The sequence below is a fragment of the Eurosta solidaginis genome, chromosome X (assembly GCF_040869045.1).
Source record: "Eurosta solidaginis isolate ZX-2024a chromosome X, ASM4086904v1, whole genome shotgun sequence".
Taxonomy (NCBI): domain Eukaryota; kingdom Metazoa; phylum Arthropoda; class Insecta; order Diptera; family Tephritidae; genus Eurosta; species Eurosta solidaginis.
The window spans coordinates 191841597-191913685 of NC_090324.1; the positions used below are offsets into that span (position 1 = coordinate 191841597).

At 39.9% G+C, this 72089-nt stretch overlaps 1 non-coding gene across 1 annotated transcript; it reads right to left on the bottom strand.

The window, feature by feature from the left end:
* Positions 1 to 12401: 12401 nt before the first annotated feature.
* LOC137235611 (U6 spliceosomal RNA) lies at positions 12402 to 12505 on the bottom strand. The gene has a single exon (XR_010948003.1). It is a non-coding gene; the product is annotated as a U6 spliceosomal RNA (small nuclear RNA).
* Between the last annotated feature and the right edge of the window lie 59584 nt (positions 12506 to 72089).

Below are 72089 nucleotides of genomic sequence, written 5' to 3' on the forward strand. Positions count from 1 at the left end.
CATACTCACTAACGATCACCAAAAAGAGGCTCAACAAATTTTTTCAACAGTAAGGGATAAATTAGTATCTTCATTAGCAAGATATAACATCGAAATCCCTATACCAACTACTATAGAAGAAAGTTTCCAAATTGATTTTAACTCCGTTCTAACTGAACTTCCAAGAAACCGTACCACTTCACCATCATTTAGCCAAACCCCATCAGTGGAAGATCATAAACCACTGCATAACCCACTCATAAACGTCACAATGGCACAAACGATAGTAGAATTTATCAAAACTGCCTCATCAGTGCTGCCAGAGTTTGATGGCAAGGATAATCATGAAGCTTTGGCGATAACCATGATAAAGACAAAATTAAAAGGCACGGCAAGGAACTTCATAAGTGACGAAAGTACAATTCCTCAAATAAAACAAAAACTAAAAACTGCAATAAAGGGAGAATCAGTAGAAGTTTTAACAGCCAAACTCCTGAACATCCAACAACGCAGCAAAACTGCAAACCAGTATACTGCTGAAATAGAAAAAATCACTAGATCACTGGAAGGAGCTTATATTTCGGATGTAATTAACCCAGACTTAGCAACGAGATATTCAACACAAGCAGCAGTAAAGGCCATGTGTAAAAACTGCTCCAGTGATAAAGTGAAAAAGATAATGCAAGCAGGAACGTTCACAACAATGAACGGCGCAATCTCAAAATTCACAAACAGCTGCACGGAAAACACAGGCAGCTCGAATGCAATTTTAAACTTTCGTCAACAAAACCAATACCGGGGTAATTTCCGTGGAGGTTACCAAAGTAACAGCTATGGAGGTTACCGAGGTAGGAGATTTAGATACCAGCCAAGATACAATAACAACTCTAGAGGAAATAATAATAATAATAATTCCCAAAGAAGATCACAAACCCAAAATGACAATAGACAGTACAATCAAACGCGTAATGTGCGAAATTGTACCCAGCAGGAAAACCAAGAAACTCCACTTCAAAATCAGTAGATAGGAAAATATGTGTATTAAATTTACGTTTAACTAGTTACATATCTACAAAAACAACATTAAATAACACGATTTCAAATTTTTTAATAGACACAGGAGCAGATATATTTATAATTAAAAAGAATCAAGTACTTAATCGTACAAAAATAAATACAAAACAAGTAAGGAAGGCTAAGTTCGGGTGTAACCGAACATTACATACTCAGTTGAGAGCTATGGAGACAAGATAAGGAAAATCACCATGTAGGAAAATGAACCTAGGGTAACCCTGGAATGTGGTTGTATGACATGTGTATCAAATGGAAGGTATTAAAGAGTATTTTAAGAGAGAGTAGATCATAGTTCTATGGATGGACGCCATTTAGGGATATCGCCATAAAGGTGGACCAGGGCTGACTCTAGAATGTGTTTGTACGATATGGGTATCAAATGAAAGGTGATAATGAGTACTTTAAAAGGGAATGGGCTTTAGTTCTATAGGTGAACGCCTTTTCGAGAAATCGCCATAAAGGTGGACCAGGGGTGACTCTAGAATATGTTTGTACGATATGGGTATCAAATGAAAGCTGTTAATGAATATTTTGAAAAGCAGTGATCCTTAGTTCCATAGGTGGACGCCGTTTCGAGATATCGCCATAAAGGTGGACCAGGGGTGTCTCTAGTTGAACGATATGGGAATCAAATGAAAGGTGTTACTGAGCATTTTAAGAGGGAGTGGGCATTAGGTCTATAGGTGCACGCCTTTTCGAAATGTCGCCATTAGGGTGGGCCAGGGGTGACTCCAGAATGTGTTTGTATGATATGGGTATCAAATGAAAGATGGTAATGAGTATTTTAAAAGGGAGTAATCCTTAGTTCTATAGGTGGACGCCTTTTCGAGATATCGCCATAAAGGTGGACCAATGGTGACTCTAGAATGTTTGTACGATATGGGTATCAAACGAAAGGTGCTACTGAGCATTTTAAGAGGAAGTGGGCATGAGGTCTATAGGTGGACGCCTTTTCGAGGTATCGTCATTAGGGTGGGCCAGGGGTGACTCTAGATTGTGTTTGTACGATATGGGTATCAAACGAAAGGTGTTACTGATCATTTTAAGATGGAGTGGGCATTAGGTCTATAGGTGGACGCCTTTTCGAGATATCGCCATTAGGGTGAGCCAGGGGTGACTCTAGAATGTTTGTACGATATGGGTATCAAACGAAAGGTGTTACTGAGCATTTTAAGAGGGAGTGGGCATTAGGTCTATAGGTGGACGCCTTTTCGAGATATCGCCATTAGGGTGGGAAAGGGGTGACTCCAGAATGTTTTTGTACGATATGGGTATCAAATGAAAGGTGGTAATGAGTGTTTTAAAAGGGAGTAATCCTTAGTTCTATAGGTGGACGCCTTTTCGAGATATCGCCATAAACGTGGACCAAGGGTGACTCTAGAATGTTTGTACGATATGGATATCAAACGAAAGGTGTTACTGAGCATTTTAAGAGGGAGTGGGCATTAGGTCTATAGGTGGACGCCTTTTCGAGATATCGCCATTAGGGTGGGCCAGGGGTGACTCTAGAATGTTTGTACGATATGGGTATCAAACGAAAGGTGTTACTGATCATTTTAAGAGGGAGTGGGCATTAGGTCTATAGGTGGACGCCTTTTCGAGATATCGCCATTAGGGTGGGCCAGGGTGACTCTAGAATGTGTTTGTACGATATGGGTATCAAATGAAAGGTGGTAATGAGTATTTTAAAAGGGAGTAATCCTTAGTTCTATAGGTGGACGCCTTTTCGAGATATCGCCATAAAGGTGGACCAAGGGTGACTCTACAATGTTTGTACGATATGGGTATCAAACGAAAGGTGTTACTGAGCATTTTAAGAGGGAGTGGGCATTAGGTCTATATGTGGACGCCTTTTCGAGATATCGCCATTAGGGTGGGCCAGGGGTGACTCTAGAATGTTTGTACGATATGGGTATCAAACGAAAGGTGTTACTGAGCATTTTAAGAGGGAGTGGGCATTAGGTCTATAGGTGGACGCCTTTTCGAGATATCGCCATTAGGGTGGGCCAGGGGTGACTCTAGAATGTTTGTACGATATGGGTATCAAACGAAAGGTGTTACTGAGCATTTTAAGAGGGAGTGGACATTAGGTATATAGGTGGTCGCCTTTTCGAGATATCGCCATTAGGGTGGGCCAGGGGTGACTCTAGAATGTTTGTACGATATGGGTATCAAACGAAAGGTGTTACTGAGCATTTTAAGAGGGAGTGGGCATTAGGTCTATAGGTGGACGCCTTTTCGAGATATCGCCATTAGGGTGGGCCAGGGTGATTCTAGAATGTGTTTGTACGATATGGATATCAAATTAAAAGTATTAATGAGGGTTTTAAAAGCGAGTGGCCCTTAGATGTATATGTGAAGGCGTTCTCGCGATATCGACCAAAATGTGGACCAGGTGATCCAGAAAAGCATCTGTCGGGTACTGCTAATTCATTTATATATGCAATACCACTAACAGTATTCCTGCCAAGATTCCAAGGGCTGTTGATTTCGCCTTGTAGAACTTTTTCATTTTCTTCTACTTAATATGGTAGGTGTCACACCCATTTTACAAAGTTTTTTCCAAAGTTATATTTTGCGTTAATAAACCAATCCAGTTACCATGTTTCATCCCTTTTTTCGTAGTTGGTATAGAATTATGGCATTTTTTTTCATTTTTCGTAATTTTCGATATCGATAAAGTGGGCGTGGTTATGGTCGGATTTCGGCCATTTTTTATACCAAGATAAAGTGAGTTCAGATAAGTACGTGGGCTAAGTTTAGTAAAGATATATCGGTTTTTGCTCAAGTTATTGTGTTAACGGCCGAGCGGAAGGACAGACGGTGGACTGTGTATAAAAACTGGGCGTGGCTTCCACCGATTTCGCCCATTTTTACAGAGAACAGTTATCGTCACAGAATCTATGCTCCTACCAAATTTGAGAAGGATTGGTAAATTTTTGTTCGACTTATGGCATTAAAAGTATTCTAGACAAACTAAATGAAAATGGGCGGATCCACGCCCATTTTGAAATTTTCTTTTATTTTTGGATTTTGTTGCATTATATGGGTGTGTTCTTCATCCAATTTTGCTAATTTTTATTTAGCACATATATAGTAATAGTAGTAACGTTCCTGCCAAATTTCATCATGATATCTTCAACGACTGCCAAATTACAGCTTGCAAAACTTTTAAATTACCTTCTTGTAAAAGTGGGCGGTGCCACGCCCATTGTCCAAAATCTTACTAGTTTTCTATTCTGCGTCATAACTTCAACCCATCTACCAAGTTTCATCGCTTTAACCGCCTTTGGCAATGAATTATCGCATTTTTTCGGTTTTTCGAAATTTTCGATATCGAAAAAGTGGGCGTGGTTATAGTCCGATATCGTTCATTTTAAATAGTGATCTGAGATGAGTGCTCAGGAACCTACATACCAAATTTCATCAAGATACCTCAAAATTTACTCAAGTTATCGTGTTAACGGACGGACGGACGGACGGACGGACGGACGGACGGACGGACGGACATGGCTCAATCAAATTTTTTTTCGATCCTGATTATTTTGATTTCGATTCCTTTATATATGTACAACCAACCGTTATCCAATCAAACTTAATATACTCTGTGAGCTCTGCTCAACTGAGTATAACAAATAACAGACCGAAAGGGCTTTGGTCAGGGTATAACCAGTACACTAGGCACAATTAAAACTGATTTAAAAGGCGATGACCTTTTAATTTATCATAAATTTCACGTCGTAGAAGACGATTTTCCAATATCGTGTGATGGTATAATAGGTTTGGACTTTATAAAGGAATATAATTATTATTATAATATAATAATTATTATAATTATTATTATAGATTATGGCACAAATGAAGATAAACTAATCCTAAGACCATATGATTTTTCCCAAACAATTACAATGTACCTAACAAATTATCTGTCTGCCAACACAATTACGATCCCTGCTAGATCTGAAGTCATTAGACAAGTAACAGTAAACTCTGATAATAAAACCATCTTCATACCCCATCAAAAATTATCTGAAGGAATCTTCATAGCGAACACAATCACAAATAAAGAACAAACTTTTGTCAGAATTCTAAACACCACACATAAAAACACAACTATTCAAAATTACAAAATACATACTGAAAATTTAGATGACTACAATTTAATTAAAACAAACACACACAATAAACAGAGTAATGACACAGAAAAGTTAAAAAGATTAACCAAAAATTTGCCAAAATTTGTCAATTCAGAATTAACCTCATTATGCACAGAATTCATAGACATATTTGCACTAGAAACAGAACCAATCGCCTCTAATAATTTTTATAAACAAAAATTACACATTAAAGATGACACCCCAGTATACATAAAAAATTATAGATTGTCCGAAACTCAAAAAGGGGAAATAAGCAAACAGGTTAATAAATTGATCCAAGATGGTATTATAGAACCCTCAATATCAGAGTACAACAGCCCAATTTTACTGGTACCTAAAAAATCACTACCAGGTAATACTGAAAAAAGATGGAGACTGGTAGTTGACTACAGACAAGTAAACAAAAAACTAGCAGCAGATAAATTCCCAGTTCCAAGAATTGATGATATTTAAGACCAACTTGGAAGAGCAAAATATTTTTCATGCCTTGACCTTATGTAAGGTTTTCACCAAATAGAATTACACCAAGATTCTAGAGATATAACCTCATTCACAGCAGAAAATGGTACATATAGATTTAAAAGACTACTCTATGGATTAAAAGTAGCACCAAACTCATTTCAAAGAATGATGACACTGGCATTTGCAGGCCTCAAACCATCCCAAGCATTTCTATATATTGATGATTTAGTTGTACTAGGGTGTTCAGAAAAACATATGCTGAAAAACTTAAGAGATGTTTTTGCTACTTGTAGGAAATACAACTTAAAATTACATCCAGATAAATGCCTATTTTTCAGCGAAGAGGTAACTTATTTAGCAAATTTGAAATAGTTCAAAATTACCCAACACCAAAAACAGCAGATAAAGTTAAAAGATTCGTAGCGTTTTGCAATTTTACAGAAGATTTGTACCGAATTTCACAGAATACTCAAGAAAATTAACTAGGCTTTGCAAAAAGAATGTTTCCTTCGACTGGACAGAAGAATGTCAAAAAGCTTTTGTCTATTTAAAGGAAGCATTAATCAGCCCAAAACTTCTGCAATACCCCGACTTCAATAAAGAATTCTGCATAACAACAGACGCTAGTGGGTATGCTTGCGGAGCAGTCCTTAGCCAGCAACATGATGGCAAACAGTTACCAATAGCTTGCGCCTCTAGATCCTTTACAAAAGGTGAAACAAACAAAGCTACTATAGAAAAAGAACTAGCAGCAATCCATTGGGCCATAACATTCTTCAGACAATACGTTTATGGTAGAAAATTCAAAATCAAAACCGACCATCGCCCTTTAACATACCTTTTTTCGATGAAGAGTCCTTCATCTAAGTTAACACGAGTAAGACTCGATGTGCTGGAAAAGAAAATCACGTCGCGGACGCATTGTCTCGCATTAACATAACAAATTTAAAAGAAATGTCAGTAGAGGTATGCAAAATAATGAAAGTTTCAACTAGATCAGCAGCTAAAAATATAAAAAATAACATTAAAATTGAATAAAGTCACACAGAGAATCCCAAAATATACGAAGCGCTAAATAAATTTGAAGTAAAAAGACTAGTCGAGCTCGTTTTCAACCTTTTGAAATTCTATTTCAAAAAAGGAAAGAAAATTTGTAGCGATTTTGATACAAGCAACCTAATTGTTGAGGATAAGATTGACTTAGGACAATTCTTTACCAGGCTCGAAAAAGAAGCCGGCAATTTAGGCCTTGTACGAATACAGTTGTCCTTAGGGGACAAATTGTTTAAAAGAAATTATACTGCAGTAGGCAAATTTATTGAAAAAGGAAAGAAGGTTCTCAAAAAACTAACAATTGCACTAAACCCAGAGGTTATAAATGTGACTAATCCCGGGAAAATTAAGGAAATTCTGCAAAAATATCATGACGATCCTATTAGTGGTGGCCACCCAGGAATAAATGGCATGACAAATAAAATCAAGCAGAAATATAGCTGGAAAAACATGAAAAATGACGTAAGAAAATACGTAAAAAGCTGCATTCACTGTCAGAAAATCAAGATAAATAAGCATATAAAAGAACCAATGACAATAACGGAGACACCTCCAAGAGCTTTCGATATAGTACCGATCGATACCGTCGGACCATTGCCAAGGTCAATAAACGGAAACGAATACGCAGTTACCATTATATGCAATCTCACAAAATACTTAGTAGCAATCCCAGTCCCAAGCAAACATGCGCTAATAGTTGCTAAAGCTATATTCGAGCATTTCATTTTGATTTATGGTCCCATGAAAACAATCCTAACAGATATGGGATCCGAATACAAAAATAAATTATTCGAAGAGCTGTGCAAATTGCTAAAAGTTGAGCACAAAAACTCAACACCATACCATCATCAAACTTTGGGCACTGTAGAGCGTAGTCATAGAACGTTTAATGAATATGTACGTTCATACATATCCAGTGACAAAAATGATTGGGATGAATACCTAAAATATTTCGCGTACTGCTACATCGCGACCCCATCAACCGTACACAACTATTGCCCTTACGAGCTTATATTTGCGAAAAATCCCCCGAGGTACGAATTCTTAAAAGAGAATAAAATAAGCCCAGTATATAATCACGAGGCATATGATAAGGAAATTAAATATAGACTTCAAATAGCACAACAAAGAGCTAGAAAATTTGTAAAAGAAGCTAAGGAAAAACAAAAAGTTAATTATGATAAAAGTAGCACCAGTAAGGAAATAAAATTAGGAGATTTAGTATTAGTAAGAGAAGAAGATAGCCATAAACTAGACCATAGATATAAACGACGGTATAAAGTAAAGAAAATTGACGAAAATAACAATTTTACTTTAATACCACATAGAGAGGAGTCTAGTCTTTTTTCTAAGGCGGATGGTGTAGCATTATAAGTCGAACCCACTTAAATTTAGCATTATGCTTCATACTCACTGTAACACACTTGCAATAATACGTATCATGAACTCCAAATATATTTTAGTAATAATCGTATTACAATATTGTCCAACATAAATTATTGAACTAACCCAGACGGACTTCTTTTCATTTTCTCCAAACATTTCACTTTACAGCTGATGGTGTGGCATATTTGGTTGCCACATCAGGTGCAAGACCGTCAGATATGTAAGCACCTTCCAACTATTCTGTTAATTTTTTGATTTCAGCAGTGTACTGGTTAGCTGTTTTACTGCGCTGTTGGACGTTTAGGAGTCAAAATTTCTACAGATTCAACTTTAATTGCTGAACTCAACTTTTGTCTTATTGCTAGTATTGAATTTCCAGTGCTCAAAAGGTTTCTAGCTGTTCCCTTGAGCTTTGTTTTTATCATAGAGACTGTTATGGTCTCGTGAGCATCCTTAATTTGTCCTAGGATATCTAGTGCGTCTAAGAAGCTATGTAAGTTCTCATGTTTACCATCAAACTCAGGTAGAATTGACAAGCTGTTTTTAAGAATTCTACTGTGGTTTGTGCCATTTTGTCTTTTCTTGTTTGGGAGTTTTCTGTCTCTGTTAAAATTTCCTTTTGTTCCTGTTTTTCCTCTTCTTTTTGCTCTACTTCTGGTTCTTCTCCTAAATCGGAGGGTGCCTCCAGCAGGAATGTGCTAAAGTCTATTTCTATTTCCTTCTTGTAACTCGTTGGTACTATGAATTCTATTTCATATCTTGGCAGTGAGGACACCAATTTGTCTCTAACGCTGGCAAAAATTTGATATGCTTGGTTTTTTCGATTGCCGTATAGTTTACCGTTTAACTATTGGATTGTTTTTCCTATTCTGTTAAATGCTTCAACTATTATTTTAAGATGCTTTACTACTGTTTCTGCCTTTACTTTTGTATTTTTATTCTCAGTTGAGCAGTGCTCACAGAGTATATTAACTTTGATTGGATAACGGTTGGTTGTACAGGTATAAAGGAATCGAGATATATATAGACTTCCATATATCAAAATCATCAGTACCGAAAAAAAAATTTGATTGAGCCATGTCCGTCCGTCCGTCCGTTAACACGATAACTTGAGTAAATTTTGAGGTATCTTGCTGAAATTTGGTATATAGGTTTCTGGGCACTCATCTCAGATCGCTATTTAAAATGAACGATATCGGACTATAACCACGCCCACTTTTTCGATATCGAAAATTTTGAAAAATCGAAAAAGTGCGATAATTCATTACCAAAGACGAATAAAGCGATGAAACTTGGTAGATGAGTTGAACGTATGACGCGGAATAGAAAATTTGTAAAATTTTGGACAATGGACGTGGCACCGCCCACTTTTCAAAGAAGGTAATTTAGAAGTTTTGCAAGCTGTAATTTGGCAGTCGTTAGGAACGTTACTGCTATTTCTATATGCATGCTTAATAAAAATTAGCAAGATCGGAGAACGACCACGCCCACTTAAAAAAAAAAATTTTAAGTCAAATTTAAAAAAAAAGTTAATATCTTTACAGTATATAAGTAAATTATATCAACATTCAACTCCAGTAATGATATGGAGCAACAAAATACAAAAATAAAAGAAATTTTCAAAATGGGCGTGGCTCCGCCCTTTTTCATATAATTTGTCTAGGATACTTTTATTGCCATAAGTCGAACAAAAATTTATCAATCCTTGTGAAATTTGGTAGGGGCTAAGATTCTAGGACGATATCGGTTTTCTGTGAAAATGGGCGAAATCGTTTGAAGCCACGCCCAATTTTTATATACAGTTGACCGTCTGTCCTTCCGCTCGGCCGCTAACACAATAACTTGAGCAAAAATTGATATATCTTTACTAAACTAAGTTTACGTAATTATCTGAACTCACTTTGTATTGGTATAAAAAATGGCCGAAATCCGACTATGACCACGCCCACTTTTTCGATATCGAAAATTACGAAAAATGAAAAAAAAAATGCCATAATTCTATACCAAATACGAAACAAGGGATAAAACATGGTATTTGGATTGGTTTATTGACGCAAAATATAACTTAAGGAAAAAACTTTGTAAAATGGGTGTGGCACCTTCCATATTAAGTAAAATAAAATGAAAAACTTCTGCAGGGCGAGATCAAAAGCCCTTGGAATCTCGGCAGGAATACTGTTCGTGGTATTACATATATAAATAAATTAGCGGTACCCGACAGATGATGGTCTGGGTCACCCTGGTCCACATTTTGGGCGATATCTCGAAAACGCCTTCACATATACAACTACAACCACTCCCTCTTAAAACCCTTATTAATACCTTTAATTTGATACCGATATCGTACAAACGCATTACAGAGTCACCCCTGGTCCACCTTTATGGCGATATCTCGAAAAGGCGTCCACCTATAGAACTAAGGCCCACTCCCTTTTAAAATACTCATTATAATCTTTCGTTTGATACCCATATTTTACCAACGCATTCTAGAGTCAACCCTGGTCCACCTTTATAACGATATCCCGAAAAGGCATCCACCTATAGAACTAAGGCCCACTCCCTTTTAAAATTCTCATTAACACCTTTCATTTGATACCCATATCGTACAACCAGATTCTAGAGTCACCCCTGGTCCACCTTTATGGCGATATCCCGAAGAGGCGTCCACCTATAGAACTAAGGCCTACTCCCTTTTAAAAAACTCATTAACACTTTTCATTTGATACCCATATCGTACAAACAAATTCTAGAGTCACCCCTGGTCCACCTTTATGAACATATCTCGAAAAGGCGTCCACCTATAGAACTAAGGCCCACTCTCTTTTAAAATACGCATTAACACCTTTCATTTGATACCCATATCGTACAAACGCATTCTAGAGTCACCCCTGGTCCACCTTTATGGCGATATCTCGAAAAGGCGTCCACATATAGAACTAAGGCCCACTCCCTTTTAAAATACTCTTTAACACCTTTCATTTGATACCCATATCGTACAAACAAATTGTAGAGTCGCCCCTGGTCTACCTTTATGGCGATATTTCGAAAAGGCGTCCACCTATAGAACTAAGGCCCACTCCCTTTTAAAAAACTCATTAACACTTTTCATTTGATACCCATATCGTACAAACAAATTCTAGAGTCACCCCTGGTGCACCTTTATGGCGATATCTCGAAAAGGCATCCACCTATAGAACTAAGGCCCACTCCCTTTTAAAATACTCATTAACACCTTTCATTTGATACTCATATTGTACAAACGCATTCTAGAGTCAACCCTGGTCCACCTTTATGGCGATATCCCTAAATGGCGTCCACCTATAGAACCATGCCCCTCTTAAAATACTCTTTGATACCATCCATTTGATACACATGTCATACAAACACATTCCAGGGTTACCCTAGGTTAATTTTCCTACATGGTGATTTTCCCTTACTTTGTCTCCATAGCTCTCAACTGAGTATGTAATGTTCGGTTACACCCGAACTTAGCCTTCCTTACTTGTTATTATTACATTTGTAAGATTTTTCTCCTATCGTTTTTTCTTCTAAGAGTAGTTTAACGATATCTTCCCATTTGCCCATTGGGGATGGTAGTTAAAATTTAGTTAAACCTTATCTAAACCGTTGGCGCGGCTGGCATATCGCTTTTTTAGGTTGAGTAGAGTTTCAGAAACAAACTGATGCAGCTAACTACGCAGATGATTAGAAGCATGATCTTAATAGTATCTTGTGCCTCAGTATGGTCTACTACTTAGACTGTGTTTACAACGTTTGCCGTTGGTTTTTCTATTTTTGATTCTTGGCCTCCCATCGTAAAAAATACGAAGACAAACAATTTTTTTTTGTTTTTTTTTTTCTTTTACAAAAAATTTTTTTTTCAATATTTTAATCTTTTCTTCCCATAAATTTGACTTCCCATCTATATAACTCTTCAGCTGCTGTTGCGTGTGGGTTCCTAACATTCCATATTGTTGGTTCCACAGGCATCTCAAAAAGTTTCCAATGACTTTTTAACCAAATTAGAGTTTTTTCCTCATCTACAATTTTAATTTCATTTTTAAGGTCCTCAAGTGGGCCTTTTAAATAAGTTTTAATTTTCCTTGGTCTTTCCATAATTTTAAGTCAATAGTTTTACAAAATTGTATTTTATTTTATTTTTTTGTTTTTTATTTTTGTAATTATTATTATAGGGCGCCGTTAGGTTGCCCGAATATTTGCCTGCTTAAAAATAATTTTTAAATTGTCAAAATTAAGCTAATATAGGTATTATACTTATAATTATTAGCTGCTAGTCCTGAACACTTCACTATTTCGGTGTCATCCTTGCGCAGGGGCCATGTTGATCTTCTCTGTTACATTGGAACGATGTATGTTTTGTTGAGGTCTTCCAATTGCCGCAATTTTTACTGTTGGTGCCCGAATTGAATTATCATTTCTCTTCTCTTTTTTTTATTTTAAAAGGCTTAGGCTGTAATCAGCCAGAAAAATCCTTACCAATGAATTAGGCTGAATAATCAGCCAGTAGAATCATAGGCAGGATCGCCATATAAAAGATTAAAATGACGTAATTGGTTGTGTGTGTTTTTAACATCAATGTGAGAATGCTTTTTATTCAAATATTGTCAGCTTATTTATACTAAATTATTCTAAACATATTCTTACATCCATATTTACTTTAAGCATACATACTTATATGCATATTTACATTAAGCATACATACTTACATAACTACATACAACCCAATACAAAATATGTACCTACACACCTGTGTTGAGTTGTGATTCCTCTGGGAAATGCAACGTTCGCAAATTTGCTGGAATGCAAATTTGGTTTGGTCGTGTGTTGTATACACACCTGTATTAAATCGTGTGAATGGCTATGTCAGCAACAATTATCAGATGCCTTTTTATGTGTTGATGAACATTTAGACTATTTTTGTTACAGGGTAGCATATTAGCTGATTTAAAGATTTGGCATTAAATTGTTGGCTGTTTACACTACAACGTCCAAGTTGTAAATAAAGTCGCCGATGATTTAGTCAGTGATAAGGTCAGGTTTCGCGAGGTGAAGAAACTGGAGAGATCAGGGACGTAGCCGTTTATTTTGTTGCATAGCTCATCGATCTGTGGGCCTGGGCCTGTGGCCATTATTGTTCAGTCATCGGCGTAAGAAACGATAGTAACTCCTTCTGGTGGCCAAGGTAGCTTTGATATGTAGAAGTTAAACAAAAGTGGGGATAGGACACCACCCAGTGGCACCCCTTGTTTAACTCTCCTTGGTTTAGATGTTTCGTTTCGAAATTGCACCGGTGTCTGCCGTCCACCCAAATAGGTCAGACCCTTCCAGGTCTTGCAGTAACGTGCCATGGTTGAACGTATCAAGAGCTTTTGATAGGTCTAGCGCAACGTGTACTGTTCTATGGTGGGGTTTTGATTTAAACCGCAATTTATCTGGGTGCTAATGGCATTTAGCGCGGTGGTATTGCTGTGTCTAAAGCCATGCTGATAAGAGGCTAGTGGTAAATATGCCTTGAAATAGGGCAGTAAGATGGCTTCAAGTGTCTTAGCTACTGACGATAGGAGAGATATCGGGCGATATGAATCTCCTATGTTAGCTGGTTTCCCAGGCTTTAGTAGCGGGACCACCTCCATTTTCCATTTTTCGGGAATGACAAATGTGGAAAGAGACAAGTTGAAGACATGTGCTAAATATTTAAAAGCCTCATTTCCTAGGCTTTTAAGCATCGGCATGGCTATGCCGTCAGGGCCTACCGCTTTAAATGGTTTAGCATGACCGATGGCATCCTCAACCTCTTTGGCGGTGATGGTAATTGGGCATGCGCTGTGCTTATGTTTTTGCGCGTGTCTGTTGGCCCTCCGTCTAGCTTTGTCGACCGTTGAATGCATTATATATTGTCGGCAAAATGCGCTGGCGCATTTTTTCGAATCCGACAGCACTTTATCGCCAAAGGCGATGGAAATTTTGTCGTTGTGCTTGGACGGACTCGATAGGGACTTTACGGTGGAAAAAAGCTTACCCACACCGGCAGAGAAGTTACAGCTTCTTAGATGCTCCTCCCATTTCACCCGCTTGTGTTCATCCACAAGCAATCTGATGTGTTGGTTTATGTCCCTTATTTGACGGTCGCCGGGCTCGAGCAGTCTTATAAGGTCGCGTTCTCTCGCTAAATTTGCGGCCTCCGCCGGAAAGTGAGGCCGAATTTCGGGAATTCTTCCAGCGGGAATAAAGCGAGCCGCGGCGGATTCAATGACCTTGCGGAAAGCGCGTTCCCCTTGGCGAGCATCAGTCGGGATAGGGAGGGCAGCAAAGTGGCTGTCTGTAAAGGATTTATATTCTTCCCACTTTCCTCTTTCAAAGTTTATGAAAGTGCGGTTTTCAGAGACGATGAAGTCGGCAGTACAAGCGAGCGAGATGAGTATTGGCAGGTGGCCGGATACCAATGTCACCATCGGCTGCCAGTTGACGCAGTTTACGAGTCCTGCGCTCACGATTGATATATCTGGCGAACTTTGACAGCTTTCTACCATACGAGAGGGGGCGTCTCCGTTTATTGTGCGGAACGTCGTTTCGTCTATTTGATCCGCCAACATCTCACCTCTGCTGTCCGCCCGCAAGTTTGAATGCCATAGGTCGTGATGGGCATTGAAATCGCCTAAGATAATGCGATTGTCGCCAGTGAGTAACGCACTTATATTAGGGAGGTATCTACTGGGGCAGCAGGTGGCAGAAGGAATGTAGATATTGATGACTTCTAGGTTTATATCGCCTGACCGGACAGATTAAGCCATGACGTTCCAGGACATTGTCCCTGGGGCCGATGTCGGGATCAAATATCTGATATTGCACTGGGTGGTGTATTATAAACGCGAGACCGCCTCCATTCCCGCTCTCACGATCTTTTCTGTGGACATTGTACCCGGAACAGGTCTGCAGTGCAGATCTTGCTGTGAGTTTAGTCTCTTGTATCGCAGCAATGCGGATGTTGTGCCGCTTCATGAAATCGACTATCCCCGTAATTTTACCAGTTAATCCATTGCAGTTTAACTGCAGAATTCTGAAGTGCAACGGGGAGGACGTCGTTGCTCTAGGAGTAAGTGACGGGTGATTATGCCTGGGTTGTGAGAGGCTAGGACGCAATTGCTGTTGTAGCCCTGGGACTGGTCGTCCCTGGGTAAGCATTGGTGTGTCCGGTGTATTTGGGTTTGCAGTTTGGCAACACGGCGCAATGAAGCTCGTCGGGGGGTTTCCGTCGCGAAGACCACAACATCTAGGAAAGTGGCAATTACCGTGGCAGGAGCTGCATTGGACGGATGTTGCAAACATATATATTCTGTGCTTGCAGACAGTGCAAAAGGTGGCAGGGACTAAGAGTGTGTTTCCCTGACCTACACGATTGCTGCCGGAAAAGAAGGGGGAAGAAGATGGGGGAAGGGGTTGATATATGGCATCGCTGCCCACTCTACTACGGAGATTGTAGTTATGAGTGGGAGCGGCCGTATGAGCTGGAGGCACCATAGGCCGCAAGCAGCTGGTGGAGTCACACACACATCGCGCCATGTTGCCAGGTCCCAAACCCAAATCATCCGGGTACCCCAATGCTTGCCCAAGGACGCCCAGTCCTAGGGCCACAACAGCAATTGCGTCCTGGCCTTCCCCAACCCAGGCGTAGTCACCCGTCACTTACCCCCAGAGTGGCGACGTCTCCCCTTATGCACTTCAGAATTCTGCAGTTAAACTGTAATGGACTAACTGGGAAGATTACGGAGATAGTCGATTTCATGAAGCGGCACAACATCCGCATTGCTGCGATTCAAGAGACTAAACTCACAGCAAGATCTGCATTGCAGACCTGCTGTGGGTATAACGTCCACAGAAAAGACCGCGAGAGCGGAAATGGAGGCGGTCTCGCGTTTATCATACACCACTCTGTGCAATATTGTATATTTGATCCTGGCATCGACCGCAGGGACAATGTCTTAGAACGTCAAGGCCTATCTGTCCGGTCAGGCGATGCGGTGGATAGCGCCCTAATATCAGGGCCTTACTCACTGGCAACAATCGCATTATCTTAGGCGATTTCAATGCCCATCATGACCTATGGCATTCAAACTTGCGGGCGGACAGTAGGGGTGAGATGGTGGCGGATCAAATAGAAGAAACGACGTTCTGCACAATAAACGGAGACGCCCCCACACGTATGGTAGGAAGCTGTCACAGCTCGCCAGATATCTCAATCGTGAGCGCAGAACTCGTAAACTGCGTCAACTGGCAGCCGATGGTAACATTGGCATCCAACCACCTGCCCATACTTATTTCGCTTGAGCGTAACGCCGACTTCGTCGTCACTGAAAAACGCACTTTCATAAACTTCAAAAAAGGAAAGTGGGAAGAATATAAATCCCTTACAGACAGCCGTCTAGCTGCCCTCCCTATCCCGACTGATGCCCGCCAAGGGGAGCGTGCCTTCCATAAGGTCATTAAATCCGCCTCGGCACATTTCATTCCCGCCGGGAGAATTCCCGAAATCCGGCCCCACTTCCCGGCGGAGGCCGCAAACTTAGCGAGAGAACGAGACCTTATAAGACAGCTTGACCCAGGCGACCCCCAAATAAGGGATATAAACCAACGCATCAGATTGCTTGTAGATGAACACAAGCGGGCGAAATGGGAGGAGCACCTAAGAGGTTGTAACCTCTCTACCGGTGTGGGTAAACTTTGGTCCACCGTAAAGTCACTATCGAATCCGACTAAGCACAAAGACAAAGTTTCCATCGCCTTTGGCGACAAAGTGCTGTCGGACGAGAAAAAATGCTTTCTGCTGACAATATATAATGCATCCTACGGTCGACAAAGATAGACGGAGAGCCAATAGACGCGCACATAAACACAAATTCAGTGCGTCACCAATCACCATCACCGCTAAAGAGGTTGAGGACGCCATTGGTCGTGCTAAACCATCCAAAGCAGTGGGCCCAGACGGCATAGCCATGCCGATGCTTAAAAACCTAGCGAAAGAGGGGTTCAAATATTTGGCGCATGTCTTCAATCTGTCTCTTTCCACCTTTGTCATACCTGAGAAATGGAAAATGGCCAAGGTGGTCCCGCTACTAAAGCCTGGGAAACCAGCTAACATAGGTGAGTCGTATCGTTCGATATCTCTCCTATTGCCAGTGGCAAAAACGCTTGAAGCCATTTTGTTCCCTTAGGGTAGGATATATTAGGTTAGGTGGTAGCTGCCCTGATAAGGATAGCTCACTTGGACAACACGAAGGTCCGTTGTGATACCACATACATCAAAAATAACGGTGACCTAGATCCAGCTACTTAGAGAATCGTTGGGTAGCAACGATAAAGCTCCGAATGATACCGATCTCAACTTTGCATATATCCTCGGGAGATCCAAGTGAGTCGCGACCGAAGTACTTTCGCCTAATTCTGGCAAAAGCTGGACAATCAAGCATAAAGTGATTTGGTGATTTCACCTCATCATCCTCCATACAGCTGCAGCAGGATGGAGTTTCCAGTATATTGAGACGTACCGCATGGATACCCATGGGACAGTGCCCTGTCAAAACCCCAATGACCATTGATAGGTGAGCCTTAGTGAACCCAATTATTTCAGCAGACCTCCTGCCATCCACTTTCGGCCAGAAAGACCTTGCTACCCTGCAAGACGTGGTATCCGCCCAACGTTTGCTGAGCTGATTCGAGGCCCAGCTATGGAGGAGCAATCCACAGGTGGCCAGCGGGATCCCGAAGTCCCTACAGCCATCTTCATCCGGTTCAGTTGTACCGATGCGGGCTAAGAGATCCGCTTGACAGTTACCCGGGATATCACTATGGCCCGGGACCCAGATAATCTTAATTGTAAAATAATTCGATGTAATCGCAAGCGAGGTCAGGCACTCCCAGACCACCCTCGATCGCACTGTAGTTGAGCTCAAGGCCTTGATAGCCGATTGGCTATCAGAGTAGATGTTAAATTCCCTAACCGTGGTAGCACTGGATAGCATTCCATCCACCGCATCCTTAATCGCAGCAATTTCCGCTTGGAATACACTGCAGTGATCAGCCAACTTAAACTTGCGGCTTAAATTTAGCTCTTGACAAAAGACCCCCCCACCAACCTTTCCATCCAGCTTTGACCCATCCGTGAACAAGTTAACCGGTCCCATGCCCCAGATAATTCCTCTTCCCCAATCCTCTCTCTCTGGAATAACTGGGGTGAAGGTTGTATAGGGAGCTGTTATCGGCATACAGTAGTCCGTTCTGTCCGGGATGAAGTCGAAACTGGTAAGAAGGCTAGAGTGTCCGCGGTCAGAAAGTCTATATCCCATATCACGAAGCCTGACCAACGACCTTGCCGCGGCCGCCTTTCCCGCAATATCTACTGGGTATATGTTCAGCATGACGTTCAGTGCCAAGGTAGGCGTTGTTCTGAGAGCGCCACTGATACCGATCAGCGCCGTCCGTTGCACTGACACTAACATTTTGGAGGTGCTCGCCGTGTCCAGTGCTTTCCACCAGACCGGCACCCCATATAGCAGAATCGGTTTGACCCCCATCTCATAAAGCCAGTGTACTATTCTTGGCGAGAGTCCCCATCTCTTTCCGATAGCTCCTCTGCAGCAGTACAAGGCAATGGCGGCCTTCCTGGCCCGATCTTCCATATTGGGCCTCCAGGACAGTTTCTTGTCCAAAACAATCCCCAAATATTTAACCCTATCAGAAAGTACCAACGGTACCCCTCCAATCGAGGGAGTTCTGAAATCGGGCACCTTATATCTTCTTGTGAAAAGGACCAATTCCGTTTTTCCCGGGTTGACCGCCAATCCACATGATTTAGCCCACCTAGCCACAGTATCCAGGTAGCCCTGAAGAACATCGCGCAGGGCGCCCAGAAATTTGCCTCTGACTAGGATAGCGAGGTCATCTGCATAGGCAACCACCCGACAACCATTGGCTTCCAGCTCCACAAGAAGCTCGTTGACTACCACAACCCAGAGGAGAGGAGATAGGACACCCCCCTGTGGCGTGCCCCTGCACACCTTCCTCTTAATTATGGCCCCTCCCCACTCCGCTGCGACAATTCTGCCGCATAGAAGTTTGCTAATAAATTCAACCAGAGCCGCCTCGACTCCTAAACCCACCAGAGCTCTTTCGATTGACCCCGGTAAGACATTGTTAAAAGCTCCCTCGATGTCTAGAAAGGCACCCAGAGCATACTCTTTGTGTTCTAGGGACCCCTCTATTTGCTTTACAATCGAATGGAGAGCCGTTTCCGTCGATCTGCCCTTGCAGTACGCATGTTGTGAAGCCGACGGTAACCCCCGAGGTATCTTTTCCCGTAGGTACAGGTCAATCAACCGCTCAAACGTCTTAAGAAGAAACGACGAGAGACTGATTGGCCTGAAATCCTTAGGTGATACATGAGAGCTTCTGCCGGCCTTCGGAATGAAAATAACCCTAACCGTGTGCCAAGACTTCGGGATATAGTTAAGCCTGAGGCAGTTAGTATATATGATGGCCAACCAGCGGCAGGAAATCCCCAAAGACCTTTGAAGCTGCGCAGGAATGATTCCATCCGGGCCCGGAGACTTATAGGGCTTGAACGACCCTATAGCCCAGGTTATCTGACTTTCCCGTATTGGAATGGCAGGCACTTCTGCATGGCCAACGACCGCCGACCATGCAGGCGAAGATCCCTGCGCAACTGGGACATCGGGAAAATGATTGTCCAGTAAAAGCCTTAGGGACTCCTCGCTACTCATGGACCAGTCCCCACCATCATCTCTCAGATACCCCAGAGGAGCGGGGTTCCTAGAGAGTATTTTTCTAAATCTCGCGGATTCATTGCAGCCTTCTACGTTTTCGCAGAAGCTTCGCCATGCATCTCGCTTGGCTATCCTTATTTCATATTTATAAATCCCCAGACTCACCTTATAGAGCTCCCAGTCCGAGGGTAATTTACTCCTCCTGGCTCTGTTGAAGAGCCGCCGACTGGACGCTCTTAGGTCGTCAAGAGAATCCGACCACCAGGGCGGCTTGCCCTTCCCCCTGTAAGTTTTCAATGGGCAGGACAGCTGAAAGACGCTATTGCTTGCCGAGGTGAAGTTTTCCACCAGAACGTCTATCTCAGATTCGGACAGGCCCGAACTAATGATAGGCACCGCAGGCAGTAGCTCTCCCAGCTTCCTACAATACAAGTCCCAGTTAGTACTTTTATGGTTCCGAAAAGATATTTTACCGGGACGTTCTTCGTTCACTGAGAACTGAATATATCGGTGATCAGAGAAGGAGTGCTCGTTGAGAACCCTCCATCCAGATATCCGACCTTCCAGTACTCTACTAACCAGGGTTAGGTCCAGGACCTCCTCCCTTAACGCAGTAATAAAAGTCGGGTCATTCCCCCTATTACATATACAAAGTCCCTCATCTACAATAAAAGTAAATAAAGACTCACCTCTAGTGTTGGTATCCGAGCTTCCCCAAATGCTATGATGGGCATTTGCATCGGCACCGATGATCACGCCAACACCTCTCCGCCTTGCTTCAGCGGTGATTTCACCCAGTATCGCAGGTGGTGGTCCCACTACGTCCCCGTGGGGCATGTACGCTGAGACCACCCACATTTCATTACTTCCTCGCTCGAGGCAGACCGTGGTTACGTCAGCATTGCTGAAATTAGAGAGAATAAAAGCTTTAATCTCTTTTTTAACAAGCACACAGGATCTAGGCCTACTTGCCTCCCCATGCACCAAGGTGTTGAATTTTCCAGTCCTTAATCCAGAAATCTTACTGCCGTTACTACTCAGCCACGGCTCCTGGACAAGGACTATATCCACTCCGCCTTTTTCAAGGCAGAGCAACAAATTTGCGGAAGCCGCCTTAGAGTGCTGAAGATTGATTTGACGGATTTCCATCAAAAGCGCTCTTCTTCCGCACCCCATCCTTGGCGGATTCGTATTAGTGTTGTCCATTCTAAAAAAGTCCCCCCTCAAGCCCGCTATCCGGAGCCGATTGTGTAGTCGCCCTTTAACGATCTCGTGGTTATCTATGCTACGCAGGGAGGCCACGCGAGGGTTGACGCATTACCTTATGAGTATAGCGTTCAGAGCCAGACCGGACGCGAAGCGGGAAAATCTTCAACCGCACCTACACCACCAACTTAACGGCGACGGAGCCCGAACGTACCTTGAGGCCCGCCACGGTTTTAACGGGACGTGGGCAGGTGCAGCATTAGCCTACCAGCCATTTTGGTAGGGTTTCACCCCGACCTACTAAAGTGGCAGAATACCGCACCTACCAGCCCAATGTCATCAAGTCAAAATGTAAAGTGAAATCAAAGTCCTTAAACAGTCCAGTTCGTCACCGTTGTGTATCGATCTTGACTCTCCCTCCCCTGAGCTCGGCACAATGACTCAAGGGGTGCGGGTTTTATCGAGTTGTCCTCTCTAGATCCGCCATTATCAGTAGAAGCAGGGGCACCTCGTGCAGGACGTGATAACTAATCACGCGTGACATTCGTCACTATGGCCGGTCTAAGACTGATATCAGTCCCTGATCCAGAGCCTGAAACTACTTATGATATCCAAGCCAAGTATCTTAGCCCCCCCCTTATTTCCAAGCAAATTTGCAGCTAGCCCCTCATCAGCATGGCTTCAGAAAATCCCATAGCACTACCACCGCGCTAAATGCCATTAGCACCCAGATAAATTGCGGTTTAAATCAATACCCCCACCATAGAACAGTACTCGTAGCGCTAGACCTATCAAAAGCTTTTGAAACGGTCAACCATGGCTCGTTACTGCTGGACCTGGAAGGGTCTACCCTTCCCCCATGGCACTCTTATGGAGCGTATATCTTCGATTAACGATTTAGGGGTTCTGTTTGACTTGAAACTGAGCTTCAACTCACATATTTCAGCTATTACTAATAAAGCAATGGGTACCCTTGGTTTTGTGAAACGCTGGGCTAAGGAGTTCAAGGATCCGTATCTGACCAAAGTCCTCTACACTTCGCTGGTCCGCCCAATACTTGAGTATTGCTCGTGTGTTTGGTGTCCATTATATATTACTCATATAAAGCGTATTGAGTCTGTGCAGAAACAATTTTTAATTTTTGCTCTACGGGCCTTTAACTGGGACTCAAATCTTCATCTTCCGTCTTATAGAAGTAGACTTCTTCTCATTAATTTGCCAACTCTGGAAAATCGTAGAATATTACTCGGGGTAATGTTCCTGCATAAGCTAATTCTAGGTGAGGTTGACTCCTCTGAGCTGCTAAGTCGATTGAGCTTTGCAGTTCCTGCTAGGACGTCCAGACACTACGTGCCCTTCCATTTACCCCTGTGTCGTAGAAATTTTGACAAAAATGATCCTATACGTGTTTGGTGCTCGTACTATAACGACTTGTATAATTGCATTAGTATCGAATGTTCGTTTGTTGCCTTACGCAATGGTATACTTTTCAGTCTCAACTGATATCTTAAAGTTTATTTGTTTAATTTGTAATGATAGTTTAATTTTAGTTCTTGTTCAATGTTAAAATAAATTGTAAATTTTTAATTTATTCCATTTTTAATTCTATACTTGTATATATTTTTACGCTATCTTTTTTTTTTATGTTACTTTCCTTTGTATTTTGTTAGTCGACCACTCTTGTTAGTTGACTTTAAATAAATAAATAAATAAATAAAAAAATAAAAATGTCTTAAAAGGTGGACCGCAAATTATCTGGGTGGTCGGCAGCCATCGGTGCAATTTAGAAACGAAACATCAAAACCAAGGATAATTAAACAGGGGGTGCCACAGGGTGAGGTCCTATCCCCACTTTTGTGTAATTTCTACATATCTAAGCTACCTTCACCACCGGAAGGAGTCACAATCGTTTCCCACGCCGATGACTGCACAATAATGGCCACAGGCCCAGGCCCAAAGATCGATGCGCTATGCAATAAAATAAACGGCTACCTCCCTGATCTCTCCAGTTTTTTTCGCCTCGCGAAACCTGGCATTATCACCGACTAAATCTTCCGCGACCTTATTTACAACATGGACGTCCCAAATGTCGACCATTTTGAACATCCACGTCGATGGCACTACGCTACCGACTGTCCTACACCCCAAAATCTTGGGTGTGACGTTTGATCAGGATCTACATTTTGGTGAGCACGCAGCCGCAATTGTTCCGAGAATTCAGAGCCGTAACAAAATCCTCAAATCCCTCGCTGGCAGTACTTGGGGAAAAGATAAAGAAACGCTCATGACTACATACAAAGCAATTAGCCAGCCGATTACGTGCTACGCGTCACCCATATGGTCGCCAAGCCTAAAAATCACCCACTGGAAGAAACTACAGGCCTGCCAAAATACTGCTCTCAGAATCGCCACGGGCTGTCTTCTTATGTCCCCAGAACACCATCTGCATAATGAGGCGAGAATACTCCCCATCAGGGAGAGAAATGAGATGCTGACCAAACAGTTCCTGTTGAATACCCAGAAACCTGGGCATCCCAACAGACATCTGATTGATGAACCAGCACCGCCTAGGGGCTTAAGGAGTCATCTCCATTAGCATTTTGAGGAAATACGGCACCTGAGAACCCAGCCGTATGAAGTGAAAAAACACAAGCAGGTCCTTGGTGAACTCCATAAAAAGGCGTCGGACCTTTATGCCGGGAATTGCCCGGTGTATCCAGTACTTAACGAAAATTATCCAAAACTTGCGGAAGAGGAACGCATACTCCCCAGGGAAACGCGTTTCACTCTTGCTCAACTTCGTTCTGGATACTGTAACAGGTTAAACTCTTACCTATCCAGAATCAAACCCGACATACAAAATGTATGCCCCGCTTGCAATGTGTCCCCACATGACACCAACCATCTCTTCAGTTGTAATGTGGAACCAACGCCTCTAACACCCCTTTCCTTATGGTCCACCCCTGTTGAAACAGCAAGTTTCCTTGAACTCCCGTTAGAGGATATTGATGACAATTTGTGATCGGTCGCGGCTATTAGGTGGGGCGAGCATTGCTACAACAACAACAACAACAACAGCAGCTGGTGGAACTAGTAGTGGCTTGCAGAGCAGCAGAGCTGCTGTAATGTAGGGGGGGGGGGGGGGGGGGGACGCTAAGGCGTAGACTACGGGACGTCCTTGGGCGTGAATAGCAGGGAGCCACAAAAGATTTACAGAAATTATTGGGACGTCTGGTCTTAGGGTCTAGCCCTGAACAACCTGCCCGATACAAACATCCCTTGCACGAGACACACTGACAATAGTATGACCGTCCTAAAAAGATTCTTTTCCGGCAAACGCAGCAAAACCATTTCTCAGGCCCGGGGCAGGAGACGGACCTGGATTGGGTTCGATACCTGCCCGGAGCAGGAGAGTATGGAGCAGTCCCGCTGCGAGGAGCTGCTGGAGGGATGCCAATTTGTGGGAAGGACATAACGAATTAAATGGGGTTACACTGAAATGACAGTCCTTGGTCGGGAAAAATCCCGAGTCGCTCCGGTACATAGAACCAACTGCTTTGGAAAGCGATCATACGGTCATATGCATATCTTCAACAAATCTCATTATTAATCATCCAATCAGTTATAAGCAATCCACGATAATTCAATCAAGAAGAAAGCAGCAAATTAAATTTAGAAGTGTGACGAATGGGAATTTTTTACAATCTTAAAAGGAGCGTGCTAAATTTAAAATATTAAAAATCAAGCAAATTTAAAAAAAGTTGTAAAAATAAATAATAAATATTTTAATTATACACTTAATAATAATATACACTACAACATTTTATTTTAAAATAATCACCTATATATTTACATTTTAAAAAGTATTAACTCCATCTTCAGAGGTTTTTAATATTCATTAAATATGTATCATACACCACCACAGGAAAGGTATTCATCTACACCAACATATAATAGAAATTATTCACTTATTGATTTATAAGATCCTAATCTTCAAAATGATCTTGTAAATCCTTATGAGAATCAAAATAACAATGAAATTTTTGCCACTTCAGTGATGTTGCCTCAGCTGAAATGCAATTTAATAGAAACAAGTAAGGAAGGCTAAGTTCCGGTGTAACCGAACATTACATACTCAGTTGAGAGCTATGGAGACAAAGTAAGGGAAAATCACCATGTAGGAAAATTAACCTAGGGTAACCCTGGAATGTGTTTGTATGACATGTGTATAAAATGGATGGTATTAAAGAGTATTTTAAGAGGGCCATTGTTCTATAGGTGGACGCCATTTAGGGATATCGCCATAAAGGTGGACCAGGGCTGACTCTAGAATTTGTTTGTACGATACGGGTATCAAATGAAAAATGTTAATGAGTATTTTAAAAGGGAGTGGGCGTTAGTTCTATAGGTGGACGGCTTTTCGAGATATCACCATAAAGGTGGACCAGGGGTGACTCTAGAATTCGTTTGTACAATATGGGTATCAAATGAAAGGTGTTAATGAGTATTTTGAAAGGGATTGGGCCTTAGTTCTATAGGTGGACGCCTTTCGAGATATCGCCATAAAGGTGGACCAGCGGTGACTCTAGAATTTGTTTGTACGATATGGGTATCAAACGAAAGGTGTTAATGAGAATTTTAAAAGGGAGTGGGCCTTAGTTCTATAGGTGGATTCCTTTTCGGGATATCGTTATAAAGGTGGACCAGGGTTGACTCTAGAATGCGTTGGTACAATATGGGTATCAAACGAAAGGTTATAATGAGTATTTTAAAAGGGAGTGGGCCTTAGTTCTATAGGTGGACGCCTTTTCGAGATATCGCCATAAAGGTGGACCAGGGGTGACTCTATAATGAGTTTGTACGTATTGAGTATTTTAAAAGGGAGTATGAGTATTTTAAAAGGGAGTGGGCCTTAGTTCTATAGATGGAAGCCTTTTCGAGATATCGCCATAAATGTGGACCAGGGGTGACTCTAGAATTTGTTTGTACGATATGGGTATCAAACGAAAGGTGTTAATGAGAATTTTGAAAGGGATTGGGCCTTAGTTCTATAGGTGGACGCCTTTCGAGATATCGCCATAAAGGTGGACCAGCGGTGACTCTAGAATTTGTTTGTACGATATGGGTATCAAACGAAAGGTGTTAATGAGAATTTTAAAAGGGAGTGGGCCTTAGTTCTATAGGTGGATTCCTTTTCGGGATATCGTTATAAAGGTGGACCAGGGTTGACTCTAGAATGCGTTGGTACAATATGGGTATCAAACGAAAGGTTATAATGAGTATTTTAAAAGGGAGTGGGCCTTAGTTCTATAGGTGGACGCCTTTTCGAGATATCGCCATAAAGGTGGACCAGGGGTGACTCTATAATGAGTTTGTACGATATGGATATCAAATTAAAGGTATTAATGAGGGCTTTAAAAGGGGGTGGTGGTAATTGTATATGTGAAGGCGTTTTCGAGATATCGACCCAAATGTGGACCAGGGTGACCCAGACCATCATCTGTCGGGTACCGCTAATTTATTTATATATGTAATACCACGAACAGTATTCCTGCCAAGATTCCAAGGGCTTTTGATTTCGCCCTGCAGAACTTTTTCATTTTATTTTACTTAATATGGAAGGTGCCACACCCATTTTACAAAGTTTTTTTCTTAAGTTATATTTTGCGTCAATAAACCAATCCAATTACCATGTTTTATCCCTTTTTTCGTATTTGGTATAGAATTATGGCATTTTTTTTTCAGTTTTCGTAATTTTCGATATCGAAAAAGTGGGCGTGGTCATAGTCGGATTTCGGCCATTTTTTATACCAATACAAAGTGAGCTCAGATAATTATGTGAACTGAGTTTAGTAAAGATATAGCGATTTTTGCTCAAGTTATCGTGTTAGCGGCTGAGCGGAAGGACAGACGGTCGACTGTGTATAAAAACTGGACGTGGCTTCAAACCGATTTCGCCCTTTTTCACAGAAAACCGTTATCGTCCTAGAATCTTGGCACTTACCAAATTTCACAAGGATTGGTAAATTTTTGTTTGACTTATGGCATTAAAAGTATCCTAGACAAAATAAATGAAAAAGGGCGGAGCCACGCCCATTTTGAAAATTTCTTCTATTTTTGTATTTTGTTGCTCCATATCATTACTGGAGTTGAATGATGACATAATTTACTTATATACTGTAAAGATATTAACTTTTTTTTATTTGACTTTAAAAAATTTTTTTTTAAGTGGGCGTGTTCGTTCTCCGATTTTGATAATTTTTATTAAGCATACATATAGAAATAGCAGTAACATTCCTGCCAAATTTCATCACGATATCTTCAACGACTGCGAAATTACAGCTTGCAAAACTTTTAAATTACCTTCTTTTAAAAGTGGGCGGTGCCACGCCCATTGTCCAAAATTTTTCTAATTTTCTACTCTGCGTCATAAGTTCAACTCACCTACCAAGTTTCATCGCTTTATCCGTCTTTGGTAATGAATTGTCGAACTTTTTCAATTTTTCGAAATTTACGATATCGAAAAAGTGGGCGTGGTTATAGTCCGATATCGTTCATTTTAAATAGCAATCGGAGATGAGTCCCAGGAACCTACATACCAAATTTCATCAAGATACCTCAAAATTTACTCAAGTTATCGTGTTAACGGACGGACATGGCTCAATCAAATTTTTTTTCGATACTGATGATTTTGATATGTGGAAGTCTATATATATCTCGATTCCTTTATACCTGTACAACCAACCGTTATCCAATCAAAGTTAATATACTCTGTGAGCTCTGCCCAACTGAGTATAAAAATATTAGTCAGGAAATAACTAAATATGAGTATGTAATTACTGCACTTCCACAGGATGTCATTATGAAAATTTTAGATTTCATTCAGAATCCTCCTGAAAATAATAAATTCCCTGCATTAAAGAAAGTTTTAATTGAACGACATTCTTTGAGTGAGAATGCCAAATTAGACAAAGTTTTATCTGATTCTGAGATGAGAGATGGTAAACCATCTAAATATTGTCGTTCTTTAGTATTACTCTCTGGTACAAACTTCAGCGAAGAAGTTCGTAAGAAACTTTGGATGAGAAAACTGCCAAAGGATTTGAATGTAATTTTAGCTAGATCAAATTCTAGTGATATAAACGAATTAATGAAATTAGCTGATAATGTATGGGAGGTTATCAATAAAAATTAAATTGCTTCTTTTAATAATTTTCAAAATTCAAAAAGCTAAAATACATTAATATTTAATTTGGTTCAAACGACTAATCTTATGTGTAAAAATTTTGAAAAATTGTCTTTAGAATTATCAGAAATTAAGAAAGAAATTAATCAAAATTGTTCAAAGTCTCGTTATGTAAGTAGAAATCGTTTTAGAAGTCCTTCCAGATACAAGTCCAATTCTCGTCAGAATCCTAATTGGCTCTGTAAATATCATTATAAATTCGGGAACAATGCTCGAAAATGTGAACAACCATGTGCCATTTCAAAAACTAATAATTCAACAAACTAAATTCTTTCATTGTTGCAGCGACGAAAAACGGAAATGTAGAAGTTTCAACTCGTTGCGTATTTATATTTGACAGGGATAATAGATTAAATTTTCTAATTGACAGTGGTGCAGAAATTTCGGTACTTCCAGTTTCCAAATTTGTAAGTAAACATAAATCTTGCGATATTATTTTAACAGCGGCTAATGGTACTACTATTTCTACATACGGTAAAAAAATTTGTATATTAAGTTAGGGTTAAGGCGTGAATTTCCATTTATATTTTTGATAGCCGATATCGCGAAACTAATCATAGGAGCTGATTTTTTGTCTAAATATGGCTTGCTAATCGATATAAGAAATAAACGTATAGTTGACCCGTTGGCAAGCCCTACAGTCAACACCATCTCTTGTTTTTGTAATGTTCCTCTTCCAAAATTTTTTTACAGTAGATAATAAATATACAAAATTATTTAAATCTTTTCCATCCTTGATTTCTGATCCAGATTATTCGAAGTCATTCAAACATACTACGGTCCATAGATTTGATACTGAAAGAAACCTTCCTTTTTCCAAGCTCAGGCGCCTAGATCCGATTAAATTCAAAGTGGCCAAACCCGAATTTGATTTTTTGTTAAGAATTGGAGACCATCAAATTCATCCGTTGCATACCCTCTTCATTTAGTGCCTAAAAAAGAAGCTAATGACTGGCGCCCTTGTGGCGATTTACGTGGACATAATGTAGAAACAAACGCATTTTTTCTAAAATTTACTTAGTGAAAGCGTAACATCAAATACCAATGGCTGACGAGGATATATACAAAATCCCAATAACAACGCCCTTTGAAATGTTCAAATTTTTGCGAATGCCTTTCGGACTAAGGAACTCAGCCCAAACTTTTCTGAGATTTATAAACGAGGTAATTAGCCGACTAGACTTTGTTTTTGCCAACGTAGATGATATGCTTATTGCAACTAAAAATGAAGAAGAACCTCTACAGGATCTTAGCATACTTTTCTAGCGTTTAGCTGAGTACGTTTTGAATATAAAACCTAATAAATGCATCTTTGGAGTTACCAATATTAATTTCTTAGGACACAATATTTCTGGTTTTGGAATTAGACCATCAGATGAGAAAATTGCAGCAATACGTAACTTTGAACTTCCAAAATCAATTAAACAGGCACAAAAATTTATAGGTGTGATAAATTACTATCATAGATATATTTCAAATCTTTCTTATTACACAACCTGTTTATACAACTTAATTAATAAAACGAATAAGAAACGCGACAAAGCATTTATTTGGGACGACACATCATCTAAGGCTTTTGAATGTATAAAAGAAAATTTGCATCTACGATATTGTTAAATCATTTTAATAAAGATGCAGAACTTTCTTTAAATGTTGATGCATAAAATACAGCGATAGGTGGTGTCATACAACAACACTTTGTAGTGTACTTGATCATATCGATACTACTGTAGTCACGTTAGATAATATGTTTATTGATCAAACGTAACATTTAATATATAATACTCTTAAAACTAATAATAATGAAGTTTGGATGTTCTTGTGTAAACGTTCTTCTCCTGATTATTATTCCGCGTCGTTCGTTGAGTTTAAGTATATTTCACTAGCCCAAAACGGGTTGCCGTTATGCAGAAAAGTGAGAATATTGCCAGAGTAGCCCCCCAGGAGTGACGTCAATGCACCTGAGAAGTTACGGATCGTTGCACTGCCGACTTCTGGAGTATGTGCGCCGTATATTTGGACTCCTGGAGTTGCTCGTTAATGGCACTACAGTTGAGTTACTTGTGCCATTCGTATTCTGGTTTTCTGTTTCAATAAATGCAGGCTTAAGCCTTTCTGTTGATACTGTGATTGCCTTACCATCGATGTCAATCTTGAATACATAGTCCGATATGCGCTCGAGCACTTGATATGGACCTCGATACGGTTGTTCAAGTGGTTTTTTTTACTTCTTCTACTCGTACGAACACATGAGTACAACTATGAAGACTAAAATGTTTGAATGCTCGAGATCTATTGTGGTGCGCGGTAGGTGACGAGGGGACTGTACGCATGAAGTTACGAAATTCTTCGACAAAATGTTGTGGCTCAGGCCCCATTTTAACGTCGATGAAGAATGCCCCTGGTAACCGGAGTGTTGTTCTGTAAAGAATTTCTGATGTGCTGGCCTTAATGTCATCTTTGAAGCTTGTGCGAATACCGAGCAACACCACTGGCAGCATATTTACCCAGTTTGATGAGGCGTGACACCGTATTGCCGCTGTGAGGGACCTATGCCAACGCTCGACCATACCATTCGATGTTGGGTGAAAAGTTGTCGTTAGAGTTCGGTTACATCCTATGAGTTGCGTGAATGCGTTGAAGAATATTGAAGAATTTGACGCGAATTGAGAGCCTCGATCACCGGTAACAGTACCTGGTGCTCCGAAGCGGCTCAACCCTCTGGCGAAACATGCTTTTGCTACTGTATCGGTATAGAAGCCTTTTAGCGGTATTGATTCGGGCCAACGGGTGAAGCGATCGATTATCGTCAGGCAGTATCTGTATCCGTCGCAAAATGGCATGATTATGATGTTGACGTGAACGTGTTTCAAACTTTCACTCGGTACCTCGATGTGTTGAGGAATGTTTCTTACATGACGGTTTTCCTTGCTACGTTGGCATGACAAACATGTACGTGACCACCGGATACTGTCGCGATTCATATGCGGTCACGCGTATTGTTGACCTACGAGCTTTTTTGCGGCTCGTCCATTGGGGTGCGAGATGTTTTGAATTAGGTCGAACAGTTTTCGTCGTAGTGACGGAGGTATGTATGGTCTTACATTGCCTGTCGATACATCATAGTACAACCCGGCATCTGAATCATCGATTTTGAGTTTGCGTAGTTTCAGGGATGTTGAACTTGAACGTAGCAGAAGGTGTAGTTCCTGATCGTTATGTAGTTCGGCTTCGATATCGCTAGTTGATATGCTCACGGTAGGCTTATGGTACTAATCCGCGACAGCGCATCGGCTACCATATTTTTATGTCCCGTTGTATGTAATATCGTGCTGGTAAACTGACTGATATACTGAAGTTGCGGGGCGAAGCCTTATCATAAATGTGGACCAGGGGTGACTCTAGAATTTATTTGTACGATATGGGTATCAAATGAAAGGTGTTGATGAGAATTTTAAAAGGGAGTGGGCCTTAGTTCTATAGGTGGATTCCTTTTCGAGATATCGGCATAAAGGTGGACCAGGGGTGACTCTAGAATTTGTTTGTACGATATGGGTATCAAATTAAAGGTATTAATGTGGGTTTTAAAAGGGGGTGGTGGTAGTTGTATATGTGAAGGCGTTTTCGAGATATCGACCAAAATGTGGACCAGGGTGACCCAGACCATCATCTGTCGGGTACCGCTAATTTATTTATATATGTAATACCACGAACAGTATTCCTGCCAAGATTCCAAGGGCTTTTGATCTCGCCCTGCAGAACGTTTTCATTTTATTTTACTTAATGTGGAAGGTGCCACACCCATTTTACAAATTTTTTTTCTTAAGTTATATTTTGCGTCAATAAACCAATCCAATTACCATGTTTTATCCCTTTTTTTCGTATTTGGAATTATGGCATTTTTGGGCGTGGTCATAGTCGGATTTCGGCCATTTTTTATACCAACACAAAGTGAGTTCGGATAATTATGTGAACTGAGTTTAGTAAAGATATATCGATTTTTGCTCAAGTTATCGTGTTAGCGGCCGAGCGGAAGGACAGACGGTCGACTGTGTATAAAAACTAGACGTGGCTTCAACAGATTTCGCCCTTTTTCACAGAAAACCGTTATCGTCCTAGAACCTTAGCCCTTACCAAATTTCACAAGGATTGGTAAATTTTTGTTTGACTTATGGCATTAAAAGTATCCTAGACAAATTAAATGAAAATGGGCGGAGCCCGCCCATTTTGAAAATTTCTTTTATTTTTATATTTTGTTGCTCCATATCATTACTGGAGTTGAATGATGACATAATTTACTTATATACTGTAAAGATATTAACTTTTTTTTTTTTAATTTGACTTTAAAATTTTTTTTTTAAGTGGGCGTGTTCGTTCTCCGATTTTGCCAATTTTTATTAGGCATACATATAGAAATAGCAGTAACGTTCCTGCCAAATTTCATCATGATATCTTCAACGACTGCCAAATTACAGCATGCAAAACTTCTAAATTACCTTCTTCTAAAAGTGGGCAGTGCCACGCCCATTTTCCAAAACTTTACAAATTTTCTATTCTGTGTCATACGTCCGACTCACCTACCAAGTTTCATCACTTTATCCGTCTTTGGTAATGAATTATCGCACTTTTTCGATTTTTCGAAATTTTCGATATCGAAAAAGTGGGCGTGGTTATAGTCCGATATCGTTCATTTTAAATAGCAATCTGGGATGAGTGCCCAGGAACATACATACCAAATTTCATCAAGATACCTCAAAACTTACTCAAGTTATCTTGCTAACGGACGGACGGACATGGCTCAATCAAATTTTTTTTCGATACTGGTGATTTTGATACGTGGAAGTCTATATATATCTCGATTCCTTTATACCTGTACAACCAACCGTTATCCAATCAAAGTTAATATACTCTGTGAGCTCTGCTCAACTGAGTATAAAAATATTAGTCAGGAAATAACTAAATATGAGTATGCAATTACTGCACTTCCACAGGATGTCATTATGACAATTTTAGATTTCATTCAGAATCCTCCTGAAAATAATAAATTCCCTGCATTAAAGAAAGTTTTAATTGAACGACATTCTTTGAGTGAGAATGCCAAATTTTACAAAGTTTTATCTGATTCTGGGATGGGAGATGGTAAACCTTCTAAATATTATCGTTCTTTAGTATTACTCTCTGGTACTAACTTTGGATGAGAAAACACCCAAAGGATTTGAATGTAATTTTAGCTAGTTCAAATTCTAGTGATATAAACGAATTAATGAAATTAGCTGATAATGTATGGGAGGTTATCAATAAAAATGAAATCGCTTCTGTTAATAATTTTCAAAATTCAAAAAGCTAAAATACATTAATATTTAATTTGGTTCAAACGACTAATCTTATGTGTAAAAATTTTGAAAAATTGTCTTTAGAATTATCATAAATTAAGAAAGAAATTAATCAAAATTGTTCAAGGTCTCGTTCTGTAAGTAGAAATCGTTTTAGAAGTCCTTCCAGATACAAGTCCAATTCTCGTCAGAATCCTAATTGGCTCTGTAAATCTAATATCTAATATCTATATATATTATAAATGGGAAAGTTTGGATGTTTGGATGTTTAGATGTTTGGATGTTTGGATAGACAGTAGTCTACTAGCGAAATTTTTTTCGAACACGGAAAGAGGGGTGGGGGACCCACGTACTCTTCGAGCAATTACTTTTTACTAATTTTTACACATTATAACTTTACGTATACTGGCCTTCACCAATATCACAGGCTCAAGGGGTCAAATAAGTCGAGGGCTTACAAAGTAAGCAGTGACACCCTCCGCCCCTCCCCCCTTTATCGCCCACTCTGGTGTAAAATCTATAAATTGTTATAACTCAATATAAATTTTCTCCTAAATCAATAGTTTTTGGTATCTGGCACATACAGATCGAGATATAGACAATTTTGGAGGAACGATCAGTGGTCCTCTCCTTTTACTTCCGCCATCCGCCCTCCTTCAATTGTTTTTATTAGCACGCTTTTATTAGCTTTACCTGTATGTTTCTATGTAACTTTTCATTCGCTCCTGCGCCTGCTGCCTTATTAACATGGTTTTATAATTAGCTTCACCTCATATGGAGACCCTTCCGGGATCATTTCTGGATGGTTTTCGGGATCGGTCCGGGATCCCGCCGGGGTAATTTCGGGACTTTTTCGGGACTATTTCGGGATCTTTTTGGAACCCTTCCGGAATCATTTCTGTATAGTTTTCGGGATCCGCCGGGATCCCGTCGGGGTTATTTTGGGACATTTTCGGGACTATTCCGGAATCATTTCGGGATTATTTCGCGATCATTTGGGAACCCTTCCGGCATCATTTCTGGATGGTTTTCGGGATCCGCCCGGGATCCCGTCGGGGTACTTTCGGCATCATTTGCGTACCTTCGAGAGATAAATTCTTGATGGTTGCCGCGATCATTACGGGACTTTTTCGGGGTTATTTTGGGTCCCTTTAGACATCAGTTCTGGATGGTCTTCGGGATTCGTCCGGCATCCCGTCGGGGTCATTTCGGGACTTTTTCGCGACTAATACGGGATCATTTGAGGCCCTTTCGGCATCATTTCTGGATGGTTTTCGGGATCCGTCCGGGATCTCGTCGGGGTAATTTGGGGACTTTTTCGGGATGAATTGGGGGCTCTTCCGGCATCACTTCTGGATGATTTTCGGTATCCGTCCGGGATCTCGCCGGGGTCAATTGGGGACTTTTCCGGAATCATTTGGGATCCCTTCCGGCATCATTTCTGGATGGTTTTCGGGATCCGTCCTGGATCATTTCGGGACTTTTTCGCGATTAATACGGGATTATTTGGGAACCCTTTCGGCATGGTTTTCGGGATCCCATCAGGGTAATATCGGGACTATTAGGGGATCATTTGGGGACCTTTCCGGCATCATTTCTGGATAATTTTCGGAATCCGTCCGGGAACCCGACGAGGTCATTTCGGGACTATTTCGGGATCATTTGGGATACCTACCGGCATCATTTATCTGTGGTTTTTGGGATTCGTCCGGGATCCCGTCGATGTCATTTCGGGACTTTTTCTCAACTAATACGGGATCATTTGCGGACCCTTTCGGCATCATTTCTGGATAGTTTTCGGAATCCTTTCGGGATCCCGTCACGGTCATTTCGGGACTATTAGGGGATCATTTGAGGACCTTTCCGGCATCATTTCTGGATAGTTTTCGGAATCCTTTCGGGATCCCGTCACGGTCATTTCGGGACTATTAGGGGATCATTTGAGGACCTTTCCGGCATCATTTCTGGATAGTTTTCGGAATCCTTTCGGGATCCTGTCACGGTCATTTCGGGACTATTTCGGGATCATTTTGGGACCTTCCCAAGATCATTTCTGGATGGATTTCGGGATCTGTCCGGGATGCCGTCAGGGTAATTTTGGGACTATTAGGTGATCATTTGAGGACCTTTCCGGCATCACTTCTGCATGGTTTTCAGTATCCGTTCAGGATCCCGTCGTAATAATGCGGGACTTTTTCGGGATCATTTGGGGTCCCTTCCGGCATCATTTCTGGATGGTTTTTGGGATTCATCCGGCATCCCGTCGGGGTCATTTCGGGACTTTTACTCTACTAATACGGGATAATTTGCGGGCCCTTTCTGTATCATTTCTGGATGGTTTTCGGGATTTGTCCGGGATCACGTCGGGGTTATTTCGGGACCTTTTCGGGGCTAATACGGGATCATTTGGGGATCCTCTATGGGTCGTTTCGTGACTTTTTCTGTTTTGTTTCGGGATCATTTGGGGACCCTTCCGGCATAATTTCTTGATGGTTTGCCAGATCCAGCATGGTCATTTCGGGACCATTATGGGATCATTTGGGGACCCTTCCGAGATCATTTCTGGATCCGTCCGGAATGTCGTAGGAGCCATTTCGGGATTTTTTGTAACTTTTCCGGGATAGTTTTTGGACCCTTCCGGGATCATTTCTCGGTCTGTGCGGGATCCCATCTGGGTCAATTCCGCACTATTTCGGGATCATTTTGGGATCCTTCCGGAATCATTTCTGTATGGTTTTCGCGATCCGTCGTGAATCCCCTCGGAGCCATTTCGGAACTTTTTCTGGAGTATGTCGGTGCCATTTGGGGACTTTCTCGGGATCATTTGGGGGCTCTTCCGGCATCATTTCTGAATGGTTTTCGGGATCCGTGCGGGATCCGGACGGGGTCATTTCGGGACTATTTCGGGATCATATGCGGTACCTACCGGCATCATTTCTGGATGGTTTTCGGTATCCGTCCGGGATCTCGTCGGAGTCATTTGGGGACCTTTTCGGGATTATTTGGGGGCTCTTCAGGCATCATTTCTGGATGGTTTTCGGGATCCCGTCGGGGTCATTTCGGGACTTTTTTGTGACTAATACGGGATCATTTGGGAACCCTTTCGGCATCATTTCTGGATTGTTTTCGGGATCCGGCCGGGATCCCATCAGGGTAAATTCGGGACTATTAGGGGATCATTTGGGGACCTTTCCGGCATCATTTCTGTATAATTTTCGGGATCCGTACGGGATGCCGACGAGGTCATTGCGGGACTATTTCGGGATCATTTGGGATACCTACCGGCATCATTTCTGGATGGTTTTTGGGATTCGTCCGGGATCCCGTCGGGGTCATTTCGGGACTTTTTCTCGCCTAATACGGGATCATTTGCGGACCCTTTCGGCATCATTTCTGGATAGTTTTCGGAATCCTTTCGGGATCCCGTCAGGGTCATTTCGGGACTTTTTCGGGATCATTTAAGGATGGCTTTCAGGGTTCGTCCGGGAACCCGTCAGGGTAATTTCTGGGCTTTTCGAGACTATTTCGGGATCATTTTGGGACCTTCCCAAGATCATTTCTGGAAGGATTTCGGGATTTGTCCGGGATGCCGTCAGGGTCATTTTGGGCCTATTAGGTGATCATTTGAGGACCTTGCCGGCATCACTTCTGGATGGTTTTCGGTATCCGTTCAGGATCCCGTCGGAGTAATTGCGGGACTTTTTCGGGATCATTTGGGGTCCCTTCCGGCATCATTTCTGGATGGTATTTGGGATTCTTCCGGCATTCCGTCGGGGTCATTTCGGGACTTTTTCTCGACTAATATGGGATCATTTGCGGGCCCTTTCGGCGTCATTTCTGGATAGTTTTCGGGATCCTTTCGTGGTCTCATCAGGGTCATTTCGGGACTTTTTCGGCATCATTTACGACTGGTTTTCAGGATTCGTCCGGGATCCCGTCAGGGTAATTTCTGGACTTTTCCGAGACTATTTCGGGATCATTTTGAGACCCTCCCAAGATCATTTCTGGATGGATTTCGGGATCTGTCCGGGATGCCGTCAGGGTCATTTTGGGACTATTAGGTGATCGTTTGAGGACCTTTCGGGCATCATTTCTGGATGGTTTTCATTGCGGGACTTTTTCGGTATCATTTGGGGTTCCTCCCAAGATCATTTCTGGATGGATTTCGGGATCTGTCCGGGATCCCGTCAGGGTCATTTAGGGATGCGTTCGAGATCCCGTCAGGGTCATTTTGGGACTTCTTCGGGACTATATCGGGATCGTTTCTGGATGGTTTACGGGATCCGTTCAGGGCCCCTTAAGGGTAATTTCGGGATTAGGTGATCATTTGAGGACCTTTCCGGCATCACTTCTGGATGATTTTCGGTATCCGTTCGGGATCCCGTCGGAATCAATGCGGGACTTTGTCGGAATCATTTGGGATCCCTTCCGGCATTATTTCTGGATGGTTTTCGGGATTTGTCCGGGATCCCGTCGAGGTTATTTCGGAACCTTTTCGGGGCTAATACGGGATCATTTGGGGATCCTCTAGGGGTCGTTTCGTGACTTTTTCTGTATTATTTCGGGATCATTTGGGGACCCTTCCGGCATAATTTCTTGATGGTTTGCCGGATCCATCAGGGTCATTTCAGGATCATTTGGGGACCCTTCAGACATCATTTCTGGATCCGTCCGGGATGCCGTATGAGCCATTTCGGGATTTTTTGTTTCTTTTCCGGGATAGTTTTTGGACCCTTCCGGGATCATTTCTGGATCTGTGCGGGTTCCCATTTGTGTCATTTCCGGACTATTTCGAGATCATTTTGGGACCCTTCCGGCTTCATTTCTGTATGGTTTTCGCGATCCGTCGTGGATCCCCTCGGAGCCATTTCGGAACTTTTTCTGGAGTATGTCGGGATAATTTGGGGACCCGTCCTGGATATTTTCTGGATGGTTTTTGAGATCCGCCCGGGAGCTCGTCATGGTCATTTCGGAACCTTTTCGGGATCATTTTGGAACACCTTCAGGGATCATTTCTGTGTGGTTCTCTGGATACGTCTAGAATCGTGTCGTTGTCAGTTTTGGTTTTTTTGGGACTATTCCGGGAACTTTTGGAGACCCTTTCGGGGCATTTCTGGATGGTTTTCGGGATCCGTCCGCGATAGCGTGGGGGTCATTTCGCAGCTTTTTCTGGATAATTTCGGGATCATTTGGGATCCTATCAGGTTATCAGCTCATTTAGTCCTTTTTTTACTCAATTACAAAAATAAGATGCATTAGACAGAAAACAAAATTTTAAACAGATAACTTGATAAGCAGGCCAACGCAAATAGCCCATATATTTAAATTTCTCCTTGCGGACGGGGCCGCGGGTAAAGGCTAGTATCATTATAAATTCGGGAACAATGCTCGAAAATGTGAACAACCATGTGCCATTTCAAAAACTAATAATTCAACAAAGTAAATTCTTTCATTGTTGCAGCGAAGAAAAACGGAAATTTAGAAGTTTAAACTCGTTGCTTATTTATATTTGAAAGGGATAATAGATTAAGTTTTCTAATTGACAGTGGTGCAGAAATTTCGGTACTTCCAGTTTCCAAATTTGTAAGTAAACATAAATCTTTCGATAATATTTTAACAGCGGCTAATGGTACTACTATTTCTACATACGGTAAAAAAATTTGTATAATAACTTAGGGTTAAGGCGTGAATTTCCATTTATATTTTTGATAGCCGATATCGCGAAACTAATCATAGGAGCTGATTTTTTGTCTAAATATGACTTGCTAATCGATATAAGAAATAAACGTATAGTTGACCCGTTGGCAAGCCCTTCAGTCAACACCATCTCTTGTTTTTGTAATGTTCCTCTTCCAAAAATTTTTTTCAGTAGATAATAAATATACAAAATTATTTAAATCTTTTCCATCCTTGATTTCTGATCCAGATTATTCGAAGTCAGTCAAACATACTACGGTCCATAGATTTGATACTGAAGGAAACCTTCCTTTTTCTAAGCTCAGGCGCCTAGATCCGATTAAATTCAAAGTGGCCAAAACCGAATTTGATTTTTTGTTAAGAATTGGAGACCATCAAATTCATCCGTTGCATACCCTCTTCATTTAGTGCCCAAAAAAGAAGCTAATGACTGGCGCATTCTACGGTCGACAAAGTTAGACGGAGGGCCAACAGACACGCACATAAACACAAATTCAGCGCGTCACCAATCACCATCACCGCTAAAGAGGTTGAGGACGCCATTGGTCGCGCTAAACCATCCAAAGCAGTGGGCCCAGACGGCATAGCCATGCCGATGCTTAAAAGCCTAGGGAAAGAGGGTTTCAAATATTTAGCGCAGGTCTTCAACCTGTCTCTTTCCACCTTTGTCATACCCGAGAATTGGAGAATGGCCAAGGTGGTCCCGCTACTAAAGCCTGGTAAACCAGCTAACATAGGAGAGTCGTATCGTCCGATATCTCTCCTATCGCCAGTAGCAAAGACGCTCGAAGCCATTTTGCTCCCTTATTTCCAAGCAAATTTGCAACTAGCCTCCCATCAGCATGGCTTCAGAAAACTCCATAGCACTACCTCCGCGCTAAATGCCATCAGTACCCAGATAAATTGCGGTTTAAATCAAAACCCCCACCATAGAACAGTACTCGTAGCGCTAGACCTATCAAAAGCTTTTGATACGGTCAACCACGGCTCGTTACTGCAAGACCTGGAAGGGTCTACCCTTCCCCCATGTCTTATAAGGTGGACCGCAAATTATCTGGGTGGTCGGCAGGCATCGGTGCTATTTAGAAACGAAACATCAAAGCCAAGGAGAATTAAACAAGGGGTGCCACAGGGTGGTGTCCTATCCCCACTTTTGTTTAATTTCTACATATCTAAACTACCTTCACCACCGGAAGGAGTCACAATCGTTTCCTACGCCGATGACTGCACAGTAATGGCCACAGGCCCAGGCCCACAGATCGATGAGCTATGCAATAAAATAAACGGCTACCTCCCTGATCTCTCCAGTTTTTTCGCCTCGCGAAACCTGGCATTATCACCGACTAAATCTTCCGCAACCTTATTTACAACATGGACGTCCCAAATGTCGACCATTTTGAACATCCACGTCGATGGCTCTACGCTACCGACTGTCCTACACCCCAAAATCTTGGGTGTGACGTTTTACATTTTGGTGAGCACGCAGCCGCAATTGTTCCGAGAATTCAGAGCCGTAACAAAATCTTCAAATCCCTTGCTGGCAGTACCTGGGGAAAAGATAAAGAAACGCTCATGACTACATACAAAGCAATTAGCCAGCCGATTACGTGCTACGCGTCACCCATATGGTCGCCAAGCCTAAAAATTACCCACTGGAAGAAGCTACAGGCCTGCCAAAATACTGCTCTCAGAATTGCCACGGGCTGTCTTCTTATGTCCCCAGAACACCATCTACATAATGAGGCGAGAATACTCCCCATCAGGGAAAGAAACGAGATGCTGACCAAACAGTTCCTGTTGAATACCCAGAAACCTGGGCATCCCAACAGACATCTGATTGACGAGCCAGCACCGCCTAGGGGCTTAAGGAGTCATCTCCGTAAGCATTTTGAGGAAATACGGCATCTGAGAACACAGCCGTATGAAGCGAAAAAACACAAGCAGGTCCTTGGTGAACTCCACAAACAGGCGTCGGACCTTTATGCCGGGAATTGCCCGGTGAACCCAGTACTCAAAGTAAAGTATCCAAAACTTGCGGAAGAGGAACGCATACTCCCCAGGGAAACGCGTGTCACTCTGGCTCAACTTCGTTCTGGATACTGTAACAGGTTAAACTCTTACCTATCCAGAATCAACCCCGACATACAAAATGTATGCCCCGCTCGCAATGTGTCCCCACATGACACCAACCATCTCTTTAATTGTAATGTGGAACCAACGCCTCTAACACCCCTTTCCCTATGGTCCACCCCTGTTGAAACAGCAAGTTTCCTTGGACTCCCGGTAGAGGATATTGATGACAGTTTGTGATCGGTCGCGTCTGTTAGGTGGGGCGAAGCACTGCTACAACAACAACAACAACTGGCGCCCTTGTGGCGATTTACATGGACTTAATGTAAAAACAAACGCATTTTTTCTAAAATTTTTGCCAACGTAGATGATTTGCTTATTGCAAGTAAAAATGAAGAAGAACCGCTACAGGATCTTAGCATACTTTTCAAGCGTTTAGCTGAGTACGGTTTGAATATAAAACCTAATAAATGCATCTTTAGAGATACCAATATTGATTTCTTAGGACACAATATTTCTGGTTTTGGAATTAGACCATCTGATGAGAAAATTGCAGCCATACGTAACTTTGAACTTCCAAAATCAAGTAAACAGGCACACAAATTGATAGGTGTGATAAACTACTATCATAGATATATTTCAAATCTTGCTTATTACACAACCTGTTTATACAACTTAATTAATAAAACGAATAAGAAACGCGACAAAGCATTTATTTGGGACGATACATCATCTAAGGCTTTTGAATGTATAAAAGAAAATTTGCATCTACGATATTGTTAAATCATTTTAATAAAGATGCAGAACTTTCTTTAAATGTTGATGCATAAAATACAGCGATAGGTGGTGTCATAATATGTTTATTGATCAAACATAACATTTAATATATAATACTCTTAAAACTAATAATAATGAAATTTGGATGTCCTTGTGTAAACGTTCTTCTTCTGATTATTATTCCGCGTCGTTCGTTGAGTTTAAGTATATGTCACTAGCCCAAAACGGGTTGCCGTTATGCAGAAAAGTGAGCATGTTTACCCAGTTTGATGAGGCGTGGCACCGTATCGCCGCTGTGAGGGACCTATGCCAACGCTCGACCATACCATTCGATGCTGGGTGAAAGCTGTCGTTAGAGTTCGGTTACATCCTATGAGATGCGTGAATGCGTTGAAGAATTTTGACTCGAATTGAGAACCTCGATCACTGGTAACAGTAGCTGGTTCTCCGAAGCGGCTTACCCATCCGGCGAAAAATGCTTTTGCTACTATATCGGCCTTTTAGCGGTATTGCTTCGGGCCAACGGGTGAAGCGATCGATTATCGTCAGGCAGTATCTGTATCCGTCGCAAAATGGCATGATTATGATGTCGACGTGAACGTGTTTCAAACGTCCACTCGGTACCTCGATGTGTTGAGGAATGTTTCTTTCATGACGGTGTACCTTGCTACGTTGGCATGACAAATATGTACGTGACCACCGGATACTGTCGCGATTCATATGCGGTCACGCGTATTGTTGACCTACGAGCTTTTGTGTGGCTCGTCCATTGGGGTGCGAGATGTTTTGAATTAGGTCGAACACTTTTCTTCGTAGTTACGGGGGTATGTATGGTCTTACCTTGTCTGTCGATACATCATAGTACAACCCGGCATCTGAATCATCGATTTTGAGTTTGCGTAGTTTCAGAGATGTTGAGATTGAACGTAGCAGAAGGTGTAGTTCCTGATCGTTATGTAGTTCGGTTTCGATATCTCTAGTTGATATGCTCACAGGTAGGTTTATGGTATTAATCCACGACAGCGCATCGGCTACCGTGTTTTTATGTCCCGGTGTATGTACTATCGTGCTGGTAAACTGACTGATATACTGAAGTTGCGGGGCGAAGCCTTATCAGAGTTTCGATGTAACGCGAATGAAAGTGGACGTTAGTCGGTAATAACTGTCACTTTTCGGCCCTCTAACAGATGCTTAGGTAGGTACTATAGATTCGTTCAGTCTTACTGTGTTTAGCCGTATTGAACCCTAAAGGTTGTATCATACCGTTGATAGGTTGGTCCAGTGCCGCCCCTATTGCCCGATCAGAAGCATCGCAGCGAAGAGCTAAAGCAGCCTCCATTGCTGGGTATACCAGCTGGAAGGCATCTATCGATGCCATTTTACAGTCATCAAAGGCTTTTGACGTTGTTTCATCCCATCCTACCGGAAGTTTGCCGTTCTTTTTCGCTCCCGCGGTGAGGGCGATTAGTGGATCCTGAATTTCCGAAGCTCAAGGAATGTTTAGTCTATACAAGTTCCATGAGCCTAGAAAACGTCGAAGCTCAGCAATTGTTTGTGGTTTCGGGTAGTTTCGCATTGCTTCTATGCGCTGAGTGGTTTGTTTAAGTCGTGCTTTGTCGATTTTATGTCCGAGCGTTTGACTCAGTAAATGATCCAAAAGCTTAAGGAGTTGGGAGTTAATGGCAGTGTTATTAACCTCTTCGAAAGCTTTTTAACTAATAGAAAACAATTTGTCCAGATCAAATATACAAAAATCTCAATTAAAAATGTTAAATCTGGCGTTCCACAAGGATCGAAGTTATCTGCCACATTATTTTTATTATATATAAACAAATATTTAAACTTGACTTGAATGGAATTCCGAAATTCTATGCCGATGACGGGACCTTTTTGTATGCTACTGATACTCTCGATGACCTCTTGGCTAATATGCAAGAAGATTTTAAGTTTATTTCACAATGCTTTCAGCGTAATTTATTAAAAATTAATCTATATAAAACTAACTTTATAATATTCAACAATTATAAAAATATACCTAGTTTGAATAATTTGAAGGGAATTTATCTGGAGGGCAGCTTTATTTAGAGAGTCGACAATTTAAACTACCTAGGAATTTGGTTTGATGCCAATTTAAACTGGCGAGAACATATAAAAAAATTGAAAATGAAATTAATACCACTAAATTTTTCTATTTATAGAAATCGGAAATTTATTCCACAAAAACACATGTGGCTTCTGTACAACGCCTTGGTTATGTCACGTATTAATTACTTAAATCCAATTTGTAACACATTTTCCGAACAGCTAACAAATGAAATAAAAAGAATTCAAAATAAAATAATAAAAAACATTTTAAATTTGCCGCTAAGGACTGTAAGTGAACTGCTATACAAAGGCAGGCTTGATGTACGCAAGAACTCCATCCTTCAGACTTTAATATTATTTTATAAAATTAAAAATAACTTAATAAAGCATAATTTAGACATTCCAGAAAAATCTACTCCAGAATATACACTTAGAGTTAGAATAAATATGAAACCACGTATATATCGAACGGAAAGATGTGCAAAATCACTGAGACATTATGGCGTTAAACTTTTCAACAAACTTCCAGTTGAAGTTAAAAAGGTAAGAAGCGCAATGCTTTAAATTCGAGGCCAAACGGCTACTTCTTACAAATTTTGATTTTAATATCTAGATGCAAAGTACGTTCAACACTATATTTTTAATTGTACTCATTTTATATTAAATTGTTAAGCTAAATTTTTGTTTTATTTATATTTTAATTATTATTTCCTTACTATTGTCTTTCATTGTAACCTCTCATAATAATTGATAACAAATAGAGTAAAATAGAAATAAGCTATTTTCTCTCGCAAAAACTTCGCTTTTTTTGAGAAATCTAATAATAATTTCAAACTTTGTTGTCAATAAAAAAAAAAAAAAAAGTATGTGAAGTCTCGGAGATGCGGAATGGGATACCTGTCGGGCACTGTGACTCTATTTAGTCGTCGGTAATCACCACAAGCCCGCCAATTTCCATCTTTTTTTCGCAGAAGATGTAGTGGGCTGGCCTATTCGCTCTTCGACGGAACGCAAATACCTTGTTTCAACATACTGTCGAATTCTTTTTTTGCTGCTGCAAATTTTTCTCCAGTGAGCCGACGGGCCCTCTCTGCGACGGGTGTACCTTGCGAAGTTATGTGGTGCTTTACGCTATGCTTAGGCGTGAGTGGATTAGTCGGTTTGGTGATTCCCTCGAACTCCTGGAGGAGACATTCCACATAACTGCTATAAGTGGCGGATGTAACGTGTGCGGCCGTCATTTCTTGCACTGATGCTTGAGGTCGTGGAGACTGTGACCTGATAACGTTTGAGTTAGAGTGCACCAGACTCCGATTGCGTAGATCGACGAGCAGGTTGTTATGTTTGATGTAGTCGACACCTAATATGGGATGCGCAACGTCTGCGACTGTGAATTGCCACTTGAAAGCTGGGCCTAGACCAATCTCGAGCGTTAGTTGGTGTAAGCCGTACGTTCTTATTATAGAGCCATTTGCTGCAAAGAGAGTGAAATCTTTATTGAGAACTCCCATGGTTAGCACCGAAATGTCGGCGCCAGTGTCGATCAAGAATTTGAGACGATTTTTTAAATCGGCTATTTGTAGGCGCGAATTGAACGGGTCGTCAGCTGTGCCTACGAGGATAATCGACGGCCTTGTTAGTTTAAATTGCTTTTGCGGTAATTACAGGGTTGTCGGCACTTCTTTGCTTGAGCACCGAATCGTGTGTGATAATAGCACATGTTCTTTCCCATCTCTCTCGCTTTTTCATCTTCTGTTGTTTTTACCGCCATCGTGAGCGCCTGTACCTGGGTGGTTAATTCTTCGATGTTATGTGCAAACAATTTTTGTGCTTCATTTTATGCTACTGCCCCGTCAGCTGTTGGGGCCCCACTTTGGTAGTCACTGACATAATGCTATTTTTCACCTAATAAATTTTGTCTGCTTGTAAGGCGAGGCTGTCAAAATCGTTAGTGGCGCTGAAGGCCAAAATCCGACGGACGTTCTGTGGCATTTGTTCCAGAAAAATTGTATGCAGAATGTTCTCTGTCACTATAGCAGTTGCTATACTTTTTAAACGCAGTAAATAGTGTGATGGCTCCCCATCTGTGAACTCAGTGTTTTATATCAGACGACGTAATTTGCTTTCGCTGCTTTCTTCGAATATGTCAAGCAGTCGTGTCTTCAAAGCCTGGAATTTACCATCAGTTGGTGGATCCTTAATAATGTCGGCCACAAATTGTAGGGTGTTTATTTTTCTAGTGCACCAAAACATACCGGTACTGTGATATGTCGCTGCGAAATTGTGCTATTTCGAGTGCGGCCTCGACTTGTATAAACCATATTGCACAATTGTCTTTCCAGAAGGGGGAAATTTAACTGCACGAGTGACTGAGATAATACCACCGGGGCTTTCGCTGAATGCTGAACCAAATTTTGAAACACTTGAAGATGTGGTTACCGTGTTTTCGGTGCTCGAGTTTTGCGTTTGCGTGCTCATTTTGAGTTTGGGGTCACCAATGTAGTGTACTTGATCATATCGATACTACTGTATTCATGTTAGATAATATGTTTATTGATCAAACATAACATTTAATATATAATACTCTTAAAACTAATAATAATGAAATTTTGGATGTTCTTTTGTAAAAGTTATTCTTCTGATTATTATTCTGCCTCGATCGTTGAGTTCAAGTATCTGTCATTAGCCCAAAACGGGTTGCCGTCATGCAGAAAAGTGAGCATGTTGCCACAACTTCAAGGACAAATCAGAGCCACTAGGCTTTTACAATAAAATTTTTCTGGAACAAATGCCACAGAACGTCGGTGGGATTTTGGACGTCAGCGCCACTAACGATCTTGACAGCCTCGCCTTACAAGCAGACAAAATTTATGAGGTGGAAAATATCATTATGTTAGTGACTACCAAAGTGGGGCCCCAGCAGCTGACGGCGCAGTAGCATACAACGAAGCACAAAAATTGTTTGCACATAACATCGAAGAATTAACCGCCCAGGTACAGGCGCTCACGATGGCGGTAAAAACAACAAAAGATGAAAAAGCGAGAGAGATGGGAAAGAAAATGTGCTATTATCACAAAAGATTCGGTGCTCAAGCAAAGAAGTTCCGACAACCCTGTAATTTCCGCAAAAGCAATTTAAACTAACAAGGCCGTCGGTCATCCTCGTAGGCACAGCTGACGGCCCGTTTAATTCGCGCCTACAAATAACCGATTTAAAAAATCGTCTCAAATTCTTGATCGACACCGGCGCCGACATTTCGGTGCTACCCAGGGGAGTTCTCAATAATATTCCAACGAATTTAAAGAAAACTGATTTCACTCTCTTTGCAGCAAATGGCTCTATAATAAGAATTTACGGCTTACACCAAATAACGCTCGACATTTGTATGGGCCAAATTTTCAAGTGGCAATTCACAGTCGCAGACGTTGCGCATCCCATAGTAGGTGCCGACTTCATCAAACATAACAACCTACTCGTTGATCTACGCAATCGGAGTCTGGTGCACTCTAACTCAAACGTTACCAGGTCACAGTCTCCACGCCCTCAAGCATCAGTGCAAGAAATGACGGCCGCACACGTTACATCCGTCACTTACAACAGTTATGTGGAACGCCTCCTCCAGGAGTTCGAGGGAATCATCAAACCGACTAATCCCCTCACGCCTAAGCATAGCGAAAAGCACCACATAACTACGCAGGGTACACCCGTCGCAGAGAGGGCCCGCCGGCTAGCTGGAGAAAAATTTGCAGCATCAAAAAAAGAATTTGACAGTATGTTAAAACAAGGTATTTGCGTTCCGTCGAAGAGCGAATGGGCCAGCCCACTACATCTCGTGCGAAAAAAAGATAGAACTTGGCGTGCTTTTGGTGACTACCGACGACTAAATAGAGTCACAGTACCCGACAGGTATCCCATTCCGCATCTCCGAGACTTCACATACTTTTTCTTCTTTATTGACAACAAAGTTTAAAATTATTACAAGATTTCGCAAAAAAGGCAAAGCTTTTGCTAGAGAAAATAGCGTATTTCTATTTTACTCTATTTGTTATCAATTATTATGACAGGTTACAATGAAAGACACTAGTAAGGAAATAATAATTAAAATTTAATTAAAACTAAAATTTAGCTTAATAATTTAATATTAAATGAGTACAACTAAACATATTGTGTAGAATGAACTTTGCATCTAGATATTAAAATCAAAAATTGTAATAAGTAGCCATTTGACCTCGAATTTAAAGCATTGCACATTTCTTGCCTTTTTAACTTCAACTGGAAGTTTGCTGAAAAGTTTAACGCCATAATGTCTTAGTGATTTTGCACATCTTTCCATTGATAGAAACGTGGTTTCGTATTTATTTTAACTCTAAGTGTATATTCTGGGGTTGATTCTTCTGGAATGTCTAAATTATGCTTTATTAAGTTATTTTTAAATTTATATCTTATTATCACTTGCTGTCCTTAGCGGCAAATTTAAATTTTTTTTTATTATTTTATTTTGAATTCTTTTTATTTCATTTGTAAGCTGTTCGGAACAAGTGTTCCAAATTGGATTTAAGTAATTAATATGTGACATAACCAAGGCGTTGTACAGAAGCCTCATGTGTTTTTGTGGAATAAGTTTCCGATTTCTATAAATAGCAAAATTTAGTAGTATTAATTTCATTTTCAATTTGTTTATATGTTCTTGCCAGTTTAAATTGGCATCGAACCAAATTCCGAGGTACTTTAAATTGTCGACTCTCTAAATAAAGCTGCCCTCCAGATAAATACCCTTCAAATTATTCAAACTAGGTATATTTTTATAATTTTTGAATATTATAAAGTTAGTTTTAGATAGACTAATTTTTAATAAATTACGCTGAAACCATTGTGAAATTAACTTAAAATCTCCTTGCATATTAGCCAAGAGGTCATCGAGAGTATCAGTAGCATACAAAAAGGTCCTGTCTTTGGCATAGAATTGCGGAATTCCATTCAAGTCAAGTTTAAATATATTGTTTATATATAATAAAAATAATGTGGCAGATAACTTCGACCCTTGTGGAACGCCAGATTTAACATTTTTAATTGAGATTTTTGTATCTTTGATTTGGACAAATTGTTTTCAAATAATTAAAAAGCTTTCGAAGAGGTTAATAACACTGCCATTACCACCCAACTCCTTAAGCTTTTGGATCATAATATAGATATTTACTGAGTCAAACGCTTTGCTGAGATCTATTGGGAGCAATGCAACATATTTTTTCTTATCTAAGCTTTCGTATAAAAATTCTGTGCAATTTTTGGTAATTTTTATAGGCTTATGCGTTTATGTTATGTTAATAATAATGAGCTTAAAGGCCGTGGTTAAATAAAACACAATGTTTAAAATTTCATTGGTTTTTTTAATTTGTCAATATTTCGGCTTCAGTCTGAAGCCATCTTCAGGACTGTAAGTAAACACAAATGTATATAAAGGGGACATTCATTTCAGATACATGGTCATTAAAATTTACGTTATGCAACTAAGTATACATACATATAAACGAGACGCAACTTACACTTGTGGTTATTCTTTATCGACTGATCATATATTCGGAAAACAAAAGTAAAATAAACATCAACAAGTAAGGAAGGCTAAGTTCGGGTGTAACCGAACATTACATACTCAGTTGAGAGCTATGGAGACAAGATAAGGAAAATCACCATGTAGGAAAATGAACCTAGGGTAACCCTGGAATGTGGTTGTATGACATGTGTATCAAATGGAAGGTATTAAAGAGTATTTTAAGAGAGAGTAGGCCATAGTTCTATGGATGGACGCCATTTAGGGATATCGCCATAAAGGTGGACCAGGGCTGACTCTAGAATGTGTTTGTACGATATGGGTATCAAATGAAAGGTGATAATGAGTACTTTAAAAGGGAATGGGCTTTAGTTCTATAGGTGAACGCCTTTTCGAGAAATCGCCATAAAGGTGGACCAGGGGTGACTCTAGAATATGTTTGTACGATATGGGTATCAAATGAAAGCTGTTAATGAATATTTTGAAAAGCAGTGATCCTTAGTTCCATAGGTGGACGCCGTTTCGAGATATCGCCATAAAGGTGGACCAGGGGTGTCTCTAGTTGTACGATATGGGAATCAAATGAAAGGTGTTACTGAGCATTTTAAGAGGGAGTGGGCATTAGGTCTATAGGTGCACGCCTTTTCGAAATGTCGCCATTAGGGTGGGCCAGGGGTGACTCCAGAATGTGTTTGTATGATATGGGTATCAAATGAAAGATGGTAATGAGTATTTTAAAAGGGAGTAATCCTTAGTTCTATAGGTGGACGCCTTTTCGAGATATCGCCATAAAGGTGGACCAATGGTGACTCTAGAATGTTTGTACGATATGGGTATCAAACGAAAGGTGCTACTGAGCATTTTAAGAGGAAGTGGGCATGAGGTCTATAGGTGGACGCCTTTTCGAGGTATCGTCATTAGGGTGGGCCAGGGGTGACTCTAGATTGTGTTTGTACGATATGGGTATCAAACGAAAGGTGTTACTGATCATTTTAAGATGGAGTGGGCATTAGGTCTATAGGTGGACGCCTTTTCGAGATATCGCCATTAGGGTGAGCCAGGGGTGACTCTAGAATGTTTGTACGATATGGGTATCAAACGAAAGGTGTTACTGAGCATTTTAAGAGGGAGTGGGCATTAGGTCTATAGGTGGACGCCTTTTCGAGATATCGCCATTAGGGTGGGAAAGGGGTGACTCCAGAATGTTTTTGTACGATATGGGTATCAAATGAAAGGTGGTAATGAGTATTTTAAAAGGGAGTAATCCTTAGTTCTATAGATGGACGCCTTTTCGAGATATCGCCATAAACGTGGACCAAGGGTGACTCTAGAATGTTTGTACGATATGGATATCAAACGAAAGGTGTTACTGAGCATTTTAAGAGGGAGTGGGCATTAGGTCTATAGGTGGACGCCTTTTCGAGATATCGCCATTAGGGTGGGCCAGGGGTGACTCTAGAATGTTTGTACGATATGGGTATCAAACGAAAGGTGTTACTGAGCATTTTAAGAGGGAGTGGGCATTAGGTCTATAGGTGGACGCCTTTTCGAGATATCGCCATTAGGGTGGGCCAGGGTGACTCTAGAATGTGTTTGTACGATATGGGTATCAAATGAAAGGTGGTAATGAGTATTTTAAAAGGGAGTAATCCTTAGTTCTATAGGTGGACGCCTTTTCGAGATATCGCCATAAAGGTGGACCAAGGGTGACTCTACAATGTTTGTACGATATGGGTATCAAACGAAAGGTGTTACTGAGCATTTTAAGAGGGAGTGGGCATTAGGTCTATATGTGGACGCCTTTTCGAGATATCGCCATTAGGGTGGGCCAGGGGTGACTCTAGAATGTTTGTACGATATGGGTATCAAACGAAAGGTGTTACTGAGCATTTTAAGAGGGAGTGGGCATTAGGTCTATAGGTGGACGCCTTTTCGAGATATCGCCATTAGGGTGGGCCAGGGGTGACTCTAGAATGTTTGTACGATATGGGTATCAAACGAAAGGTGTTACTGAGCATTTTAAGAGGGAGTGGACATTAGGTATATAGGTGGTCGCCTTTTCGAGATATCGCCATTAGGGTGGGCCAGGGGTGACTCTAGAATGTTTGTACGATATGGGTATCAAACGAAAGGTGTTACTGAGCATTTTAAGAGGGAGTGGGCATTAGGTCTATAGGTGGACGCCTTTTCGAGATATCGCCATTAGGGTGGGCCAGGGTGATTCTAGAATTTGTTTGTACGACATGGATATCAAATTAAAAGTATTAATGAGGGTTTTAAAAGCGAGTGGCCCTTAGATGTATATGTGAAGGCGTTCTCGCGATATCGACCAAAATGTGGACCAGGTGATCCAGAAAATCATATGTCGGGTACTGCTAATTTATTTATATATGCAATACCACTAACAGTATTCCTGCCAAGATTCCAAGGGCTGTTGATTTCGCCTTGTAGAACTTTTTCATTTTCTTCTACTTAATATGGTAGGTGTCACACCCATTTTACAAAGTTTTTTCCAAAGTTATATTTTGCGTCAATAAACCAATCCAGTTACCATGTTTCATCCCTTTTTTCGTAGTTGGTATAGAATTATGGCATTTTTTTCATTTTTCGTAATTTTCGATATCGATAAAGTGGGCGTGGTTATGGTCGGATTTCGGCCATTTTTTATACCAAGATAAAGTGAGTTCAGATAAGTACGTGGGCCAAGTTTAGTAAAGATATATCGGTTTTTGCTCAAGTTATTGTGTTAACGGCCGAGCGGAAGGACAGACGGTGGACTGTGTATAAAAACTGGGCGTGGCTTCCACCGATTTCGCCCATTTTCACAGAGAACAGTTATCGTCACAGAATCTATGCTCCTACCAAATTTGAGAAGGATTGGTAAATTTTTGTTCGACTTATGGCATTAAAAGTATTCTAGACAAACTAAATGAAAATGGGCGGATCCACGCCCATTTTGAAATTTTCTTTTATTTTTGGATTTTGTTGCATCATATCATTACTGGAGTTGAATTTTGACTTAATTTACTTATATACAGTAAAGATATTAACTTTTTTGTTAAAATTTGAATTTAAAAAAATTTTTTTTTAAAAAGTGGGCGTGTTCTTCATCCAATTTTGCTAATTTTTATTTAGCACATATATAGTAATAGTAGTAACGTTCCTGCCAAATTTCATCATGATATCTTCAACGACTGCCAAATTACAGCTTGCAAAACTTTTAAATTACCTTCTTGTAAAAGTGGGCGGTGCCACGCCCATTGTCCAAAATCTTACTAGTTTTCTATTCTGCGTCATAACTTCATTCCATCTACCAAGTTTCATCGCTTTAACCGCCTTTGGCAATGAATTATCGCATTTTTTCGGTTTTTCGAAATTTTCGATATCGAAAAAGTGGGCGTGGTTATAGTCCGATATCGTTCATTTTAAATAGCGATCTGAGATGAGTGCTCAGGAACCTACATACCAAATTTCATCAAGATACCTCAAAATGTACTCAAGTTATCGTGTTAACGGACGGACGGACGGACGGACGGACGGACGGACATGGCTCAATCAAATTTTTTTTCGATCCTGATTATTTTGATATATGGAAGTCTATATCTATCTCGATTCCTTTATATATGTACAACCAACCGTTATCCAATCAAACTTAATATACTCTGTGAGCTCTGCTCAACTGAGTATAAAAATGTATACAATTTTAAAGTACAGTAAGTGTAAACTAAAATATGCACAAACAACTATATAGGGATACAAACAATAGAACAACGAATATGTCGTCATCCAACATTGTGATTTGTTGATCCTAAATATGCTGCTAGCGGAATAATTTCTGTACGCTGCTTTCTTTCATGTGCGCCGTGAGACTTGCATTTTGTGTTGTTGCTTAAGCAATAAATTGCGATATGCATATGCGCATTGGTCTGTGTCACTTTTAAAATTAATTATCTTATCATTAGGCGTGTTCATAATGTGGAGCATTTCCATGGTGAAGCGCTTATTATATTGTTTCTCTATGTCCAATATAGTAAATTCTGGAAATCGGGATAGTGGCCCGTATCCTTACAGTGGGCCGTTAAGGCCGTTTTATTTTCCGAAGCGTTGTTCCTAAGTTTAATATTGGACTTATGGCCGGAAATCCTTGTCTTTAATTTTAATTTTGTTGTCCCCACATATACCTTCTCGCATAAGTGAGTCCCGTCACCGTTGCGTGGGATTCTGAATATTACGTTGGATTTCTCATCCTTTGGAATTCTGTCCTTTGTATTACTGTAAATTTGTTTCAATGTATTGTTGTATTGTTGACCTTTTCTTTGTCATATAAATCCGATTTCTTGATCCTCTCTGCTATTCTTGGGACATAGGTTATCGCTTTGTATATTTTGTTATTTGCTTCTTCGGGTTTACGTTCATTACGTGCTCTGGTATAGAAATGTCGGACCAGTTTATTGACCAAGCTACTTGGAAACTCATTATCCTCTAGAGTTTTTTTGATGATCGTGATATTCTTCTTGTGGTACATTCTGTCGCTTATTGTATGTACCCGTCTTATGAAGCTTTTGGCGGTATTTATTATTGTACTTTTTTCGTGTTTTGAATAATAGTTAATTAGTCTTCCCGAAGTTGTGGGTTTTCTGTAGCAGTCAATGTATAATTTGTTGTTTCTCCTATTGATTAACGTGTCCAAGTACGGTAGTTGACCATCTTTCTCAACCTCTATTGTAAATTTAATGCTTCTGCTGTAGCTGTTGAGTTCAGAGAGAACGTTTCCAATTTCTTCAGTTTTTACAATGGGAAATAAGTCATCTACATACTTTGTAAGTAGGCGTGGTTTGCTAGTAGTTTCATTTTCGAATCTTGTTAGCAGCTCCTCCATGACAATGTCAGCTATGACTGGGGAGGCTGGTGAGCCCATGGGCATTCCTGTACGTTGTTCGTATATTTTTTCATTGTATTTAAAATATCGATTCTCTTTTATGCAAAATTTCACCATTGTGAAAAAATAGCTCCCTTGTTAAGGATGTATATTCTTTTATGTTTTCCCACTTTGCGGATATGATTTCAATGGCTAAATCAACCGGAATGCTTGGGAACAAGGAGACTACGTCCAAGGAAACAAGGCTTTCGTCATCATAAATATATGTGCCATTGACCTTACTTTTAAATTCTGTTGAGTCATCGACATTATATATAGGAGAACAAGTGATATTTTTGAGTATTCTCACGACATATTTACAGAGGTTGTATGACGGGGAGTCGATAGATGAACAAATAGGTCGGAGTGGTATACCTTCTTTATGAATTTTTGGTAATCCATAGATTCTGGGAGTAATAGCATTTTTACACAGTAGGTTGTGCTTTTCTTGGATACCTATGGCACCGCTGTTGAACATCCTTTGAACAATCTCATTGTTTTTGTCTTGTAGCTTGTTTGTCGGATCGCGTTTTAAAACTCTGTAGGTAGTCTGAATCTTTGTATCGTATTCGTTTTTGTCTATCACCACTGTAGCGTTGCCCTTGTCGGCATTGAGTACAAGTAATTGTTTGTTGTGTTTGAGGAACCGTTTTGTCTCTTCCAGTATTTTGCGTGTGAATTTGTCTCGTGTGGAAATCGTATTGTTTTTTAGATGGTCGTTTATCAGTGTCGTGAAGTTGTTTCTTGCCACTTCTTGTGATTCTTCATCTTTCGCCGTTTGTATAATGTTTTCCCCGTCTGCTATAAACTTAAATAGAGGAAATTTCTTGTTTTCGGTCGAGAGGGCATATTTCGGGCCCAGCGATAACAGCCATTGTATATCATGTGGTATTTCAGTTTGTGTGGTATTTCGGAACCATTGTGGTACCACCCTAATATTGAGTTTTTCCTTCTCTTGTTGTCTTAGTTTTTCGTACTTTTTTGTTTGTCTCTGTTCAATATTGCTTGTGAGGTTGTCCAACAGTATATTTTCACTTTCGTAGAATTTGGTTGAATGGTGAGAATTAAGAGCAATGAACGTAAACCCGAAGAAGCAAATAACAAAATATACAAAGCGATAACCTATGTCCCAAGAATAGCAGAGAGGATCAAGAGATCGGATTTATATGACAAAGAAAAGGTCAAAATAGCGTTCACATACAACAATACATTGAAACAAATTTACAGTAATACAAAGGACAGAATTCCAAAGGATGAGAAATCCAACGTAATATACAGAATCCCATGCAACGGTGACGGGTCTCACTTATGCGAGAAGGTATATGTGGGGACAACAAAATTAAAATTAAAGACAAGGATTTCCGGCCATAAGTCCAATATTAAACTTAGGAACAACGCTTGGGAAAATAAAACGGCCTTAACGGCCCACTGTAAGGATACGGGCCACTATCCCGATTTCCGGAATGTTACTATATTGGACATAGAGAAACAATATAATAAGCGCTTCACCATGGAAATGCTCCACATTATCAACACGCCTAATGATAAGAGAATTAATTTTAAAAGTGACACAGACCAATGCGCATATGCATATTGCAATTTGTTGCTTAAGCAACAACACAAAATGCAAGTCTCACGGCGCACATGAAAGAAAGCAGCGTACAGAAATTATTCCGCTAGCAGCATATTTAGGATCAACAAATCACAATGTTGGATGATGACATATTCGTTGTTCTATTGTTTGTATCCCTATATATTTGTCTGTGCATATTTTAGTTTACACTTACTGTACTTTAAAATTGTATACATTTTTGATGTTTATTTTACTTTTGTTTTCCGAACATATGATCAGTCGATAAAGAATAACCACAAGTGTAAGTTGTGTCTCGTTTATATGTATGTATATTTAGTTGCATAACGTAAATTTTAATGACCATGTATCTGAAATGAATGTCCCCTTTATACTTCTGTGCAATTGATACTGGCAGATAATGTGCTCGAGTTTTCGGTAAATCCAAACTGATTATCGCTTATTATATTGTTAATTTTAAAAAATGTTTGAGTCGGTTCAGCAAAATGCTTTCGAAAACCTTATCGATTGCACTTAATTTTGTTATTGGCCTGTAGTTTGAGCAAACCTCCTTGCTTCCAGATTTGTGAATGGGAACTACAGACCCGATTTTTAATTCATCTGGATACTGAACGCTCTCGAAGCACTGATTTATAAAATTCGACAAGGGACCAGATAACACGTCTTTATATTTCTGTAAAAATCTTACTGAAATTCCATCGGGCCCGTTGGCCGACCTTGGATTAAGGCTGCAAATTTATGCATGGCTGCAGTGTGTTCACAACACTGGATCTCACGCGATCATACCACCAGATTCCAGTAGCACCTGAAGACCGACCGAAAACAGCGGTAATAACACTATTTTGTATGAATAATGTTTATTGAATAGTTGACTTAAAACTAACATCGAATAAAAATATGTGCTTATTTATATTAATTCTATATCTTCAAGTACGCCAAAGTACCTGACCATGGTTGTGTGTATGTGTGGATGCTCCGGTCACACGCTTTAATTGCAACCTAAGCCCAAATTAAAATCACAAGTTTGATGAAGAATGCAGACGAAATTAGAGATACATGTATATATGTATTTACGAAAAGATCAAAGTTACACGTCTGGTGAGGAATGCAGCCGAAATAGAAATGAAATTTGTTAGTTGCATTGCCTTCCTCCCAAATCGTGAGAATTAAAATATTCACGTCGGTTTCGACATCCTCCCCCCGATGAGCGCAGCTCGATTACCGAGACCATTTCTGGATTAAATGTTTATCGTAAAATCCATAATATCTCTAGAGTGCCGTGCCGTGGCATTGGTGTGGGTCTTTCGGTCATATCGGATGGAGCTATTACCGTAGAACTGGGGACAGGTTACCTTTTCTTCTCTTTGCATCTTGGTTTAATCACTGATAATGCCAGGAGGCATACAGCTAATATCAATGCTGTGTACAGTGATGTGATGAGCATTATGTGCTTCAAGTTTGTTTGGCAGCTTCAACAAACGATTAGTGGCCAACGCGGATTGTAATGTCGTTATATTTTGTGTCTGCGCTGTATATTTACAGTCATGCAACTTATGAAGAAGAGGGTTTAGTTGTTCTGTAGAAGCCACCTTGGAGATATCACCAAGTCTGATGTAGGATGAACTCAGACTGCTGGATATTGACTCGTGTGCTTGAATTGATATAAAACGATGTTTAAGATTGCAGCCTGGTTTGAGTGATAGCAGCCCAGATCCTTTTAAACTAAGTTGTGTGCTAACGCTTCCACATACCTCTGTTGCATGAGATGAAACTGATGTGGCATATATGAATTGGTTGTCATGCTGTAGTGATATCCACGCAAAGTCGTTAGGTGTCTTCCGCAGAAGACAGTTTGATTGTGTGTTATTATTGAAAAGATTTTCCTCGCATGCGCACTTAGTTGATCCACGGTTGTAATGGATTTGAACTTTTGGGCATATGTAGCTCCCCTCTTTGATGTCCACACATGAGTGAAACTCTGACACTGTCATTGGGAAGTACTGTTCGATGGCTGTGTTTATTGCAAAAATTGAGGCGCATGGATCTATTTCAATCATCGTGCCATTGATTAAGTTGGGGATCGGCACTATATTAAATAAGTCGTATCGATCCTGTTTCCCCAGCGGTAAGCTGATACTAAATAGCAAATGCCTCGGTGTGATCCCACCTTTAACCTTCATGAGCTGGTATAGTTTTAATAAATGTTCCTGTTGCACCGGCAGTTCACATGATGCCGGTAATTGATCTTTAATTTTCCTGATTTCAAGTTGTAATTGGCTGGGGGTAAGGAGCAGTGGACTTATTTTTCCGTAATGGGAGTCCATTAGAATGTCCAATATTGAAGACTGTATTCTTTGTAAGTTGGCTGCAATAAGCGTTAGCTGCATGGACAGCGATGAAAACATTTGATAAGTTCTTTCATGGTTTATCGCCTCAGTATCATTGCGTATTCCGTTAAGTATTTGGCTGATTTGTTGATCGATGATGTTGAATTTCTTTTCGACTGTTGTTTGATCTTGTTTCAAAATGTAGATTGTCGAGTCCACAATGGATGTTTGGTTTTTGATGAGATTAAGGAGATGATATTCATTATCTTTAATTTGGTTTACGGTGTTAGACATTTGTTCAACGTATTGCGAATCTAGTACGCCAAACAATGAATAAGCAACATTTCAAATTACGTTCACTACACCTCTTTTTGTGTATTGGATTTCAACATTGAGGCATCTAGTTGCAGTGTGGCTACGGTTTGTTCAAAATGCCTTACTAGAGGGTTGCATATGCTCTTCTGCTTCATGTCTTGACATAGCCGCCGCATTGCTATTGTACCATTTGAAAGTGCTGCCAACTCTGTTGCGAATCCTTTAAGGTCGTAATATATGATGAGGTTCCACTCAGAAGATGAGATTGCGGCAGATCCAATACCCTCAAAGTGAATGCCAAGTTTAGACCCAAATTTTTTATTTTCAATTTGAGCTCCCGAAGCTACTAGGAGAATTAATAGTGTGATTATAGGCTCGTAAGTCCTTTTTGCAAGGAAGCTTTTTTCGTTGGACTTTTCTCTTCTTCTACTAAGGGTTTGCCGGAAGAATTTGGTTCCGCGTCGCTATTTGTTTCCATAGGAACTGGAACTAGGCCATGAATTGGCCTCCTGCAAGTAACATTTGCGGTTTTCACATCTGCCACCCGCACAACATCATCTTTACCTTTGAATACATCGATGATTCTCCCTAGTGGCCACTGAAGTACCGGTGTGTTGTCTTCCTTAATGATCACCATGTCGCCTATGTTGACATTGGGTTGTTTGATTTTCCATTTATTTCTTGATTGAAGTGAAGCTCAATAAGCTTCAATTTAATATATTTTTTCAGGTCAAATTTATTTTATTTTGTAAAAATTTTCTTTTTCAACAATTTGATTTTAAACAGATAACTTCTAAATTATTTTATATATTTTTAGCAAGTTTTAAATTGAACAAGGTGTAAAGAAAATATGAACACTATATATACTCCCCCTTCAAAAGAAATAAGGATGATAATATAATAGTTGTTATTATTAAAAAATAATCATTGAAAATTCAGCGTTATAGTTATTTAAACTAAACAAAATGTAACTTTCTTTTTAGGCTTTGTTTGAATATTGTTAAAATTATTCTCTATAAATGCTTGTTTAATTCTGTTAATTGAAATATTTTTGAAAGTGTTGTGAATTTGTATTTTAAAATATTTTGGGTACTTCTCAACGACTTCGTATGGTCCATCATATAGAGGTTTAAATCCTGCTTCATTGTTACCAGCTCATACAAAAACTTGTTTACATGATTTCAAATCCTTTGGTACATAAATTTTTTTGGAATTTTTATGATGTGATATACCCGAATGAAAAATTTGAAAATGAAGCTTAATTTTTGTAAGAAACTCGTTAAAATTAAAATTGTCTTCAGATTGTACTAATATTTCACTAGGTAAACGTAAATTTTATCCATAAAATAATTCAGCTGCTGTAGATTTAATTTCCTCTTTAAATGTAGATCTTAAACCCAACAAAACTATAGGAAGTTCATCAGACCAATTTATAGAATTTCCCCTTGCTAAAATAGAAGCTTTCAACTGTCTATGCAAACGTTCAATCATGCCATTAGCTTGAGGATGATATGCAGTTGTTGTGACCAATTGACATCCTACAAATTTAGCTAACTCTTTAAATATATTTTATGTAAACTGAACACCCTGATCACTTGTAATTTGTAAAGGTACTCTAAAACGGGGAATGTATTCTTTAAAGAAAACAAAATCAACTGATTTAGCCGTTGCTTCTTTAAGAGCGTAAGGTTCTGGCCAGCGAGTATTTCTATCAATTATAGTTAAAATGTACCTGTAACCATTTGAAATAGGCGAAGGTCCAACAATATCTGTATGAAGATATTCAAATCTACCTTTTGGAATGGCTATTTTACTAATAGGGGCTTTGGCGTGTCTAAATATTTTGGATTTTTGACAAATTGCGCAAAGCTTTACCCATTCATTTATTGTTTTATTCATAGATGGTCAAAAATATTTTGATTTTATTAAATGGCGTGTAGCTCTAGTTCCAGGATGAGCTACGTTATGTAATTTAGAAAATGCTTCTCTACGGAGACTTTGCGGTATATATGGCCTAGTAATTCTTTTCGATTCATCACAAAAAATTTTTAAGTTGAGGATCGGAACATCTATTTCTTTTAATTTATAAATACCTTCTGGGTTTTTTAAAAAATCTTTTAAAAATGCATCTTTTTTCTGCTCTTCATACAATATTTTAAGATTAAACTCACCAGTATCTAAAGGTTCTACTTCTGGAATGCGTGAAAGCATATCACCTACAATATTTCCTTTGCCTGAAATATGTTTTATGTCACTGGTGAATTGAGAAATATATTCAAGCTGTCTTGTTTGACGAGGACTACGCTCGAATTTTGAATCTAAAACATAAGTTAAAGGTAAAGTAGTAAAAAGCCAAAGGTTCTGTTTTACTTCCAACATGTTGTTCTAGAACACCTATTGCAACGACTGAAGCATCTACAGATATGGAAAGATCTGCTTTCTTATCAAAATGATTTAAGAGTATATTTGATGCAAACATTTCTTTGACCTTTTCAAAATCTTGTATCGCATCATTGTTCCAATTCAAACTATGACTCTTTTGTTTCAAAGCAAATGTTACCATTGTGTGTATCGGGCTTAAGTATTCTGCTAATCTAGGTATGTAGCGACGGTAATAATTCACCATTCCTATAAATTTTTGCATTTGCTTAGCTGTTTTCGGACGTTCAAACTCACGAATGACTTTGACTTTTTCGTTAGTTGGCTTAAAGCCTTCATTAGAAATTTTGTTTCCTAGTAAAATCTATTTGTGACGTACCCCGTATTCATCTAACGTTTGAAATACTATTTTTAGATGTTTCATATGTTCTCCTCGTTGCTACTTGCTATAAGTAGATACACAAAAACAAAATCTATGCCTGACAACACTTCATTAATAAAACGTTGAAATGTCTGTGCGGAATTTCTTAGGCCAAAAGGCATTCTAACGAACTCAAAAAGACGAAAAGGTGTGGTAATGGCAGTTTTATCAATGTGCTCTTCCGCCATTGGTATTTGATGATAGGTTCGTACTAAATCTATTTTTGTAAAAACATGTTTCGAACGTACATTTATATTTAAATCATGTATATGAGGCAGCGGATATCTATCAGGAACTGTTATAAAATTCAATCGTCGATAATCGCCACATGGACGCCAATCATTGGACTCCTTTTTAGGAACTAAATGTAATGGGGAAGCGCAATGTGAATGACAAGTGCCAAATTTCACTAAAAAATCAAAATCGCTTTTTGCAACTTAAAATTTAACAGGATCTAGTCTTCTGGGTTTCGTAAAAGGTAATTTACCATTGCAAGTAATACGATGAACCATGGAATGTTTAACGGGCTTATTGTAGTCAGGATCAGATATTAGGATCCACCAAACATTTATTTTTTAAATCAACCAATAGACCATATTTTGCTAAAAAGTCTGCATCAATTATTGGTTTTGTTATATCTGCTACAACGAAACTGAACGGAAATTCCCATCTTAAACATAAATTAACATTTAATAATTGTTTACCGTACCGTTGGCTGCTGTCAAAAATAGATCTTAATATTTTAAATTATTTTTGAATTTTGAAAAAGGAAGTACGGAAATTTCTGCGCCACAATCGATCAAAAATTTCAATCTATTGTCTTTATCATAAACAAAGAGGCGACGTGATGAAATTTCATTCAACCCATTACTTGCCGCCAAAGTAATAGATGGAATTAGTTTTCCTGAGATTCATGTGGTTTGTAAGAGCAAGGTTTGACACATTTTCTCGCTTTACTGCCATAACAGTAGTGATATCTACAAACCCAATTTCGAGAATTTGATCTATTTCGTGAATGATTCCTACTAAATGATCTGGAAGCTCTTACCGACCTATTTTCCATGGCCCGTTTCACAGAACAAACTTCCGTAGACAACTTTTCTAAACCTTCACACATTGAAGAAGTAATTTTTACTAAGTTTTCTACAGTTTTTTCAAATTGAGAATTTTTAGTTGCTATATTAGTAGTACAAATTGCATTTTTACTCATAACCTCCCACATATCATCAGCTAATTTAAGCATATCCTGAATATTTGAAGCATTTGACCCTGTTAAAGCTACATTTAGATTTTTGGGCAATTTTCGTAGCCAAAGTTTCTTTAATAGATCAACGCTAAAATTAGTGCCAGATAACACTAATAGCGATCTGTATAATTCAGAGGGATTTTTATCTCCGAGTTCTGAAACAAATAACACTTGATCTAGTTTTTTACGTTCACTTAGTGAGTGACGTTCTATTAGAAGTATCTTTAAATTTTCAAATTTATTTTCCAAAGGAGGAGTTTGAATAATATCAAATACTCACCTCTTGAGGAAGTGAAATTATGAGATATTCGTATTTGGTACTATCCGAGGTAATATTTTTGGATGCGAATTGCGCTTCAATATATGAACCATGCTTCGGGATGGTCATTCCAAAAGGTTGGTAATTTTACCGAAGTCGCTGATATTTCAGAGTGTTGATTTGTATCAAAACCATCTGATGTTTGTGGTAAATGTTGAATATTGTTGGTATTATTTGAATGTATGAAATCGATTAATGATAAAGGATCTCGGGTGGGAGTACGCGTAACCATCCTGAGAATTAATGAAAAGGGAGTTTACACAAATTCAATTACAACAAGTAAGGAAGGTTAAGTTCGGGTGTAACCGAACATTACATACTCAGTTGAGAGCTATGGTGGCAACATAAGGGAAAATAACCATGTAGGAAAATGAACCGAGGGTAACCCTGGAATGTGTTTGTATCACATGTGTATCAAATGAAAGGTATTAAAGAGTATTTTAAGAGGGAGTGGGCCATAGTTCCATAGATTACGTCCACCTAGGGATATCGCCATAAAGGTGGATCAGGGTTGACTCTAGAATTTGTTTGTACGATATGGGTATCAAATGAAAGGGGTTAATGAACATTTTAAAAGGGAGTGGGCCTTAGTTCTATAGATGGACGCCTTTTCGAGATATCGCCATAAAGGTGGACCAGGGGTGAATCTAGAATGCGTTTTTACAATATGGATATCAAACGAAAGGTGTTGATGAGTATTTCAAAATGGCCTGGGGTTTAATTCTACAGGTGGACGCCTTTTCGAGATAGCGCCATAAAGGTGGACCAGGGGTGACCCTAGAATTTGTTTGTACGATATGGGTATCAAATGAAAGGGGTTAATGAACATTTTAAAAGGGAATGGGCCTTAGTTCTATAGGTGGACGCCTTTTCGAGATATCGCCATAAAGGTGAACCAGGGGCGAACCTAGAATGCGTTTGTACAATATGGATATCAAACGAAAGGTGTTGATGAGTATTTCAAAAGGGCGTGGGGTTTAGTTCTACAGGTGGACGCCTTTTCGAGATAGCGCCATAAAGGTGGACCAGGGGGGACTCTAGAATGTGTTTGTACGATATGGATATCAAATTAAAGGTATTAATGAAGGTTTTAAAAGGGAGTGGTGGTAGTTGTATAGGTGGTCGCCTTTTCGAGATATCGCCATAAAGGTGGACCAGGGGTGACTCTAGAATGCGTTTGTACAATATGGGTATCAATCGAAAGGTGTTAATGAGTATTTTAAAAGGTTGTGGGGCTTAGTTCTATAGGTGGACGCCTTTTCGAAATATCGGCATAAAGTGGACCAGGGGTGACTCTAGAATGCGTTTGTACAATATGGGTATCAAACGAAAGGTATTAATGAGTATTTTAAAAGGGAGTGGACCTTAGTTCTATAGGTGGTCGCCTTTTCGAAATATCACCATAAAGGTGGACCAAGGCTGACTCTAGAATATGTTTGTACGATATGGGTATCAAATTAAAGGTATTAATGAAGGTTTTAAAAGGGAGTGGTGGTAGTTGTATAGGTGGCCGCCTTTTCGAGATATCGCCATAAAGGTGGACCAGGGGTGACTCTAGAATGTGTTTGTACGATATGGGTATCAAATTAAAGGTATTAATGAGGCTTTTAAAAGGGAGTGGTGATAGTTGTATATATGAAGGCGTTTTCCAGATATCGACCAAAATGTGGACCAGGGTGACCCAGAACATCATCTGTTGGATACCGCTAATTTATTTATATATATACTACCACGAACAGTATTCCTGCCAAGATTTCAAGGGTTTTTTATTTCGCCCTGCAGAACTTTTTCATTTCATTCTACTTAATATGGTACATTTTACAAAGTTTTTTTCTAGAGTTATATTTTGCGTCAATAAACTAATCCAAATACCATGTTTCATCCCTTTTTTCGTATTTGGTATAGAATTATGACATTTTTTCGTTTTTCGTAATTTTCGATATCGAAAAAGTGGGCGTGGTCATAGTCCGATTTCGTCCATTTTTTACACCAATACAAAGTGAGTTCAGATAAGTACGTGAACTTAGTTTAGTAAAGATATATCGATTTTTGCTCAAGTTATCGTGTTAACGGCCGAGCGGAAGGACAGACGGTCGACTGTGTATAAAAACTGGGCGTGGCTTCAACCGATTTCGCCCTTTTTCACAGAAATAAGTTATGGTCCCAGAATCTAAGCCCCTATCAAATTTTACAAGGATTGGTAAATTTTTGTTCGACTTATGGCATTAAAATTATCTTAGACAAATTAAATGAAAAAGGGCGGTGGACGCCGTTTCGAGATATCGCCATAAAGGTGGACCAGGGGTGACCCTAGAATTTGTTTGTACAATATGGGTATCAAACGAAAGGTGTTAATGAGTATTTCAAAAGGGCGTGGGGCTTAGTTCTACAGGTGGACGCCTTCTCGAGATAGCGCCATAAAGGTGGACCAGGGGTGACTCTATAATGTGTTTGTACGATATGAGTATCAAATTAAAGGTATTAATGAAGGTTTTAAAAGGGAGTGGGCCTTTGTTCTATAGGTGGACGCCTTTTCGAGATATCGCCATAAAGGTGGACCAGGGGTGAATCTAGAATACGTTTTTACAATATGGGTATCAAACGAAAGGTGTTAATGAGTATTTCAAAAGGGCGTGGGGTTTAGTTCTACAGGAGGACGCCTTTTCGAGATAGCGCCATAAAGGTGGACCAGGGGTGACTCTAGAATGTGTTTGTACGTTATGAGTATCAATTTAAAGGTATTAATTAAGGTTTTAAAAGGGAGTGGTAGTAGTTGAATAGGTGGTCGCCTTTTCGAGATATCGCCATAAAGGTGGACCAGGGGTGACTCTAGAATACGTTTGTACAATATGGGTATCAATCGAAAGGTGTTAATGAGTATTTTAAAAGGGCGTGGGGCTTAGTTCTATAGGTGGACGCCTTTTCGAGATATCGGCATAAAGTGGCCAGGGGTGACTCTAGAATGCGTTTGTACAATATGGGTATCAAACGAAAGGTATTAATGAGTATTTTAAAAGGGAGTGGACCTTAGTTCTATAGGTGGTCGCCTTTTCGAAATATCGCCATAAAGGTGGAACAGGGCTGACTCTAGAATATGTTTGTAAGATATGGGTATCAAATGAAAGGTGTTAATGAGTATTTTAAAAGGGAGTGGTGGTAGTTGTATATGTGAAGGCGTTTTCCAGATATCGACCAAAATGTGGACCAAGGTGACCCAGAACATCATCTGTTGGATACCGCTAATTTATTTATATATGTAATACTTGCCAAGATTTCAAGGGTTTTTTATTTCACCCTGCAGAACTTTTTCATTTTCTTCTACTTAATATGGTAGCTGTCACAACCATTTTACAAAATTTTTTCTAAAGTTATATTTCACGTCAATAAACCAATCCAATTACCATGTTTCATCCTTTTTTCGTATTTGGTATAGAATTATGGCATTTTTTCATTTTTCGTAATTTTCGATATCGAAAAAGTGGGCGTGGTCATAGTCGGATTTCGTTCATTTTTTATACCAAGATAAAGTGAGTTCAGGTAAGTACGTGAACTAAGTTCAGTAAAGATATGTCGATTTTTCGTTTCGCCCATTTTCACAGAAAACTGATAACGTCATAAAGTCTATGCCTCTACGAAATTTCAAAAGGATTGGTAAATTTTTGTTCGACTTATGGCATTAAAAGTATCCTAGACAAATTAAATGAAAAAGGGCGCAGCCACGCCCATTTTGAAATTTTCTTTTATTTTTGTATTTTGTTGCACCATATCATTACTGGAGTTGAATGTTGACATAATTTGCTTATATACTGTAAAGATATTAAATTTTTTGTAAAAATTTTACTTTAAAAAAATTTTTTTTTAAAGTGGGCGTGGTCCTTCTCCGATTTTGCTAATTTTTATTAAGCGTACATATAGTAATATGAGTAACGTTCCTGCCAAATTTCATCATGATATCTTCAACGACTGCCAAATTACAGCTTGCAAAATTTTAAATTACCTTCTTTTAAAAGTGGGCGGTGCCACGCCCGTTGTCCAAAATTTTACTAATTTTCTATTCTTCGTCATAAGTTCAACTCACCTACCAAGTTTCATCGCTTTATCTGTCTTTGGTAATGAATTATTGCACTTTTTCGGTTTTTCGAAATTTTCGATATCGAAAAAGTGGGCGTGGTTATAGTCCGATATCGTTCATTTTAAATAGCGATCTGAGATGAGTGCTCAGGAACCTACATACCAAATTTCATCAAGATACCTCAAAATTTACTCAAGTTATCGTGTTAACGGGCGGACGAACGGACGGACGGACATGGCTCAATCAAATTTTGTTTCGATCCTGATGATTTTGATATACGGAATCTATATCTATCTCGATTCCTTTATACCTGTACAACCAACCGTTATCCAATCAAACTTAATATACTCTGTGAGCTCTGTTCAACTGAGTATAAATATAGATATTATTATGTAATTAGTTTCAGTATACTTGTTATTGTTGTTGGTATTGTTATTGTTGTTACTTTAGCGTCAGCTGTTTGTGCTGTAGTAATGGCTGTGCCTGAGGCTGCACAGAATCTTTTCTACGTTGTCGATTCAAATACGATTTGTTTAAAAATTTATCCAATGCAAATTAATTATGCCAAAACGAAATTATTTGTACATTTTTTTTTTGCATAAAGTTTAAAACGTCGTTGTTTAACTTCTCTAAAGATCTCTTTATAATACCAAAGGAAATTTACCAATTTTGTAGATTTTCTGTTTTTATGCGTTCTTCGTATTTAAATGGCTTTAACTGTTGACGTGCGCTGCACCTAAAAAATGCCGCCCTTCTGCTCTACAGCAATGACGAACTACACAATTTACCTTTAAGACACGTTTGCTACGCCTGCGCAATGACAAACTTTTGGTGGTTTGATTTGGTTTACTCTCTTATTCTTTGACTGCTGTTATTGTTGTTGCTGTTGATCGCATACACATATAAACGTTAAATTTTTACTGAACCAATCCGTTTTGCAAACGCACTTTATCGAAAATATTCGTTCATCCAACGCTGCTCCTGCTAGCCCACACGTTCACTTTTTTACTGAATCAATCCTTTTTCCAAATTCGCTTTGACGAAAATATTCATACATCCAACACTAGACACGGCAAAAAGCTGCAAGGCCGGATCGCCAAAAATGAAGCTCAATAAGCTTCAATTTAATATATCTTTTCAGGTCAAATTTACTTTATTTTATAAAAATTTTCTTTTTCAACAATTTGATTTTAAACAGATAACTTCTAAATTATTTTATATATTTTTAGCAAGTTTTAAATTGAACAAGTTATAAAGAAAATATTAACACTACAGAAGTTTCGACAAATATTCCCTAGACCATCGCTTCCAAAACTCGCGTTTGAGGTGGGAGACTAGTTTCCATTTAGTTGTTAGTCTCATGTTATGCGTTTCGCCATGTCCATCTAACTGTGCATTGATTGCCTCTCCTATAAGGAAATGGCCTAAAGTTAGAGATGAAAGATTGTTAGGGTCTTCGGACATTGGTGTTATTGGTCTGGATTTAAGGATCCCTTCTGCCTCAATGACGACTGTATCTAATTCTTCATACGTGAGGGATGCTGTAGAGGTGCTTCTGACTAGGAGATGTTTGCCGATTTAATAGCCGCTTCCCATAATCCGCCGAAATGTGAACTTCTCGGAGGTATGAAGTGAAAGGTAATTACTTTTGTGGCACATTGTTTAATGATAGATTGACGAGACGAGTTGTTATGCACCGCTTCATTGAGTTCGGCAAGCTGGTTCTTTGCGCCTACGAAATTTGTTGCGTTATCACAATACAGATTTGGGCAATGTCCTCTTCTGCTTATGAATCGCCTTAATGCACCAATAAATGCATCAGTTGTTAAATCGCTCACCAGCTCCAGGTGTACCGCCTTTGTTGTAAAACAACAAAACACAGCTATATAAGCCTTTTGCGGCCGCTTTCCTCTTACCTTGAAGTGAACCCAAAACGGTCCGCAGAAGTCGACGCCTGAATTGATGAATGACTTGAGTCAGCAGTCTCGGCTTTTCTCTGTTGCATCTAACACATTTTGTCACAATTGAACGGGCCAAGAGTCTTCCCTTTACTTTCCAAAATCGTTGCCTTGTAAAAGATAATAGTGCTTGAGGTCCACAATGCCGGTTTTCTTTATGGATCATTTGCATTAATACCTTCGTCATTGGGTTGTTGTATGGAAGTAACATTGGATGTTTGGCATCGAATGCGATTCCTGATGCTTGCAGACGACATCCAACGCGTATGATACCATTGTTGTCCAAAAAAGAAGACATACTACGATAGGGACTATCCTTGCCAACTTCGTTGCATTTCTTGAGCTGTTTATGTTCTTCCCCAAAGTCTAACTATTGAATTGTTTGAACTATGACCATAAGTGCCGTTATTAGTTCATTCACCGCTAAAGGAATGTCCGCCTTTTGTGATCGTTTTCTCGTTCTGTTAATGAACCTTAACATGTAGCCTACAACTCTTTGTAATGTTTTGAAAGAGCCATTATGTCTGAATCACGCTTCCTTGAACTACCATTGTTGTCACAGGAACTGAAGTAAATTTTTTGCGTTCAATGTATATAGTTTCGTCTATTGTTGTCTTTTCCTTGGAATATTTTGATGGCCAATTGTCTTCATGCTCAAGTAGTATTTTGGGCACATAAAACCATAGGCTGCAGTTTTTAAGTTTCTCCGGCGGTAATCCTCGTGATATAACGTCAGCTGGGTTGTCTTTTGAACCTATATGCCGCCATTGTTCAGCGATGGTGTGCTCCTGAATTATGGCGATTCGATTTGCTACGAATGTTTGGTAATATGCTGACGACGAGTTAATCCATGCTAAGACTATCTGAGAATCTGTAGAATAGTATGTAGGAACATCTAGCTTTGGGTCCGTCTTGATCCTTGTGCTTAATTGAGCTCCTAGCACTGACGCACAGAGGTCCAGCCGCGGAAGGGTTTGGCGCTTTAAGGGTGCTACTCGTGATTTTACACACAGCAACCTTACCATCACTTGTCCATCGTTTAATTTCCGACCTTATATATATTGCAGCCCATATGCCTTTTCGGATGCGTCTGCGAATACATGTAATTGTAGTTTTGCTGTAATGTGTCCTTCTATCACGTGCCTCGGAACTTGCATGTTGTTTAGTTTTGCTAAGTCACCTCGGAATGAAGTCCATTTTGCATTAAATTCTGCTGATAAAGGTTCATCCCAGTCCAGTTTCCATTCCCATAGGTCTTGAACAAATATTTTTGCCGTGACCACTATAGGTGCCAAAATACCCAACGGATCGAAAAGTCCAGCTATATCTGAACTCTCCGACCGTTTGGTTATTACATTGCAATCTGCTAGACACACCTTTACGCAAAATCGATCAACTTTAGGCATTCATGTCAAACCCAAAGTTTTGATGGTTTGACCGGTCCCATTGTCTAAGTCTACATCAACTTCCTGGTCCTCCACACCAATATTTTGCAGTAATTGTGAATGATTCGAGCACCGCTTTTGTAGATTGAGACCATGTTTCCTTAAAATGTGTATTAATTGCAGTTGAATTTCAATTGTTGTATTTAAGTTGTCTGAGCCACCAATTCCGTCATCCACATAAAAGTTGTCCTGTAGAAACTGGGCCCCCAGCGGATATTGTAACATATTTTCTATTGCAATTTTTTGTAAGCACTTCGTCACCAAATAAGGGGCAAATTTAGTTCCATATGTGACTGTGTTTAATTCATAATGGCTTATTGGCATGCTTGGGTTCCTTCGCCAAATGATGAGTTGGAATGAATGAGCATCTGTCGATACATTTTCTCGACATCTGTGCTGAACACGTACTTAGGCAACCGAAAACCAAGCAAAACTGTGAAAGATCGCTCTGAACAGTGGGACCAGTGTACATAAGGTTGTTCAGGGACACTCCAGAGGTTGACTTTGATGATGCGTCAAATACTACTCGTAATTTTGTAGTGCGGCTTTCAGGCCTCGCGATGCAATGATGAGGAATGAAGTACCTAGGCTTCTTGATGGAATCAATATTAACTTGCGTCATATGACCCAACCTTTCATATTCCTCCATAAAGTTGATGTATTGACTTCTTGTCTCAGGAGATTTTGACAATCGATGTTCCAAGGCAAGAAATATATTATAGGCAATTCTATAAGATTCCTCTAACGCCTCCGCGCTGTGGTGAAATGGTATTTTGAACATAAACCTTCCATTTTCAGTGATTGTTGTATTCTGTGCAAAATGAGTTTCGCACTGTTTTTCAGTCGTAGATAATTGCTTTCCTGCAGCTGCAACTTTCGCAAGTTCCCATAACCTAGCAAAGGTAGCTTCCAAGTTCAAATCGTCGTCGGTGCAGATTCCACATATTGCGCTCGTGATGTAGTTGGAACCAACTTTCCCGGCGATGATCCATCCCAACACGGTATTTTGCAGAATGGGTAAATCTGAGGATAGTTTGATCTGCCCCACTGCCATCAACTGTTTGTAAAATTCAGCACCCAATAGTAAGTCAATCTTGTCAGGATGATTAAATGATGGGTCGGCTAGCGTAATGTTAGCGGGAATGTTCCATTCTTCGATATTGATATCTTGTGAGGGTTGAGAAGGTATGATGTGAGGTAACACAGATACCTCTAGCCGTATGGTA